This window comes from Mytilus californianus, unplaced genomic scaffold, assembly GCF_021869535.1.
Source record: "Mytilus californianus isolate M0D057914Y unplaced genomic scaffold, xbMytCali1.0.p SCAF_2, whole genome shotgun sequence".
NCBI classification, from domain to species: domain Eukaryota; kingdom Metazoa; phylum Mollusca; class Bivalvia; order Mytilida; family Mytilidae; genus Mytilus; species Mytilus californianus.
This window is the reverse complement of record NW_026262668.1, coordinates 94,733,436-94,802,537: the sequence shown is the minus strand read 5'-3', so window position 1 is coordinate 94,802,537 and position 69,102 is coordinate 94,733,436. Positions and strand designations below refer to the sequence as shown.

General features: G+C 32.9%; 1 protein-coding gene across 2 annotated transcripts; it reads left to right on the top strand.

Annotated features, from left to right (window-relative positions):
• Positions 1-25,558: 25,558 nt before the first annotated feature.
• On the top strand, positions 25,559-60,688 carry LOC127730435 (serine/threonine-protein kinase tousled-like 2). 2 transcript variants are annotated; one of them, XM_052238854.1, is made up of 22 exons: positions 25,559-26,017; positions 27,801-27,889; positions 29,285-29,359; positions 31,088-31,178; positions 34,108-34,163; positions 37,018-37,095; positions 37,881-37,982; positions 39,166-39,258; positions 40,631-40,741; positions 43,005-43,141; positions 43,311-43,442; positions 44,143-44,307; positions 46,791-46,872; positions 47,767-47,858; positions 49,717-49,806; positions 51,263-51,432; positions 52,065-52,200; positions 52,887-52,998; positions 54,661-54,768; positions 57,649-57,752; positions 59,308-59,368; positions 60,195-60,323. In XM_052238854.1, exons 1-21 carry the CDS (start codon positions 25,933-25,935, stop codon positions 59,330-59,332), a joined length of 2,133 nt encoding a protein of 710 aa, XP_052094814.1. In that variant the 5' UTR covers positions 25,559-25,932; the 3' UTR covers positions 59,333-59,368; positions 60,195-60,323. The 2 variants fall into 2 exon arrangements, with proteins under 2 accessions (XP_052094814.1, XP_052094813.1); XM_052238853.1 differs by lacking the exon at positions 59,308-59,368 and having other exon boundaries at positions 60,195-60,688.
• The last annotated feature ends 8,414 nt before the right edge of the window (positions 60,689-69,102 follow it).

Here is a 69,102-nt window from a genome sequence, read left to right as displayed (position 1 = left end):
ATGGTGGCTGATCGACTTTTTATACGACCACAAAAAATTTTGTGGTCGTATATTGGTATCATGTCGTCGTCAGCGTCGTCTGAAGACATTTGGTTTCCGGACAATAACTTTAGTAAATGTAAATAGAAATTTAAACACAAGGTTTATAACCACAACAGGAAGGTTGGGATTGATTTTGGGGGTTATGGTTCTAACAGTTTAGGAATTAGGGGCCAAAAAGGGCCCAAATCAGCATTTTTCTAGTCCAGACAATAACTTGTGGAACGGTGTATGGATCTCTCTGAAATTATACCACAAGTTTCCATACCACAAAGGGATGGTTAGGATTGGCTTTGGGGGGTTATGGCTCAAATCGTTTAGGATTAGAGGCAAAAAATGGTGGAAAAACAAGGGTTTCCTGGTTAATGGACAAGTAAAAAAAAGTACAATGTTATGTTTGGATTACCTCCCTTTCACTGCTTTAAAATTATGTATAAAGAAATGTTGTATTGTCTTGAGGTGATTAGCTGTCAATTTATTTTTAGAAGTTACTATTTAAAAATGCTGATTAAGGAATATTTAATATATTAATTTTAGCCATGATTATGTATGTCATTTTCTATTTTAAGACTTTTATGATGTATTTAAATGGGTAATTATGGTTGCAAAGTCCAATGGAAATTTGAATTGAGATCATGACCATATCTTGAGGGAAAGCATTTTTTTTTTTGGAAAAAGGGAGGGGGGGCAAAAAAAAGAATTTGTGAGAGGGGGGAGGGCAATTTTTTCTAATTTCAAATTTCAGAAATTAAAAAGAAAATTTTTTCAAATATGCAACAGCATAGTGTATTGCAAAAAATCAAAAAATTGAATATAAATTCAAGTCATATAACCAATTCTAAGTTCTTTGACTACAGTTATTCTGTGTCAGAAACCTATTATGTGTCAAATATTTAATTACAATCCAAATTCAGACCTGTATCAAGCGTGAATATTGTGTCCATTTTTGCCCCAACTGTTCAGGGTTGGACCTCTGCAGTCGTATCCAGCTGCGCTCGGCGAAGCAATTTATTTTAAAAGAGTTATGCCCCTTGGAAATATTAAAATTATGGAAAATGGCCTTGTTAGCGCTCTCATGGGTACAATTCTTGCCAGATTTTTATAAAACTTATACTATAGGTTAATATCAGCAATATCTCGGACAAGTTCTATAATGGTGGCCGATCGACTTTTTTAAAAGAATTATGCCCCTTGGAAATGTTAAATTTATGGAAAATGACCTTGTTAGCGCTCTCACGGGTACAATTCTTGCCAGATTTTTATAAAACTTATACTATAGGTTAATATCAGCAATATCTCAGACAAGTTTTATAATGATGGCTGATGGACTTTAGGTTTGCACTCCGTCTGTCTGTCTTTCTGTCTGTCTGTCCATCTGTCAGTCTGGCTAATCAGTCTTCCACACTTTTTTCTTCATGCTTGAAGATATTGATTTGATATTTGGTGTGTTGTTTTATCATGACAAGTTACAGATCAAGTTCGAATTTTGTTCCAGTCTGATGATTTTGTGCAGAGTTATGGTCCTTGGACTTAAAAATGGCCTTGTCAGCGCTACAAAAAAAAAAGTGTTTTATTTAGTTATTGCCCTTGTACCTTGGATAGATAAAATATGTGCAACGCAGGGGACATTGGAAATGTGTTCTTTTATTGATTTTGGGCACAGTATTCAAGTTGGTCCAAATTGGGGTCCAATATTAAACTTTGTTTGATTTTATTGAAAATTGAATTATTTGTGTTCTCTGATATGCCCAATCCAACAGTGTTTTAACCGGATTTTCGAAGGAAATATCGGTTATTAAAATGGTGATGTACGGCGGGCGGCTGGGCGGATCTACGGGCGGCTGCCAAACAGTGTCAGCACAATAACATGAAAACGCTTTAACATTTTGTTTTCAAATTTAAATATGTTGTTTCCTGGGACTTAATGAAGGTCTAGTTCAATTTTCAAGATTTTAGTATATCACCTTTGTGAGTTATTGCCATTTTTAATATCCAAAAGTGGAATTTTTAAATATTTCACTCTTGTTATCTTTTTTATGACTAAGCATAATGTCTTATCTCACAATAAAAATTGGAGTGACAGATTTATTTGAAAATTATCTATTTCCTAAGTGGTAATGATTATAAGCTATATTATTAGACATTTTGAAGTTAATTACATTATTAATTATTAATTAGATCTGGGTTATATCTTAGCATATAATATCATTGGAGTGACAGATTTATTTGAAAATTTTCTGTTTCCTGGTAAAATCTGTAGGACTGTATATATAAAGTTTGAAATTTACTAGAAGGACTGTATAAATGAAATTTGAAATTTACTGTTCATTATTAGACATTTTGTAGATAATTAAGTCTCCCTTAACCATATATATTCATACCCCACCCCCTTCAATTTGAGAATGTGCTTTTATCTTGTAAATGGTTGAGATCTCCACCCCTAAACCATATATTCTTGTATGGGACAAAAAAACAAATCAAATGAAATATTTGGGGAGTCCCCAGGTTCACCCCCACCCCCCTTCTTTTTGAAAACTTGTAAACGGTCAAACCCCACCCCAAAACCATATATCTTCTTGTATGGGACAAAAAAACAAATCAAATGAAATATAAGGTGAGTCCCCTGGGGTCACCCCCACCCCCCTCCTTTTTAAGAACTTGTAAATGGTCAAGATCCCCACCCCTAAACCATATATATTCTTGTATGGGACAATAACACAAATCAAATGAAATATAGGGGAAGTCCATGGGGGTCACCCCCACCCCCCTTCTTTTTGAAAACTTGTAAACGGTCAAGATCCCACCCTGAAACCATATATATTCTTGTATGGGACAACAAAACAAATCATATGAAATAAAAAAAAGAAATCCCTTGGGGTTTCCCCACCCCCTCCTGTTTAAGAACTTGTAAACGGTTGAGATCCCCACCTTTAAACCATATATATTCTTGAATGGGACAATAAAACAAATCAAATGAAATATAGGGGAAGTCCATGGGGGTCACCCCCACCCCCCGTCTTTTTGATAACTTGTAAACAGTTGAGATCCCCACCCCTGAACCATATATATTATTGAATAGGACAATAAAACAAATCAAATGAAATTGAGGGGGAGTCCCCTGGGGTCACCCCAACCCCCCTCTTTTTTGAAAACTTGTAAAAGGTCAAGATCCCCACCCCGAAACCATATATATTCTTGTATGGGACAATAAAACAAATCAAATGAAATATAAGGCGAGTCCCCTGGGGTCACCCCCACCACCTCTTGTTTAAGAACTTGTAAAAGGTCCAGATTGCCACCCCTAAACCATATATATTCTTGTACGGGACAATAACACAAATCAAATGAAATATAGGGGAAGTCCATGGGGGTCACCCCACCCCCCTTTCTTTTTGAAAACTTGTAAACGGTCAAGATCCACACCCTGAAACTATATATATTCTTGTATGGGACAATAAAACAAATCATATGAAATAAAAGGCGAGTCCCCTGGGGTCACCCCCACCCCCTCCTGTTTGAGAACTTGTAAATGGTCGAGATCCCCACCCCTAAACCATATATATTCTTGTATGGGACAATAAAACAAATCAAATGAAATATTGGGGGAGTCCATGGGGGTCACCCCACCCCCCTTCTTTTTGATAACTTGTAAACGGTCTAGATCCCCACCCCTAAACCATATATATTCTTTAATGGGACAATAAAACAAATCGAAAGGAAATTAAGGGGAAATCCCCTGGGGTAAACCCCACCCCCCTTCTTTTTGAAAACTTGTTAAAGGTCAAGATCCCCACGCCAAAACCATATATATTCTTGTATGGGACCATAAAACAAATCAAATGAAATATAAGGCGAGTCCCCTGGGGTCACCCCCACCCCCTCCTGTTTAAGAACTTGTAAACGGTTGCGATACCCACCCCTAAACCATATATATTCTTGTATGGGACAAAAAAAAATCATATGAAATAAAGGGAGAGTCCCCTGGGGATCACACACCCCCCACCCCCCCCCCCCCCCCCCCCCCTTCCTTTTGAGAACTTATAAACGGTCGAGATCTCCACCCCTAAACCATATAAATTCCTGTTCGTAATTTCAAGAAGATTTGAATGACATACAGGGTCAATCCATAGGCGTCACTAATGCATATCATAAACCAATTTGTACTGGACATTGCCCAATGTCAAGCGACAATGGGAATGAGGAATTATTGGAGCTTTGTTTGGGAGACTTCGTAACAGCATTCTGTTACAATTATTTCTTGTTACTGATAAGTTTTATAGATTTTGAAATGACATTGTATTAATGATAAATAAAATTTTGGATTTTTTTCTTCTTTTCTTTGGTAAATTGTTTGTAGAATTTTGTGGCAAGTTTGTTTGTTATTCTGTAAAAACTAATTTTCTGAATGCTATATATTTTTTTTTTTTATTAAGTAAACTCCTTTAAAAACTAAGCTTATATTGTCTATTAATAAACATATATTTAGATTTCTGATTTTGGGCCCAGTTTTCAAGTTGGTCCAAATTGGTGTCCAAAGTAACTGTGTTTGATTTCAACATAAATTGAATATATATAGGGTTCTTTAGAATGCTTAATCTAAACCTGTATTTCTTTTCATTATTAATAAGATACCACCACATTGAGGTCCAAAGGGTCCTAAATTACACTTTTGATTAATTTCATCAAAAATTGAATTCTTTGGTTCTTTGATATGCTGATTCTAACAATGTTTGAGTGTTAAATCATATCTAATTTTAGAGAACTTAGTCATCACTGGTTGTTGTTATTATATTATTTATTATAATTTGAAAAATTGCATCATATCTTATTTTAGAGAACTATTTATCCAGTTTGAGTTATTTCCCTTAGGACAGAAAATATTATGGATAAAATTAACCTGTGTTTCATTTCAACATAAATTAAATATATATAGGGTTCTTTCAAATGCTGAATCTAAACCTGTATTTAAATATTAGATTTTTGGGCCCAGTTTTCAAGTTGGTCCAAATCAGGGTCCAAAATTAAACTTTTGTTTGATTCAACAAAAAAATAATTTACGGGGTTCTTTGAAATGCTGAATCTAACCATGTATTGAGAGATTTTGGATTGTGGGCTTCTTTATCAAATTGGTCCACATTGATGTCCAAAGGGTCTTAAATTAAACTCTGTCTGATTTCATCAAAAATTGAATTCTTGGGGTTCTTTGATATGCTGATTCTAATATGTACTTAGATTTTTGATATTGGACCATAATAGGTATTTAAATGTCCAATTTCAAGTATTTCATTTCTTAAACCACATTCGTTTTGTGTCACAAACCTATGCTGTGTCGAATATTCAATCACAATCCAAATTCAGAGCTGTTTTAAGCTTAAATGTAGTGTCCATACTTGCTCAACTATTCAGGAAAATCTGGTTTGCTGTCACTCTGACAGCCTCTTGTTTATTTTGGGCTTGGTTTTCAAATTGGTCCACATTAAGGTCCACAGTATCCAATTTAAGTTAAACTTAGTTTGATTTTAACAAAAATTGAATTTTTGTTTTTTTTTGATCTGCTGAATCTAAGCATATAAATAGATTTTTGATATCGTGCAGTTTTCAAGTTGGTCCAAATTAGGGTCTAAAATTAAACTTTGCTTTATTTCAACAATAATTGAATGATGGGGTTCTTTGATATGCTGAATCTAACTGTATATTTAGAGTGGATTTTTGGTCCTGTTATCAAATGGGTTCAAATTTAGGTCCAAAGTGTCCAAAATTAAACATTTGTTGGATTTCTTCAAAAAGTGAATTATGTGGGTTCTTTGATATGCTGATTCCAACCATGTATTTAGAATTTTGATATTGGACCATGATTGGTAAATGTCCAATTTTATATTATTTACGTATTTAATCAGAATCCCAATTCAAGCTGTTTTGCAAAATTAATAGAAATTGTAAGTAGAGTCATATTTGAAAATAAATATAGCATAAAACCTAATTTTAGAGAAGAAATTTTATAAAATTTTTGTTTGAAATTAATTGTTCATTATTAAATATTTTGAAAAATAAGTAAGGTAAGTTTTATAGATTAATGAGGAATAATATTTGGAATTGTTTTTTTTTTCATTTTTTTTTTTTTTTTACAATACTTTTCATATACTTTGTATAAATTGCTTATTTCTTGACCGATTTCAATGTGGTTTAATTCAAAGTCTTGAATTCATATGGTTTTTATACACCCGTTTACGGTTATGGTATACTGTTGTCCGTCTGTCCGTCGTCAACATGTCGGACATTAACTCAAAAATGCTTTAACCAATTGCATAAAACTTTGGTGAATTGTTTATATCTATTGACGTGAGCTCCCTTTTGTTTTTTATGAAATTTAGATTTTACGTTTCCGAGTTATGGGGTTTTATTCATTAAAAAAACAAGCATTTTTCTAGTTTCCAGACAATAACTTGTGTGTAAGTGTATGGATCTCTCTGACATTGTACCACAAGGTTCCATATAACAAAGGGAAGGCTGGGATTGAGTTGGGGGTTAATTGCCACAAACATGTAGGAATTAGGGGCCAAAAACAAGCATTTTTCTAGTTTCCAGACAATAACTTGTGTGTAAGTGTATGGATCTCTCTGAAATTGTACTTCAAGGTTCCATACTACAAAGGAAAGGCTGGGATTGAGTTTTGGGGATATTGCTCCAAGGGGGTTTTCAAAAAGTTGGGGGGGGGGGGGGGGATTTTTTTCCCATTTTTTTAAGGGATTCATATTTTTTTTTCAAAATTTTTAAAATTTTGAATTTTTGAAAAGTTTGAAGAAGAAATCTTCAATTGCACAGTATTGCGCAATGGATTTATAAGATCTTTGACCACATTTATTTTGTGTCATAAACCTATATTATGTTAAAAATTTGATTACAATCCAAATTCAGACAGTATCAAGCTTGAATATTGTGTCCAAATTTGCCCCAACTGTTCAGGGTTCGACCTCTGCGGTCGTATAAGGCTGCGCTCAGCGAAGCATTTTATTTATAAAGGAGTAGGTCCGGTAAGGGCCGATTTTGGCCTCAAACTTCAGGTTCATCTGATGAAAGATTTTGGACACTTTTTAAACACTTAAGTGTCTACTTCAGTCGATTCAATTAGTTTATGTGAAAGATTTGAACTGATTTAGTCATTAAAGAGGCTCAAGTTCAAGCTTTAATATGAAAAATCTATCAAATATGCCATAATATGTCACTTTTCAGATGGTTTTTGTCAAAAATGAAAGTGGCCGCATCCGTGTTCATTCTCAACCTTTATATATGTTATGTATTATCATCAAATACAACTTACATTTAAATATTAAGAATTAATACAAATGCCGCCACTTTCATTTCAGACGGAAACCGTCTCAAAATTAACCAAAATGCTAAAATTTTGAAGATTTCAGTAATTAAGCATAACTTAATGATGCTAGTACCCGATACATGTGCATTGTATTGTCAAAAAAAGCCCATATTTACGTAACAGAAGTATTCTACTTTCCAATAAATAGCTATCGTTTACATTTTAACAATTTTGTAAAACTGCTATATTTTGGGGCCAAAAAGTGGTCTTACTGAGCATACTCCTTTAAGATTTTAAGTTTCCGAGTTTTGGTTTTTTTTTCATTAAAAAAGGGTGATTTTCCAGTTTTCGGACAATAACTCAGAAACACTTTCACCAATTTGCAAGAAACTTTGGTGAATTGTTTATATCTATTGCAATGAGCTCCCTTTCGATTTTTATAAATTTTCGATTTTACGTTTCCAAGTTATGGGGTTTTATTCATTAAAAAAAGGGGGGTTTTCCAGTTTTCGTTGACATTGAGAAGTTATTGAACTTTATTCTTTGAAAAAGCGACGGGCGTATCATGCGCTCATGGCGCAGCTGTTTCTTAGATATCCTGAATTTAAGCGTGTAATTTTGATTTTGGGACCAGCTTTCAAATTGGTCCACCTAGTCCAAAATTAAACTTATTTTGATTTAATCAAAAAATGATTTCAAGAGGTTCTTTGATATACTGAATCTAAACATATATGGTACCATAATAGGTAAAGGTCCAATTTCAAAATTTTCAGCTCTTTGACCACATTCATGATTCTTTGTCAGAAACCTATGCTGTGTCAAATATTTAATCACAATCCAAATCCTGAGCTGTATCAAGCTTGAATGAAGTGTCCATACTTTCCCCAACTGTTCATGGTTCGACCTCTGCGGTCGTATCATGCTGCGCCCAGCGGAGCATTTAGAATGAAATAAAATTCTACTGATAATATGATGAAAACTGCCCTGGTGTCTGGACACATAACATTTTGGTTTCTGGATAAAATGTTTTGACCCAGAAGGAATATCTTTTCCAAACTTGGCTTGATGATGCAGGATGCAATTAAGAAACTGCTATTTGATAGACTAAGATTTGGGCAAAATTTTGGTGTCTGGGTTTTTCTTTTGAACCATATGTCTAATTTTCACCCAACTTGGGATGGATAGTTGATTTTGATGTAAAAGGTCAAAGGCAGAGCAGTTTTTGATAGACTGAACTTTTGCTTTGTAGATGTTATATTTTAAACCTTATGTCATACTGTTACTCAACTTTAGTTGATACTGCCCATGAGATTATAAAAATCTATTGTTTTTGAGGCAACTAGGTAAATGGTCAAGGCTACAGCAGCCGTCGATAGACTGAAATAGGGCCAAAATGTATGATCTTCTTTTGAACCATATATAGAAATAAGAAGATGTGGTATGAGTGCCAATGAGACAACTCTCCATCCAAGTCACAATGTGTAAAAAGTAAACAATTATAGGTCAAAATACGGCCTTCAACACGGAGCTTTGGCTCACACCGAACAGCAAGCTATAAAGGGCCCCAAAATGACTAGTGTCAAACAATTCAAATAGGGAAACCAACGGTCTAATGATTCTAATCTATAAAAAAAATCGTAAGGGTTCCGCGGAACCCAGTGTCTCGCCTACTTTTGCTGTTAATCGCAGGCTTAACAAAAATGAGGAAAAAAATCAATAAAAATAATCCTTTAGATACTTATTATCTTTTGGTTGTAAGAAGCTTCTGTCAAAGTTTGGTATAAATCCAGGGTAGTTTATGAATCTAATAAATGTTTAAAAACTTTAACTGCAGACTGTATTTAATGTTAACTGGAAGAAAATCTAAGTCCATTTATTAGTAAAATACGGATAAACAGGTACAAAATTTTAACAAAATTTCCTTCTAGATACTAGCTTTTGATCACAAACAAGCTTCTGTCCAAGTTTGGTACAAATCCAGGATAGTTTAAGAAAGTTTTAAAATTTTAAAAACTTTAACCACAGAGTGAATGGAATGGAATGTTTCCCTGCAGAAAAAATAAGTCCATTTATAAGTAAAATACGGAAAAAATGAATTTTTTTTTTAACAAATTTACTTCTGGATACTATCTTATGATCATAAACAAGCTTCTGTCCAAGTTTGGTACAAATCCATGATAGTTTAAGAAAGTTATTATAATTTTAAAAACTTTAACCACAGAGTGAATGGAATGTTTCCCTGCAGAAAAACTAAGTCCTTATACGAGTAAGATACGGAAAAACAGGAATTTTATTTTTACAAAATTTACTTCTGGATACTATCTTATGATCATAAACAAGCTTCTGTCCAAGTTTGGTAGAAATCCAGGATAGTTTAAGAAAGTTATTAAAATTTCAAAAACTTTAACCACAGAGTGAATATTTGTGGACGACGACGACGACGACGACGACGACGGAATGTAGAATCGCTATGTCTCGCTTTTTCGACTAAAGTCGAAGGCTCGGCAAAAACGAGAAACGAGAAACACTTAAGAACCATATGTCCAAAACTTAGTTGGAATATGCCAATTATTAAGAAAAATTCCCTTTTCTTTTTTTAGTTCACTTGGTCAAAGTTCAACAGTAATTAAAAGACTAAAATTTAAGCATTTTATGAGTTCCCCTACATTTGTCATAATTGTAAGCAGACTTGAAGGTCCCCACTATGGATTGGTTACCTAAACTTCTAAAAAAAAAAGTAAAATATCGCTTCATCTCGGCCTCTAGTAAGTGTTCTACTACTAATGTTTCCGTACTTTTAACGAGTTCCTTAACTATTATCAAAGAACTGATCATTATTTTTTTGTAAATAAAACATATGAAAATAGTGGAATTAACCATTTTTGGAGCGTAAAAAATTCTTTGGATGTTTAAGATAAATTACGTGCTTTTGATGTTCCTTTTGATTCGGTTGTCAGTTTTGACTTTTCCACTCTTTACAATACACTTCCACAAAATCTTATCAAACAAAAGTTTTCCTATTTAATTAAATGGTCGTTCGATAAATCTGATTGCAAATTTATTTGCTGCAACTCATATAAAGCCTTTTTCTTAAACGAGAAAGGTAAATATGCTAGATATACTTACTGGAGGTGTGATGAGATATTTAAAGCACTAAATGTTCTCCTTGACAACATTTATGTACGTTTCGGCAATAAAGTTTATCGACAGATTGTAGGTATTCCTATGGGCACCAATTGTGCCCCTTTAATAGCCGACTTGTTCCTTTACTGTTATGAATCACAGTTTATGGCCAAACGGAGGCTCGAGGGATGATATCTTGAACGAGGGCCGCTAAAGGGTCTGAAATGAAAAATAACATGTAATGATCTTTTTATCATATACTTCAGCAGAAGAAATTTTGTCTTTCTTTGAACTTCTAGATAATAATTTACAGACAACCAAATACACATTTATTAACTTTAATTGTTTTCATTGATATAACAAGCATTTCATTTATCATGTGACATATCACAACAATTATTATGTTCTTAGTTTGAAAAAAATATTGTCACGTCTGCCATGTTTACAAACAAATTTCCGGAAAAGCACGAAGTTGCAGGGAAAATAGTACTATTACATTATCCCAGCATTAGGTTGGCCTTTTGTGTACCCAAGGCAGGTGAAGGAAGTGAACTTAGGAGCGTTGTGATTGGATGTAAGGGTACAATATATTTTTTTTTATTTGTCTATGAATAACTGCAGTGTGTATATTTACAATATAAATTTTTAAACCCTTTGAAATATTTTCTAGAGAATTATTCGAAAAGACTTCCAAAATTTCATAAATTTGGTGTAAAATGACGGTGGGCATGGATAACATAAACAAGCTCCGTTGAAAGTTGGTCATGGCACTATTTGGCTTCAATTTTTAAAACAGAATAATAAAGTACTAACACCACACATAACTGTTTTGTCCAGGTTTTTATTATAAAAAGTGGTAAATTTAGAAAATGTTAGTATTGTCGCCTATGGCAGAATAAATAGTAACTGTTTCCCTGCATGTGATAAACCCCACGAACAAAACGGAAAGGCATGCGATAACATTCCTGAAGCAGTCAATAAAGGTTCGTTTATCAGCCCTCCGAGGAAAGTCTTAGGAATCTGGTTAATAAACATAATAACCCTTTCATAGCCTTTTAATTATTTTTAAATGTTATTGAACTGTAAAATTTAAGTAATATTTTATACAAGTATATGATAAAGCCATATATTTTCTCATTGACAACATTGATGTACGTTTTGTCAATAAAGTTTATCGACAGATTATAGGTATTCCTATGGGCACCAATTGTGCCCCTTTAATAGCAGACTTGTTCCTGTACTGTTATGAATCACAGTTTATGGCCAAAGTCAGAAAAGACCAATCTAATTCCATTCAATTGTTAAATTCAACAACACTTACCGTTATCTTAAGGTATTTTTTCGTTAAATAATCAAGAATTCTCTAAATATAAATGCTAAATATAAATGCCGAAATTTACCCACAGGAACTTACCTTAAATAAATATTAACAGCAGTAAGTGTCCTTTCCTAGATTTAGACATTTCAATTTTATACCAGAAACTCTTCACAAAAATTTACGACAAAAGGGTTGTTTTTTTGTTTCCCTATTGTTAATTTTCCTTTTTTGGACGGTTATGTTCCTCTGGCACCGTCTTACGGTGTTTATAATTATATCCCAACTCGTCCGCTATGCCCGTGTCTGTAGTGACGTTTTGGATTTCAATGAGCGTAATCTATGTATAACTGGTAAATTATTAAGTCAGGGATTTCGTTACCATAAATTACTTTAAACTTTACTAAATTTTTACATATATACAAAGATTTGGTTTGCAAGTTTGGCTGTACCTGTAAAAAACTTATTTCATACGGAATAGCACATCCTAAATTTTACGGTGATGTTGTTTACAATTTATATACGATCCGAGTAAACTTAGCAATCCTTTAAATAAACTTACTCTTAAAGGTTACCAATTCAACATTGTATTTAGATCTTTGAATATTGTTTTTTTTTTTGGTATAGATATTACTTTTGTTATCAGTAAATTAAAAAATACTACTAGTAAATAGTATTGTTTTACAAATATGCACTATAACGGTAGTACAATATGTCGATACCTTTATTTTGGCATTGCACAAGGTCATGTTTTTCTCTTCTTTATCCTAAATTCATTGGAGGTTGGATGTGTACTGATTGATATTCAGAGTCAGTCTTAGACGCATGATTTTTTTTATTAGTTGTTATTGGCTTTGAACTAGCTGTCAGTAACTGCTGCGAGTACTCTCAGATCTGTACTTAGTGTCTTTTTTTGTTGTTGTTAGGGGTGAGGGATGGATAAATACCCTATCACGTCCGGTCTATGTTTTTGTTTGATGTTTTTCTGCGTTGAATCGATCTGATGAATTGAGACTTTTTCAACTGATTTTTGTCGAGCCTGCGACTTTTGTCGCAGAAAGCTCGACATAGGGATAGCGATCCGGCGGCGGCGGCGGCGGCTACGGCGGCGGCGGCGGCGTTAGCTAACTTCTTAAAAGCTTTATATTTTAGAAGGTGGAAGGTCTGGATGCTTCATACTTTGTATATGGATGCCTCATGTTACGAAGTTTCCGTCAGTCACATGTCCAATGTCCTTGACCTCATTTTCATGGTTCAGTGACTACTTGAAAAAAAAGTTCAGATTTTTTGTAATGTTAGATTCTCTCTTATTATAAGTAATAAGATAACTATATTTGGTATGTGCGTACCTTGCAAGGTCCTCATGCCCGTCAGACAGTTTTCACTTGACCTCGACCTCATTTCATGGATCAGTGAACAAGGTTAAGTTTTGGTGGTCAAGTCCATATCTCAGATACTATAAGCAATAGGTCTAGTATATTCGGTGTATGGAAGGACTGTAAGGTGTACATGTCCAACTGGCAGGTGTCATCTGACCTTGACCTCATTTTCATGGTTCAGTGGTTATAGTTAAGTTTTTGTGTTTTGGTCTGTTTTTCTTATACTGTATGCAATAGGTCTACTATATTTGGTGTATGGAGTGATTGTAAGGTGTACATGTCTAGCGGGCAGGTGTCATCTGACCTTGACCTTATTTTCATGGTTCAGTGGTCAAAGTTAAGTTTTTGAGTTTTGGTCTTTTTTTCTAATACTATGTGCAATAGTTCAACTATATTTGGTATGTGCGTACCTTGCAAGGTACTCATGCCCGTCAGACAGTTTTCACTTGACCTCGACCTCATTTCATGGATCAGTGAACAAGGTTAAGTTTTGGTGGTCAAGTCCATATCTCAGATACTATAAGCAATAGGTCTAGTATATTCGGTGTATGGAAGGACTGTAAGGTGTACATGTCCAACTGGCAGGTGTCATCTGACCTTGACCTCATTTTCATGGTTCAGTGGTTATAGTTAAGTTTTTGTGTTTTGGTCTGTTTTTCTTATACTGTATGCCATAGGTCTACTATATTTGGTGTATGGAATGATTGTAAGGTGTACATGTCTAGCGGGCAGGTGTCATCTGACCTTGACCTTATTTTCATGGTTCAGTGGTCAAAGTTAAGTTTTTGAGTTTTGGTCTTTTTTTCTAATACTATGTGCAATAGTTCAACTATATTTGGTATGTGCGTACCTTGCAAGGTCCTCATGCCCGTCAGACAGTTTTCACTTGACCTCGACCTCATTTCATGGATCAATGAACAAGGTTAAGTTTTGGTGGTCAAGTCCATATCTCAGATACTATAAGCAATAGGTCTAGTATATTTGGTGTATGGAAGGACTGTAAAGTGTACATGTCCAACTGGCAGGTGTCATCTGACCTTGACCTCATTTTCATGGTTCAGTGGTTATAGTTAAGTTTTTGTGTTTTCGTCTGTTTTTCTTATACTATATGCAATAGTTCAACTATATTTGGTGTATGGAAATATTTTATGATCTATTTGGCAGTCACGCAGGTTTTATTTGACCTTGACCTCATTTTCAAGGTTCATTGCTCAGTGTTAAGTTTTTGTGTTTTGGTCTGTTTTTCTTAAACTATAAGCAATAGGTCAACTCTGTTTGTTGTATGGAAGAATTGTTAGCTGTACATGCCTGCCTAGCATGGTTCATCTGACCTTGACCTCATTTTCATGGTTCATTGGTCAATGTTTAGTTTACTTGGTTAATGTTAAGTGTATGTGACAGTTGTAATAAAGCTTTATATTTAGGACTATCAACATAATATCAATGATTAGTAAAGAAGGCGAGACATTTCAGCGTGTGCACTCTTGTTATGGTTTGTTCGTATATTGTGATGTTACACCACTGTCCTAGGTTAGGGGAGGGTTGAGCGCTCACAAACATGTTTAACCCCGCCACATTATGAGCATGTCCCATGTACAGGAGCCTGTAGTTCAGTGGTTGTCGTTGGTTCATGTCTGACATACTTGTTTTTCGTAAATTGTTTTGGTATAAATTAGGCCGTTAGTTTTCTCAATTGAATTGTTTCATATTTTTCATGTCGGGGACTTTTATATCCGACTATACAGTATGTGTTTTTCTCATTGTTGAAGGCCGTACGGTTGCCTATAATTACTTACATCAACTTCATTTGAACTTTGTTGGATAGTTGTCTCGTTGGCAATCATACCACACATCCTTGTTTTTATATTGACAGTCTTCTTTGAACTCCCAAAAATCTTTAAAGATCCTCACTCTGCCTATGCACCCAAGGCTTTTTACGTTTTGAAACTAATGAAAAAATCAAATATCCAGAAGTTTACCTTTTGCATATTTCATTCTAAAAGGTAAAAATCCCAAAAGCTAAAAACATATCTGAGATTTTTAAAATTTGCATGAACATTTTCATATTTTTATGAATTTCAGCAATTAAATGTGTTAATTTTGAGCTCAACTGGCCCTCAATGCAATGTGAGCTTTTACCGTCACATTCCATCAGTCTTCTGTCCTCTTTAAACTTTTTACCCGAGTCACCAAAGGCGGAGCAGGCCTAGTCACTGCTCAACTCCGAAAGACCTTGGGTAAGTTTTCTTGGCTTTTATGAAAGGCAATGATTTAATATTTGGTCTGCAGCTTCATAATGTTAAGTTGCATCGAGCATCAACCATCCAGCCACTTTACAAATTGTGAGTTGGATGGAGAGTTGTCTCATTGGCACTCATGCCACATCTTCTTATATCTACTTAGGACATAGACATATATACTCATTGGTATCTGAAGAGACATTAATTGTCGAAATCCGGATATGGTGTACAAATTTTTGCACCTCATGTTTGCGGTATACCATCTTTTCTGCAAGTTTATTGTTTTCTGTTTGGTATTAAATTATTTATTAAGATCCATGTTGTTACATCTGGTGATCCGTTTATTTGGCAATCGCCATGGCAGTCAGCAGGGTTTAAGAACATCCGTTGTTCGACCTGCTAGTCAAATGCGTTTTGTTAAAATATACTTTTTCACTTTTTTGTTCTTTTGGAAAATGTTGTTTGTGCTGTATTTAGACCCCTCTACCAAGAAATTTGTTTTGCATGCACACGTATAAAAATTGCGGTTTTTATCCAACGCAATCATAGGTTTGAACGTTGTTTTCAATTTAGACTTGTTCACATGTGTATATGCTAAGTAGACTTCTTCATATGTAGTAAAAATTTCTAAAGTTTTAAAAGAACCCGTTCTAAAATACAATTATTACCAAAACCCCAAACTTCACAATCGTATAAAAACATTGGTTTTCATATTTATATCATACAAGTTAATCTGCCATTCGATGGACAAACTATGTTGACATTTTTTCAGAAGACTAAACATGGCTTTTATAGTTGCTTTAATATCTCCAAAGGCTTATTGTCGAGCCTGCGACTTTTGTCGCAGAAAGCTCGACATAGGGATAGTGATCCGGCGGCGGCGGCGGCGGCGGCGGCGGCGGCAGCGGCGGCGTTAGCTAACTTCTGAAAAGCTTTATTTTTTAGAAGGTAGAAGATCTGGATGCTTCATACTTTGTATATGGATGCCTCATGTTACGAAGTTTCCGTCAGTCACATGTCCAATGTCCTTGGCCTCATTTTCATGGTTCAGTGACTACTTGAAAAAAAAAGTTAAGATTTTTTGTAATGTTAAATTCTCTCTTATTATAAGTAATAGGATAACTATATTTGGTATGTGCGTACCTTGCAAGGTCCTCATGCCCGTCAGACAGTTTTCACTTGACCTCGACCTCATTTCATGGATCAGTGAACAAGGTTAAGTTTTGGTGGTCAAGTCCATATCTCAGATACTATAAGCAATAGGTCTAGTATATTCGGTGTATGGAAGGACTGTAAGGTGTACATGTCCAACTGGCAGGTGTCATCTGACCTTGACCTCATTTTCATGGTTCAGTGGTTATAGTTAAGTTTTTGTGTTTTGGTCTGTTTTTCTTATACTGTATGCAATAGGTCTACTATATTTGGTGTATGGAATGATTGTGAGGTGTACATGCCCAACTGGCAGGTGTCATCTGACCTTGACCTCATTTTCATGGTTCAGTGGTTATAGTTAAGTTTTTGTGTTTTGGTCTGTTTTTCTTATACTGTATGCAATAGGTCTACTATATTTGGTGTATGGAATGATTGTAAGGTGTACATGTCTAGCTGGCAGATGTCATCTGACCTTGACCTCATTTTCATGGTTCAGTGGTCAAAGTTAAGTTTTTGAGTTTTGGTCTTTTTTTCTAATACTATATATGCAATAGTTCAACTATATTTGGTGTATGGAAATATTTTATGATCTATATGTCAGTCACGCAGGTTTTATTTGGCTTTGACCTCATTTTCAAGGTTCATTGCTCAGTGTTAAGTTTTTGTGTTTTGGTCTGTTTTTCTTAAACTATAAGCAATAGGTCAACTATATTTGTTGTATGGAAGATTTGTTAGCTGTACATGCCTGCCTTGCATGGTTTATCTGACCTTGACCTCATTTTCATGGTTCATTGGTCAATGTTTAGTTTACTTGGTTAATGTTAAGTTTATGTGGCAGTTGTAATAAAGCTTTATATTTAGGACTATCAACATAATATCAATGATTAGTAAAGAAGGCGAGACATTTCAGCGTGTGCACTCTTGTTTTGTACTATTTTCCAGAATTTTTAGGTATTAATGTCCTTTAACTTTGTATTTGATTTGACTTTCCAACTGTGCCACTGATGAGTTTTGTGTAGACGAACCGCGCGTCTGGTGTACCAATTTGTAGGTCTGGTATCTTTGGAGAATTTTTGCTGTCAAAAGGATCCAGGGTTTGAAAACATGAACTCTACATCAGTTATATCATCCATGGTGACGATTTTTTTACTTGAAATATGAGATCCATATCCTGCTGTCCACCTATTCTAAAATATAAATAAATTTTTTTTCGAAACGTTAATTTTAATTTTCAAATATTGCAATCACATTAAATAACAGTTAGATGGTGTCATTAACGCAGTATAGTCCGCATATTTAGTTGCTTTTATATCTCCATGAGTCTTATTTTTTTAAGAAAAGATCCGGGTTTTGAAAACTAGATCCCTGAATAATAGTAAATAAAATATATATCCGGCTGCTTACCTATTTTAAAATTTTAATTTCTACCGATCATAGTATTGGCTGAACAGATCTAATTGACGTTGGTAGATCACCCTTAGACTCTGCCATTAACGCAGTATCATCCACATATCCAGATAACTTTCATAAGGATATGAATGCTAATTCAACGTTGGCGGTGTGAACTATTTGCACAAAGCTATATGATTTAAAAGGTAGAAGACCTAGATACTTCATACAGTGTATATATATGCCTTGTCTCATGAAGTTTTTATCTCACGTATATGCATTGTCCTTGTCATTTATCAAGTTTCGTGGTCAAATCATCTCAGATAATCTAACCAATTTGTCATTCAAATTTGGTGCATGCATGATTGTATGGTCATTGGCAATCATACCCCATCTCCTTATCTTTAAATGTCAATCTGACAGGTTTCACTTGACCTTTCATGGTTCATTGGTCAAAGTTAGTTTGTATGGGTATTATGTTTCTCAGTTCGACTATATATTGCATGTCTGTTTGGTAGGGTTCATCTGACCTTTACCTCATTTCTATGAATCATTGGTCAATGGTTATTGTTCATTATTCAGATATAACAAACAAAATGTAAGGTGTACATGTCTGTCGAGGAGTTATCATCTGACATTGAGGCTCATTTTCATGGTTGATTGGTCAGTGTATGTTGTTAGGTGTGTCTCAGATACTATAAGCAATATGTGAATTTGCTTGGGTGTATGACATTATTGTATGGTGTAAATGTATTTCTGCAAGGTTTCAATTGTCTTAACATTAAGTTTCTGTATTTACGTAGGTCGGTTTCTTATTTACGATTAGCAATTGGTAAACTATGCCTGGGATATGGAATGATTGTAAGGTGTATCTGTCGTCTGGCAAGGTTCATCTAACCTTGACCTCATTTACTTGGATCATTGATAAAGAAGAATTTATGGATACTTGTAGTATAACATTTATCTTAAAGAGTGTCGATCTTCTCTTGTATTTCATAAACTCAAATAGTATGTGTAAATTGTTTTTAAATAATCGAATCCCACCCCTGACACTATATTTATGCCAAATAAACTGAAAAGGTGTGAATCTATTGATTAAAATTTTCAGTTAATACTAGTAAGTGAACAATGACTAAGTTGGCAAATTGTTTACTTTCACATTCATTGCACTGAATAAGTTTTTACCGGGAGTATGTAGGCAGTGGTGTAAGACTATAGACAAGAGATCGGACTTAACGATGACACTCCACTGTCTGGACTCTTTAATATGAGGAAGAGCAAGATGTTTTAGTGCTTTTCCTGATCTAGGTTTCAAATATTCGTACTGCATGCAGATAATGCCCTGTGTGTCCGTTTGTTGTTAAGTTTTACCAGAAATACAACCATCACCATATAACCCAATAATTTGAACACAATCATTTCTAAAAAAAAAAACAGCGAACAGAATGAAAGAAGAATGGCCAATTTTGTAAAATACAACAACATTGACTGTATCTTACAATATTTGAGTCCCCTCTTAGGGTCTCAACAAGCACCAGCGGTCTTAATTTTGTTCCTGGAATGCTTCCGTCTTTAAATATAATGAATGGCTTTTTAAAAGTCATTATCTGGTTGCTTGTATCAGCCTTTTTTCATTGTTGGTCTTTGTTTGTTGGTTTTGTTTGGTTTTTTTTTTTTTTAGGAGGAAGGAGTAAAGTTTGTTTTATTATGTTGACTCGTATTTCAGTGTCGTTTTTGTTGCTGTCACTCTGGTTACAAAACAAGAAGGACAAAATTTAGTATCATCCTGAGATAGCTTTATATCCATCACTTGTTCACCAGTTACAAGAGCTTCGGCAATAACTTTGAAATTATTATTACTGGCAAAATGATGCATGTAACTAGTTGATAAGATTAAATAGCCAAATTTTAATCTTTTGAAGTTCTTTTGTTTGGTGTTGTACAATTAATTGGAACACCGGCCGCATCTTGCAAGGTTACATATCAACATTTTATATAACTAAATGCAAGCTCTTCTTATAGTTATTAACTATCTCAATTTTTCATATTTTTTCTGTTAATTTGCTTAAACGTTAGTCATTAAACAAACATGGCTTTTTTTCATTAAGAGATTTTTGTTTCTTTTTTAAATTCGTATCCTTTTTCTTTGTATGTATTGGTCATTTCTATTGTGAGCTATTTAATTATTAACTGTGGAAAGTATATATCGGCTAAAATAGAGACATGTATAATAATTGTATTATATGACTTTATAAAAATAAGAAGATGTGGTTTGATTGCCAATGAGACAACTCTCTACTAGAGACCAAATGACGTATAAGTAAGCAACTATAGGACAACAAACGGCCTTCAACAATAAGCAAAACCCATACCGCACAGCAAGCTACTGATTGAATTGTATTATACGCCACCTTCAGCAGTATTGACTATTTCGTGGCGATCAGTTTTTATTAGTTGAGAGTGCCTGAAGAGAACAAACGCAACGACCTTCGGTAGGAATACTGACAATCCTTTCAAGTAAGATTGGAGTCGCGCGCACCTGCTACATGCAGGATTCGAAATCACAACCTCCGTGTTTACAGGCTAGTGATACAGTAGTTGAACTACTTAGACCACACGACCACCGAGGCCCCCACAGCAAGCTATGAAAAGCCTAGAAATGACAACCACACAATGACAGGCTCCTGACTTTTGGACAGGCACATATAGAATGTGGAGAGGTTAAACATGTTTGCAAGCGCCCAACTGTCCTCTTAAGGTGTATAGCAATACCATTTAGTTAGGTTTTAATTTATAGATAACAAAATCAATATGTATACCGATAAAAACAATATTCCAAGATCTAATTACAATGTTAAATTTGTAACCTTTTAGAATAACTTTATTTAAATAATCGATAAGTCTGTCTGTCTGTCTGTCTGTCTGTCTGTCTGCCTGTCTGTTTGTCTGTCTGTCTGTCTGTCTGTCTGTCTGTCTGTCTGTCTGTCTGTCTGTCTGTCTGTCCTCTAGTTAACGAGTTTAAGTTTACGGAATAACACACAGCTAATTTTTTTTTGCAAGTTATAGGAAAATCATTATATTTTACAATCATGATTGTCGACGTAAGTTACCTTGGTCACGAATTTTAAATTTCGTGTTTTTACAGGGTACCCCCAGATACCGTATTGTATGGGGAATCTTAACATGAAAAATAAAATTATTGCGCTCTTTGTTGGTGGTTAAAATAGTACTTATAAAATAGTTTATATATCAAATATATATCATATATAAAGCGGAAAGTATTTAAGTGAAATTTTACCCGAAATTTACCATATTTTCATCGAAAGCAAAATTATTACGTGTATCGTCACGATATTTTAAAATCTGATTAAAGCAATAAGACACGGTGCATGTGTATTCCAAATTTCATGTGTGAAATAAAATTCGTTTTGAAGAAATTCTAAATTACAAACGCAAATTAAGTCAACATTTTGGCATTGATTAAACACAGATCTCGTGCCATTAATCATTTAGCTGCTTACACTATTAGGTCATTAACAAGGACAGTGGTCACTCAATACATTTCTCAATCTTGCTTGTTGTGTGGTTGCTTTATTTGTTTTGAATAGCCAGCTAACTTTGTAGATTGTTATTTTCTTCGGAAGAATATGTTTTGTGTCTGTTTTTCAAAACTTTAAACTTTTTATTGAATAGATATTTTTGTTATAATTGTATTATAAGAATCAAATCGGTTGGTTTCGTTTCACATCCGGAATATGGAACATCAAGTCTATATTATGGTCTTGCATGATGTTTTCTACCTAAATCCCCCTCGGTGTGAACGACAACAAAAATCTACCACCGTTCGTGCTATAAAGTATACACCAGCAGACACAACTGCAGTAATTTCAAAGCTGAATTGGCAATAGGTTTGTCCGAGCAAACCCCTGTAGTCAATGACCTATATATATGTGCAAAGCATGCATGTTCAATCTATCTACCATGTTTTAAATTGGAATGTTTGGTTTTTTTTTCTGTGAAAATGATACAATTAAAAACAGGTAGGAAGTTTGTAATAATGAAACAATCCAAACGAAAAAACTAACGGTCTCATTTATGACAACAACAAAAAACAGATAAAACAGAGAGCGACCTACGACAACCACTGAATTGCAGGCTCCTGATTTTGAACAGACACACACAGAATTTCGCGGTGTTAAACATGTTTGTGATCCTTTGACCCTCCCCTTACCTGGACAATGGTATAACAACACAACATAAGAACAATCTGCAAAAAAACAGTTGGAAATGGCTTTAATCATCAAATCGGCATGAAGCACAAAAACAACTAACACGAAGACATGAAGACAAAAGACACTAACAGTATTCGCCGTTAGGGTACGACCCGGCATTTTATATTCGGGGAAAAAGGGGGGGGGGACCTGGCGGCAGGAGAATTTTTTCCGGATTGACCATTTTTTTCATCTGTTGAGCAGGCACTACCCATGCTTATTTTTTCCCGCGGCTTCAGTTTGCTGAACGAAAATTTATTTTCACTTTTGTACACATTTGTATCCTCCACTATCCTGCATTTCATGTTGCAGAGTATTCATTTTCATCCTGTGCAAAGTCATTTAAAATTCAGTTAATACCAGGCCAAGTTATTCATTTTCAAAGTCATCCTCCCCCTTTCGAAATGAAATGGTCGTCCCCTCACTGAAAGCTAATGAAAGGACGTCATCAATAGTCTGAGAAAAATATGATCATAAACATCATTAACGTAAAAACTAGGATTCTAAAGGTAAAGCATGCTTTAATTACTGACTGAATTATGTCGAAAGTCTTAGAGAAAAGGATTATAGGCCTACGTTCTTTATATATATATAGCATATGCCTGTCCCAAGTCAGAATCGAGCCGATATTTGAGTGGTTGACGTTGGTTCATGTCTGTCATGTCCCTGGGGTTCGTTCAGGATCATAGCTGCTACGTAGGGCTACGTAGATTTCGACTACCGAACATATAGCTAGCCTAGCCGCTAAATAGACCTAGATAGCATAAAAAGTTCATGCTATCTAGAGAATCCAAAATGGCGTCCAGGGTTGCGTTCAATATCGTAGCGGCTACATAGGGCTACGTAGATTTATGACTATTGAACGTGTAGCTAGCCTAACTGCTACATAGATATTGATAGCAGCTAGGCTAGCTACTCGTTCAATAGTTATAAATCTACGTAGCACTACGTAGCCGCTACGATATTGAACGCAACCCTGGATAGCAACGTAGCATATCATTCAACACAGATAGATCATCTAAGACATATATTGGCTAAACTAGCTGCTTTTATATTGAACGCAACCCAGTAGACAATGAAACGGATTAACCACTACTGATTAAAATTCTGATCTATATTAACTCGCCTGCTCGTATATATATCGGATATTTACCCAGAAAATCATTACACACTGAAACACCTTCTATGAGGCGCGGCGTAAAGTGGGGGTAACTGCACGGAAGAACGCGAAATAAAATTGTCATTTCACGATGAACGAACAATTAAAAATTTCTTGCACGTTGATCTTTTTACCGATTTCACGAAACACGGTAAATAACGAACCTTTTTCACGGCTGCACGTGAAATAAAAATGGCAAAACACGTTGCACGAAAATAACCCTTTACCACCCTCTTCTATCAAAAGACGCGAAAATAACATTCTGGGAGGGCAACTTATAAATGTTGATATATAACAAAAAACATGTCTAAAAGATCACTTGTATCGAATCTTATGTGAAAAATTTCGAATTTGGAAATTTTAATAGGTCAAGGTCACTGTTATGTAACAGCTGAATGAAAATTGTAAACGTGCACCCTATAAGTACAAATGTCAATCTCGAACCATATTTTTCAACAGAAATATCAAACTAGTCCTAATATAGAAACTATAGTTATAATCCTTTGAAATATTCGAATTTATTTTGCTATTAACGCATATATGTAGGAGCGGCCTACTGTCTAAACGTGACTCTGCGTTTTCTATCTGCAATCAGATTTTTAAAGCACCATTGATAATTAAACAAACAAACTTTTGTTTGATAAGATTGTGTGAAACAGTGTCGAAAATTCATGACAGTCAGTATACATGTTTAAATAAACTTCCATTTTTAATTTTGTTGGAATATAAAATATATTTATAATCTCTAGCTTATAAAAGATAAAGAAAGAAGGAAACGGCTAGCTCTGAGTAATATTTTGCATAATGTTCAGATTAAGTCGGTTATAATCCCATGTTACCAGGATCTCAAATAAAGACAAAATTATAAACCATTGATAAAATCAACGCTGATTGATCTATAAACAACGACACTCGGTAATATTACATAATCGTAAAAAATTATAAAATGAAATGAAATAAGTCGACGAGATGAAAAATAAAAAAAAAACAATTCTAAATTTCAAACTGTCAGCTGACTCGATTAGCCTTTCGTAGCTGGTTTATCCCTATGTAAGTTTATGATTTTTAATAGTTCATCGTGCGATTGGACAACCTTTAGCAACAAGGTATTTTGGTTAAATATTGTAAATAATTCATGGCGTATCCATGAATACAGTAACATTCGGTTTTTCGTTTGGAACTAAAATGAAGAAAAAAAAAAGAGATAGACAAATGACGATGTAATTGAGTAACAGGACTGCTATACTTCAAAAATTAGAAATATAATTAGTAAGTCATAAAAGAACTTTGTTTGTCATCTGGGATACCTATATCAATGAATGCATTTCCTTGGTTGATTTTTAAAATAAATTGTGTATAACATTTTTGTGTATTCTTTCAAGTTATAAGTTGAAGTTGATCGATGGACATCTTATATTCTACTGCTATTGTAATATCGCATGGATAAGAGCTAGAACATATTAAGTAATTTAAAATTGATTAAAATATGTATAAAAGAATATTTACAAAAAAAAATATTATTAAAAAAAACCCAAATATTTAGAAAAAGGGGGGGTCAATTTTCCAAGCGCCTACTGTCTTCCATAAAATGTAACGACCCTCCCCAATCAACACGTCAAATAGATCTATAATTAGCATATTTCTCATTTGTGTACCCGTAAAAGACTTCATAGGGTATGGGAGAAAAGTGCAATCGGAAATGCATATTAATTTATATTTCCGGTTTATAAGTATAACCCGTTTCAAAGTTGTACAGATGTGTCAACAACAATTTACCATCGCTTAAATTTCTAGAATAAAACAAGAAATTTGAAAAAGAGTTGAATAAATTTAAAAAAAATTATGAAAAGGAATGCTTAAGTAAAGTGATTTCTTTTAATAACCAGCGCTAAATATCACCTGTTGCTTTATAATTATACTAAACATGATTTTTTTTCCTATTACAGAGATGGTTCTAAATATTATATGACCAATCACAGTCATCTCAAAAGCAGTCACTATATATACTGTTCCATATCTTCAATCATATTTTAAATATTGCAGAAATACAATGATTTGATGTATCTTTCCGCATTTAAAATAAATTGACAACTTTTTTCTAGACATGCAAACTGCATAACACGTAAACAAACTTTTACGAAACTAACTTTAAGGCGGGAATGATTGGTTTAGGGCACCTACGTCCGATCTGAAACGAACTATACCGAAAATAAGCATGTTTACCTGGGTGACTTGTGTTGACAAATTGGTCTTAAAATTAAAAGTATTCTGTTAGTGACTGATGTACGAAATTAATCAATCAATTAAGCATAAATCTAGATGTAAAATATCAAAATTTAGCGACATTTAGCGGACTAAAATTCAGTGTGACGTCACGAGGGTGATCAACAAAGTTGATTTCTCAGGAGAGCAGCATCTTTCACCGTGGTTTCAGGACCTTTTATCTTTGTCATAAAAAAGTTCATTTTGATTGTGATGAAAGATCGATGATTTAACAGACAAGGAAGCGAGTCAAAAATGGCCAAATCGGCCAATAGCTGATTTTAACTAGAAATGTTCAATAATATCGGCGGGGGACCGCCATCTTGGACATCCAACTCTGCTAGTGGGCCGACATCTCGGTCGAATATGATGGAGGGTATGCATAAAATATTTCTTTGTATTAATTAATTGACACTTTTTTTATCATTCTATCGCACTAAAGCGTCAGATTGATTGCATGACTGTGCGTTTTTCTTCAATTAGTCTTTCAAAATGGAGTCGTGATTTCCCCCCTAAAATGGCCTCCTTCAAAGGGATTACCATATTCTCGGGCATACTGACAATTGCTGCAATGGCAATTAATTTTGTAGATCATACGATACTGATCAACTAATTTCTCCATGGTTTGAAATATGAGAAACCCGCTGTTCTAACGCAGTGTACCTATATAGTGTAGTTTCCCAAGGGTAGATGCAGGGTGATGTGTATTGACCTAATCAACAAATAATAATGAAAAATAAAATTGTCACTTCACAAACGTAACACCACATAATTGTTTGGTTAGGCGTCCATCTTGAACAGGTGCCATATTATTTATAAAATTCTCAATAATAATCATTATATATTTTCTTTTTCATTTCAGTTTTATAAGCAGTTTAATTTAAGGTCTGATGTTCTAGAAATCTATGTGGCCACAGCCATGTTATTTGCTACTTGATTCTTGACATTTTTACCCTATATCATATGAGAAAGTAAAATTGTCAGCCCTAGTATTCAGATTGAGACTAGCATAGCGAGACATAAGCCTGTAAAGTTGTTATATTTTGAAATATCATTTATAGAATATCAGTCATTTGATATATCTGTTAAATATCATTCTCTTATGGTTGTGACCACTTATCTATTTCTTGCATGACAAGATATTTCTTGTTTCACACTGCCCGGATCTTGTCAATCAAATACAGCAATCAAGCATGGATATGGAGCTCATGCCAGTCGTTGAAATTCAGTATGCCCTCTAATTAAAATTTCTTGTTGCCTGTTACCATACCCACCCTCTTATCCACAAAGTTGGCACAACCTTTTGGAAATTTAGCCAGCCTGTAGGTGAAAAGCCTGCACTTTTGGAAGAGTTTGTGTGAAAATTGTAATAAATAGGCAACGATTTCTGAAAAATATAACAAATGATCATAAAATCTGGTTTATTTCTGCCATCCAAAACTGTTATAACTTCCTATTAATTGTGTGAACTTCAGAGATTGACAGATGATATACAGTTTGTATTTTTACATGTACATGTATCTGTGCACATTGTAATTCCATCCATAATGAGTCATAGAAGTTATACTACATACCTACTACCTGAAATTATTCACTGATCAGTAACATGTCCATATATCATGTATATTGAAATATTCCATCAAATATATCTCTAACAGACCACAGTTGTCAATGGCCAAATACACCATTTTTTTTGCAAAGGAATTAAATGTCTATAGAGAGTAGTTTTAAATATTATTGAAAACAAACATGTCAAGGAAGTTTCCGGAATTGTTATATCTAGTTTACATATATGTTGGGCTGTTGCCTGGAGTCTATAAAACTAACCCATTAAGAAATTAAAATATGAAAAGTGAATTAATTTACATTACCACTATCATGACTATATACATAATATTAGGATGAATTGTTCTTATTGTTATTCATAGTAACTAAAAGTATGCAGTCGCCATGTTCAGTTTTAGATTTTACGCATTTACATGTACACAATGAATACATTAAACAAAAAAGTGCATTTATATAACATTAGAGCACACCTAAAAATAATGAGATAAAAATCATAACAAGATACATTTTTGTACAAGTTTTATTCAATATTCAGCCTTTGATGTTTCTTTGAAAAATAATTCATATCCTGCAGTTGATTTTTTATATTTTAGCTGGAAATATTATGGAAAATGTAAACATTCACTCATCATTAGACCCAAGAAAGCAAGAGTTACTGGAGGCACGGTTTTTAGGAGGCAGGGTTTGTAGATTTTTAATAATTTGTCCAACTTTTAAGTCATGTTGACTATTCACTTGATTCAGCTGTATTGACTACATAACTTGAAGAAATGGCTGGAAATATGACATGCATTGCACCATTGACTGATTTTATTGAACTCTGATGGTGCATTGTCTAATTATTAAAAAGATGAGACTAATTTCTTGATTTGCTACTTCCAAGCTAATGATCAATTCTCAAGTCGTGGCATACATATGATATGTACATGAAAAAAAATCAAGAGATACCAGGCTTATAATTTTGTACAATGTATGCCAGACACACATTTTCGTCGACAAAAGACTTGACATGACGCTTGAATCGAAAAAGTTCAGGCAAATTAAAGTAAAATATATAATGAGAGATAATTTTAATCACCAAAAATATTGGAAAGTGTGACAGACCACACCAGACTCCTATGAAAATATAATTTACAAAAAAGACCAACAACAACATACAGCACATGGTCTAGATAGCCTGACTTGTACAGGCTCAAAGTGTATAGTGGTGTATCTTCATGGTCCAGATAGCCTGACTTGTACAGGCTCAAAGTGTATAGTGGTGTATCTTCATGGTCCAGATAGCCTGACTTGTACAGGCTCAAAGTGTAAAGTAGTGTATCTTCATGGTCTAGATAGCCTGACTTGTACAGGCTCAAAGTGTATAGTAGTGTATCTTCATGGTCCAGATAGCCTGACTTGTACAGGCTCAAAGTGTATAGTAGTGTATCTTCATGGTCCAGATAGCCTGACTTGTACAGACTAGAAAGTGTTTATTGGTGTATCTTCATGGTCTAGATAGTCTGACTTGTACAGGCTCAAAGTGTATAGTAGTGTATCTTGATTCAATGGTTAAATATATCCATGATATTAAACTTTTACTATAAAGTTGACCTCGCAAGAAAATTGTTTACATGTTTTAAAGGATATATGCAATTGATAAAAATACAATGGTATTGCATTACTGAATAAAGACCAAAACAAAAGAACATCTATGCCACTAATATTGTGGTAGTTTAGGGGATCATATATTTTGTATGTCATTGTTAATTTGATCAAGTTAATAGAGTCCTGCTGTTCTTGATAAGTAAAAGGTGAGTATATAGTGAATTGGAAATGCAAGACTGACCAAGCATCTCTATTCTTATAACATGTATAAGGACTGACTTAAAATTGATTTTATATTCCAAAACAAACCACGGATGTTCCTTATATATACTGAAGTGAATGATCTAAATATTATTTAATTCTTACAATACCCCTAAATATGTTGGCAGTGTTTTGCCATGAATAAACATGTAACACAGATAGATTCAAAGCAAGAATCTTACTGATTGAGATTGATTCAGTATTAACAAATAAGCTTTTATCATTGCAGTTTCAGCCGTTAAACATTACACAGTCTCAAGACAACAGCAACCACAGTGCAGGATCAGTTGAACAGTTAGATGAGGTGAATAGAACAAAATAAGCCAGATTAAAGTTATATTTATAGAAGTGTATAGTGGAACTAAACTGTTTTCTGACACTGTAAACATCTGCTTGTGTTTAGTGCAAATCAGGATTCATTACAGTATCAAATGACAATCCTAATGCTTTTTATTTAAAAAAGTGTTTTATTTACCATGACTATCATATCTTGAGGAAGTAGTTAATCTGTACTGTGTGAAAATTATAATGGAATACACCCTAATTTCAGTTGAACAACTCTTTGGGCCTTTCTTTTTTTGAGATTTCTTTCACTTGATGTATGACTTAGCTATAGGGACCCAGGGAAGGTATTTTGAAATCTCAACTATGGATGTGCGCCAAGTACAGTGAAAATTTTAATGAAATTCTATTGGTGGTTATCCCATTTTTGAAAGTGACTTCCCTGGGTACCATGTATGTTTAAAAAGAACCGTCCTAACTGGAGCAATTTGTTCAGGGGATGGAATACTGGGAAAGTAATTGAATTAAAAAATTTTTTTGAAAAATTAAGGCCTTGAAAAGTTCTTAAAAATTAAAATTTGCAATAAAAGTCTTGGAAAAGTAAAAGAAAATAAAACTTTGAATGATTGAATAAGGGAAATGGCTTTTCAAGGTATGTTATAAGGGGTATGCTACTGTTTAACTGGGTTGGACAAAGTCCAAAATAAGCTTACAGCATGGTATGGACTGGCAGGCAGGAAAAATTGATACTTTAAATTTAGAAATTATTGCATGCATTTATAATTGGGATTTTGTCATTTTAGACTAAAACGCGATTTTAATTTTTGCAATATTTAGAAAAATCCTGTTTAATTCATATAAAAAATGTTAAAATGCGAGTTTAAATTATTGCGATTATAACCCTGTCGCATTTTTCGCAATAATAAAAACATCGCAATAATTTCTGAATTTACAGTAACCAATTTGTTTAATCAATTTCCTACAGTTTTCAACCCAGATCCTTGAAACTGCACAGAAAGATTGCACACATGTTGAAGTTGTGTTACCTACTATTATGGAATTGTTCTGTGATTTTTTTAATCGTTTTTCTGAACCAGGGAACTTGACTTTTTTTTTAGAAAAAGTTACAAAAGATGATGCTGATATCATGAAATCAAATTCTACTGCAATTTATTTAACCAATCCTTGAAATTTTACGGGGAAAGGTGTATACAGGCTGCTTATCCAAAAGGCTCATTTTGTGAAGAAACTCCTATATTATCTATTGATATTGGATTGTTTGTTGTTGGTTTTCAAAGGGCATATTCATTTTATGCTTGTTGGGGTAAGATAGAGTATTTTTCCCCTCCTGTTTATACTTATTCCTGAAGTAACCCTGAGTGAATGTTTTGTATAAAAAAGAAGTGCAGTGTATATTTCAGATTTTAGCATTATTTAACTGTCCATATTATGCTGTTTGATTGCCACAATAAAAACAATTATAGTATGTTGAATTATTCACACAGACATACTTCATGAATGTACAAATATTTATGAAAAAAGGGAATGTGTGACAGATGCTTGGAAGATACGATTATATTTAAGTAACTGGGAACTGTTGAGGTCTGAAGCTACTTTCCATTGCCTTTCTTTCAAAAAAGATTCCGGACCTTCACTTTTAATGCAAACTTATTAAAAACTGCTGTAACTTAAGTCTTAAAATTACCACATTAACTTTTGCAAAATTAAAACATGTTTTTATTCTTTGTAGGCCTTGAGTGTTAACACCCCAGAAAAGCAACCTCGTACACCAACAGAACGCAAAAGGAAAAGAAAAGCAACAAGTGACGGAAGTGAAAGTAGTATGTATTTCCTACCATTTTGGCTCCTAATAATGAATGACCACAAATCAGATTGACAAACCCTAGTAGAGATTTTCATGTAGTATTCTAAGGAAAAAGAGCACCAAAATTGGACTTGAAATAGAAAAGTGTTCTATTAGCGGCTCCTTTAAAGCTTAGAAATTATAAGAGCATAATGTTGATCAAATGCTAAAATTTCTATTCAAGAGGAAGCTCCTTAAGTTTTGACAATTTTCAGAATAGTCTGCAAATTCTGTATTTTTTTACTTGTTTTCCTTAGAAGGAACATAGATTTTCATTGGCATTGAACAGCTAGCAGAAAGAGCTAATTTTCCTTTGTGTTATTTTATAAGTTAAGCCTAAGCGGTGGTATATTGGTATCACATTGTCGTCCGAAGACAGTTGGTTTCCAGACAATAACTTTAGTATAATTTAATAGAAATCTATGAAATTTAAACAAGGTTTATGACCACAAAAGGAAGGTTGGGATTGATTTTGATTTTTAGGGGCCAAGAAGGGGCCCAAATAAGCATTTTTCTAGTTTTCAAACAATAACTTGTGGAACGGTGTATGGATCTCTCTGAAGTTTTACCAAAAGTTTCCATACCACAAAGGGATGGTTAGGATTGGCTTTGGAGAGTTATGGCTCAAACCGTTTAGGAATTAGGGTAAAAAAAGGGGGAAAACAAGGGTTTCCTGGTTAATGGACAATTACTTAAAAGACAATTTAAAAGCGGTGTAAGGGAGGCAATCCAAACACAAGGTTTTGATTACCTCCCTTACACTGCTTTTAAATTATGTATAAAGAAATGTTGTATTGTCTTGAGATGATTAGCTGTCAATTTATTTTTAGAAGTTACCATTAAGGAATATTAATTTTAGCCATGATTATGTATGTCATTTTCTATTTTAAGACTTTAATGATGTATTTAAATGGGTAATAATGGTTGCAAACTCCATTGGAAATTTGAATTAAGATTATGACCATATCTTGAGGGGGGATGGGGGTCAATATGCAACAGCAAAGTGTATTGCACAAAAGCAAAAAATTGAATATAAATTCAAATCATATAACCAATTCTAAGTTCTTTGACTACAGTTATTCTGTGTCAGAAACCTATTATGTGTCAAATATTTAATTTCAATCCAAATTCAGACCTGTCTCAAGCACGAATATTGTGTCCATTTTTGCCCCAACTGTTCAGGGTTGGACCTCTGCGGTCGTATCCAGCTGTGCTTGGCAAAGCAATTTATTCATTATTAATTTTAAATGCCTACATATCACTGTCAGCTTGTCATGTTTTGCATGGGCAGTAGCGAATTTTGTTCAGTATACAACCAGTCTACAGTTAGCGAAGTGAAACAACCTGTGTTAAAAGTGTGTAGTAACAGAATCATATCGGTAGACTTATAAAAGTTATATGGGACTTGAATTCTGAAAAAATATATTTCTGTTTGAAAGTGTCACAACTATAAATTGAACTTTGTATCATTTTGTAGTGGTGTTCCAATGATGAGAATAAGTTGGAAATCAGATGGTTTGGCTCAGAGATATCAATAATCCAATGTGATTTTGTTACGTCGATGATTATTATCATTTTCGGAATTTTAGCATATCTGCTTCTGGTCTGTTTTTGGTTTGCATTTTACATTCACAGTCATTCAATTGTATCGAAATATCAGAGGATGACAAGAACAATATCGAACATTCAAGAATCACAAGACATAAACAATTTCTTTCTTTAGAAACGTGGTGAAGGCATTGACTTTACAGATTGGTCATATGTTGTACCAAAGGAACAACTTTTTTTCCTGGTGCTTATTACACGATAGCATACATTGACACAGCCAAGTCTAGTCAAAATGGGGATGTTAAATCTGATGCCTTTGTATAGAGAGTGCCATCCTCTTTGCACATTAAGAGCCCTTGCAACAAATCTTTGAGGGGTCTATAGGTGGCCTGTTGCAAGGCAAAAGTTCTGTCCCTTTGAATAATATCCTCATTTTCCAATGGCAACTTGTCCAAATTTCCCCGACCTTCATACCATACAGCCTCTATAACAGGACCAACCTGTTGCATTTTTTATTGTTATTTCTCGTCCAGAACATGCATGCAATACTTAAAACTGGACATTAAGCAACCAACAATCAATTAATCAATTAATTGACTTAAGTTGCTTAAAAGTTAAATTTATAAATCTTTTTAATGAGAAGCATTCAGATTTTTAGGGGTAGGTGGCCAGGTGGTCTAAGTCCAACTACCTATCAATAGCCTGTCAACACTGAGGTTGTGAGTTCCAATCTCGACTCAAATCTTTATTGACTAGAATTGTCAGTTTTCCTATAAACGAAGATCGTGGTTCTCTCTGGGCACTCTGGCTTTCTCCACCAATAAAAACTGACTGCCATGAAATAGCCAAAGTAGCCAATAGCCAAAGTTGCATAAAACACCGATCAATCAATCAATCTAATTTTGATACATCTATGTATTTGAGATTATTATGTGAGTAAAACCATTGAAATTAAGACACTTTAGTTTCATTGTTGTGAATAAATGTTGTAATTATAAGACAAAATATGGTCAAACTGAATCTGCTCTTTAATTGATTCACTGATTCAATTGTTAACTAAAATTTGAAAAGTAAACAAAGGATCAGACTTGAACAAATAATGCAATGGTATGGAATATATACATAAGACATGGAAAGCATAATTTCATATAAAAAGAGCAAGTTATAATAATGCGATTATAACTGATTGTTGGTTGGTTGCTATTAACCAGTAGTAATAGATAATTGGTGGGTAATTTCAACCGATTATCCAACACATCATTTTGTGGATCCCATAAAACAGTAAATTAAGTAAATCAAAGCTAGTGAACACACTATTTTGCATTCCATTTACTTAAATTGATATGATTATTTTATAGATACTCCAAAAACAAGACCAGAAGCAAATGGAAAGAAAATCAATGAATATTTCAAGGTTAGTATGGCAATATGATTATAAACAAAATAATAACTAAGGGAGAAACAATTGAACAAGTTTTTGGGGTTAAGTGATTATTTCCCTTACATCTTATTAAAGATAAATATGTTTACATATATTTACACCTCCTGCTTTGCTAAGCAGGATACATATAGTGATGGGGGAGTTGTCTGACCTTCTTGTCCCACTTTTGTATCAGTAACTGCTCCTAGACCGCTTGACTGAATTTTGTAAAATTAAACTTTCTCAGAATATTACTAACATGATCTATTTTAGCACATTCTATATCCTTTCTTTTTCCCAATGGTTTGTTGGGTTTTCTTAGGTATGGACTTGGTGTCTTTGTCATATCTGTACACTAAAGAACACATTTGTATCTTCCACTCCTTCTAAACCTCTATTATATATCAGAATTCATTGAAATTTTCGCAGAATATCCACCAATAAACACTGTTCTCCTCTTATTTTCATTTTGTTTCAAAACATTTTTTGGGTTTCCCTTGGCAAAGCATGGATTTTGCCATTTCTTTATCGGGGGTACCAATTTTGTATCAAAAACTTCTCCCAAACTTCTTTATTGAATTTATTGAAACTTTTTAGAATTAACACATATAATACTTTTGTGCAACTCCTTTTTTTATTCAAATTATTTTTGTAGTTTCCCTTAGAAAATCATAAGACTTTCCCATTTCTCTAAGTGGGTGCAGAGTATCATTTTGTGTGCTTTGTCTGCTGTACTTCTAGATCAAATTGATTTCAATCCAGGTTTGACAGGAATTTAATGCACTTGCAGTGTGGTAATTTCCACAGGCTGTTTTAGTACTGCATTATTCAACTCTTTCACATTTTATCCCTGTTCTATTAGTCAGACCTCAACATTATCCGATCAGATCATAACATGGCACAATTAATTTTTTCTAAGAAATTCCCAGTGATCACCTTGTCAAGTTGTCTGAGATTATTCATTTTACCTGACGATATCAAAATATTGGAGGGACTGGTTCAATGAATGAAATTACTCTTCTTGACAAGACTTTTTGCTGTTGTCACATTCGTTTGGAGTTTTTTAATTAACATTATAAAAAGATGCAGAAATGTCATGACAGTAGTGAAAGAAATTGGTGAAAATATTGATTAGTAATCATTTCCAAGTTTTTGAACTTAAGACCAAGGGTTTTCTGCACCTCATATGAAATCTGTATGATTATTTTATTATTTGTTAGTTTTTTTCAACCAACACTGTTTAATCTGAATGACTTCAAAGATGCATTTCAGTTGTCCAGGGTGTCATTACAAGATGTTATAAAATAAAAATAAAACCAAAAATGGCTACAATAAATATGCTTATAATGTTTGCTATGGAAACTTCAAACTTGTTAAAGATCATTCTAAGTCAATACTAACAGAGGATTGTTTGGATTTTAAATATCATTTAATGATTCATGGAAGCAGTCATAATGTCATAAAAAATGTTAATAATTTTGGAAAGATTATATATACAGATGATATATTTGATGCGATAATAATTTAAACAATTGATAATCTTGAGAAGAACACTGCTGACTTACCATTTTTTTTTGTCAAATGAGTTCTTCAATGTTGACACTTTGCCAATTTCTATCAATAATAATAGATTTTTAAACATACTATTTAACAAATCAAAATTAACTAGTGCTTGTTAGTGAAGTAGGGTGGACAATTTTGAAGTGTTGGTACCTTATTTGTCCATTGGCAATGTAAGCATTTTTGGTTTTGAGTTTAGGAAATGTGTTGAAGGATAAAAAATTAGATACATTACCTTTTATCAAAAAGGAGTAGGTCCGGTAAGGGCCGATTTTGGCCTCAAACTTCAGGTTCATCTGATGAAAGAATTTGGACACTTTTTAAACACTAAAGTGTCTACTTTAGTCGATTCAATTAGTTAATGTGAAAGATTTGAACTGATTTAGTCATTAAAGACGCCCAAATTCAAGCTTAAATATGAAAAATCTATCAAATATGTCATAATATGTCACTTTTCAGATGGTTTTTGTCAAAAATGAAAGTGGCCGCATCCGTGTTCATTCTCAACCTTTATATATGTTATGTATTATCATCTAATACAACTTACATTTAAATATTAAGAATGAACACAAATGCGGCCACTTCCATTTAAGACGGAAACCGTCTAAAATTTAACTCAAATGCTAAAATTGTGAAGATTTCAGTAATTTAGCATGACTTAATGATGATAGTACCCGATACATGTGCATTGTATTGTCAAAAACAGCCCATATTTATGTAACAGAAGTATTCTGCTTTCCAATAAATAGCTAAAAGTTTAAATTTTAACAATTTTGTAAAACTGCTATATTTTGGGGCCAAAAAGGGGTCTTACTGGGCCTACTCCTTTAACTTATGTAGAAGCATACCATCAAAGTACGAGCTTTTCTTTGTAAGCAAGTGTAATCGCAGATTTAAAAAATGCACAAACATACAAAACCTACAGTAGCTTTCTATACCTCACTTAAGATATAATGATATAAATCAAATTTATATACAGTATTCCCTTGAGCTAAAGATAATAATGTAAGAAGGAACAACACAACTCACAGGTACAATGTTTTTCAGTCTAAATTAAAAAAAAAAAAAATTTCGGTTTCATTAGCTTACTCATAATCTAGTCTATGTCATGAAAATTGTCCAAGTGTAAATTGCACAATTTTATGCAAATATGAGAGAATTCCTAAATATAACCATGGAAGCAGTGAAGAAAATCTTGGAAAAACTCGGAATCTTTTTTAATTGTATTACTTGGATTGTATATTAAAGTCAGCAAATTTTGTAAAATTTTGTCTTTTGTATATTATAGAATCAGTCACCAAACAGAAGTGGATCAATAAATCCAACAACAGGAACGAAATCTCCCTCACCACAGGGTTTGTCCTATGTAAGTATCTTCAGTGTATATCAAATTACAGTGATAGAAGTCTAAAATTTTTTTTTAGCTCGCCTGACCCTATATTACCATTTTGACAAGTTTTTTTAATTTTTGCCTATTATCTCAAAAACAAATAGATAGATAGAAACTGTCAACAGCCAAAATAATCAGCAATACAATAGTTACAAAATGCTTGTATGACCAAACCATAGGATTTACAGGACTAACTGTCCTTAAATGACGATTTCTTATTTATTTTTGAGTTTTTTTTCCTATTATCTCAAAAACTATTATACATGTAGACAGGTAAGAAACAGTAAACAGCAAAAATTATCAGCAATTTAAGATTTTCAAAAATTCCAATATAATTGAGATAACTGGATTAATTCTTACAGGAGTTATTGCCCTTGTAGAATTATTTATGATACACAATCAAATTTCACACCTGTGTACATGCACACAATTGTACTTATGTAAACCACATGTTTTTGTCCATTTTCACACAGTTTTTTACTCCATTACTTTTGTATCCTCCACTATAAAAATTGGCTGTCACGATATATCAAAGGTCACTGAAAGTGTCATTAAACACCAATAAACAGTTAACATCATATTACTAATTGGGTTGGGAATTACATTGTAAATATTAATTGTACATTTCATCTTATAGCTCACATAACTTAAAATACATTATTTTCCCTGAATAAGAAAGTTTCTTTAGAATTTCATGCATGAACCTAGCATAATTGGACATGCTGGAGATCATGATAACCATATATTTCTGTGGTTTTCAGTCATACACAGCACCTTCACCCAGCAGTGTATACAACAGTAATTCAGACAGCTTGCATGGCTTTCCTCCTGTACCATTGTACCAGTGTTCAAAAGGATTACAGGTAAGCTTTATTTAATACTGTAAATCAAGATTTATTTTCACCTATACTTTTTTCTCATTTAGCCTTTTCTGGTCAATTTGGCAACAATTTATTTTCATGATTTTCTTATTTCTTTTATGCTTTGTCAAAGTGAAGATTCTAGTTATACATATTTGCAACGATTAATATTTGAATTATTTTACTACTGTGAAAATAAATAGCTTGTCAGTTAACAGTATTTATTGATTGGTCAACTGTGTTGAGATGTATGTATAATGTTACAGAGAAGTAGTAAAACATGTTTACTCTTTTCACACCAAAGCTTGATTGCATGAAATTGTATTTATATGTTCAATGGCTTTTTGCCTTAGAAGCCAATATTTTCTACTGCATTTTACTTTTTAGCTCACCGGGGCCCAAAGGGCCCCATGTGAGCTTATGCCATCACTTGGCGTCCGTCGTCTGTCGTCGTCGTAAACTATTTCAAAAATCTTCTCCTCTGAAACTACAGGGTCAAATACCTTCAAACTTTAACTAAATGTTCCTTAAGGTATCTAGTTTATAAATTGTATCTGAAGTTTTGATCCATGGACAAACATGGCCGCCATGGCTAAAAATAGAACACAGGGGTCAAATGCAGTTTTTGGCTTATATCTCAAAAACTAAAGCTTTTAGAGCAAATCTGACATTGGGTAAAATTGTTCAATTGGTCAAGATCTATCATCTCTGAAATTTTCAGACGAATCGAACAACCCATTGTTGGGTTGCTGCCACTGAATTGGTAGTTTTTACAAAATTTTGCAGTTTTTTGTTATTATTTTGAATATTATTATAGATATATATAAACTGTAAGCAGCAATAATGTTCAGCAAAGTAAGATCTACAAAAAAGTTAATATGACCATAATTGTCAATTGTCCCCTTAAAAAAAGGAGTTATTGCCCTTTAAAGACAGTTTTACACAATTTGTTCATCAAGTTTGCTAACATTTAAAAATCTTCTCCTCTGAAATACAGGTGAGCGATTCAGGCTCTTGAGAGCCTCTTGTTTCCATTCATGTCTAGTCTGCTTTTTGTGTGTGAAATATTTATATAAATCCATAGTTTTGAATTATCAATGAAGCAGTACTTTGAGGATTTAAATTGATTAGGACATTTTCATTCAGTGCTTAGATAAATAATCAAAGTATTGTTTATACAATTTAGACTGAACTAACATGGCAACAGATACAGATTTGGGAAAGTAAAGCATCTTCAGATATAGAACAGAAAGATACTAGGATAGACGAATTAATTAGGGTAAGTCCTGTGTAATAGGGTATGTCAGAATAATAATAGAATAAGTACTGGTTTTATTTTTAGGAAGGGGTGGAATATCTTTGTATAAAGGTGTTTAGCAAGCATTTATGCTACCATTAATTTACCAGTTGATAGAAACTATTAAGATCTATTTTTGATGATATGAATATTGAAAATTATTAACAAAATTAACAGACTCAGTAGAAACAGAAAGCATCAGAAAAAAAAGCATTGAAATACTATGATCAATAACTATACAAGTTAAATTTGTGGAACAAAGGAAAAAATTCAAATCACAAAAATCCTTCATCGAACATGTTTAAAATAAACCAACAGACAATTGATTCTGCATTTCCTGACTGACACCGAACATTTAACTAAAAATGTTTGTAACGTCATATCACACACCAAATGTGTCCATAGTCTGCATACCAAGAATGGTTTATGGCCTCTGTGCTTTGCAACATTGTTGTTAAAACTTAATATTTAGATTCACATGCAAGCAAATGGTCACTTGATATTACTAAAGATAAAATCAGTAAAATCCCTAACAAAATTGAGTCTATCAAAGGAAATACAGGAATTGAGTGACCAAAATGCTATAAACATTAGTTATTACTACATATACTTAATCAGTTCACAATGAACAATGAAAATAAACATGATAATACCATTCACATGTCTGTGATTTGTTTATGTCTTCTAGTAGTTATTTATAGGTATATTGTCAGGTCAGGTGAACTATATTTTTGATTTTCTTCTTAATAGTTTTCTCTTAATTTGAGTTAGAGTTATTTCCCTTACACCATGTTTTAGAGCAATGTTCTCAAATTCCTTCACCAAGTCAAATTGATATTAACAATAGACTTCAATAAAAGTTGATTCCTGAACAAATTTAATTTGTTTGAGCCTTTTTTTATTTATCTCTCCAGTCTAGTTAGGATCTTTTGTCTGACTAGCTTGTACCAATTACTGCAATTTGGTTAGTCAAATTAGAAACCAACCAGTTTGACATCAAACAAGACACCCAATAGAAATAACTCCAACTCAAATTACATCAATGGAAAACTATCTATTAGTCTGGATTTAAAATAAAAGCAGAAACCAAGACAACATACAAAGTTTAAGTAAAGCTGATAGATTCAAATCTTAAGTTATATTAATATTGTTATAATATTTATTTTCTTGTCAGTCAACTTCTTCGTGCTCTCAAAAATTGTTTTTCTAAGCAGGCTGAATATTAATCACATTTGGCAGATTGTACTTTGATTAATTATCTTATTGTGTAGCTGTACTATATACATTGTATTTTCTTTGGTTCATACATAACTGTTCAGAAGAAATGTTTAATATTTTGCAATTTTGCTTTCAGCAAAATGATGAACAGCGACGGCAAATCACTGCACAACAGAAACTGATAGACAAACACAAAGAAAATCTTCAGAAATGTTTAAATGTAAATAAATCTCTCCTTATTGAAAAGGTAAGTACACGTTGATATATAAATTATCCAACATGAACTCGCTAATCTTAATTACTTTTCTTGGATACTATAAGCAATAGGTCAACTATATTTGGTGTATTGAATTATTGTAAGGTGAACATGTATTTCCAGTTTGGTTTATCTGACCTTGACTTCATTTTCTTGGATCATGTTAAGTTTATGTGATACTTTTAGTAAAGCTTTATATTTAGGACTATCAACTTAAAATCAATGGTCAGTAAAGAAGGCGAGATATTTCAGCGTGTGCACTCTTGTTTTCAGAACAGTTTCATTTTTGGCAAGACTTTTTTTTAACTCTTAGATCAATCACTTGGTCATAGAATTTTACATGAAATATATACAGCTGAGTAGCAAGCTGTATGTAAGGCCCTGCACACTCAGTCTTTGATTAATTGCATTAACAATTTTAAGAAAAATGTGCCAATATCGATACTTTTCTAATACTTTGTAAAAATTGCTTATTTCTTGACCAATTTCAATGGGGTTTGATCTCAAGTTTTGATCTCTTGGGGTTCTTTAATATGCGGAATCTAACTATTTATTAAGATTTTGGATTGTGGACCCAATTTTTAAATTGGTTCACATTGAGGTCCAAAGGGTCCCAAATTAAACTTTGTTTGATTTCATCAAAAATTGAATTAATAGGGTTCTTTGATATGCCAAATCTAACAATGTATTTAGATTTTTTATTTTGGGCCCTTTGTCAAATTGGTCCACATGAAGGTCCAAAGGGTCCAAAAAACTTTGTTTGATTTCAACAATAATTGAATTCTTTGGGTTCCTTGATATGCTGAATCTAACCGTGTATTTAGATTTTTATATGCCCGTTTACGGGACGTATTATGGTATACCTCTGTCCGTCCGTCTTTCTGTCTGTCTGTCCGTCCGTCGTCAACATGTCGGACATTTACTCAAAAATGCTTTAACCAATTTGCATAAAACTTTGATAAATTGTTTATATCTATTGACATGAGCTCCCTTTCGTTTTTTATAAAATTTAGATTTTAGGTTTCCTAGTTATGGGGTTTTATTCATTAAAAAAAGGGGGATTTTCCAGTTTTCGGACAATAAGTCAAGAATGCTTTCACCAACTTGCAAGAAATTATGGTGAATTGTTTATATCTATTGACATGAGCTCCCTTTCGATTTTTATAAATTTTAGATTTTACGTTTCTGAGTTGCAGGGTTTTTTTCATAAGAAAAGGGGGGATTTTCCAGTTTTCGGACAAAAACTTAAAAATGCTTTTAGCAATTCTTATGAAACTTTGGTGAATTGTTTGTATGTATTGATGTAAGCTCCCTTTAGAATTTTATAAATTTTACATTTTACATTTCTGAGTTATGGGGTTTTATTCAATAAAAAAGGGGTGATTTTCCAGTTTTCGGACAATAACTCAAAAATGCTGTCACCAATTCTCATGAAACTTTGGTGAACTGTTTATATCTATTGATGTAAGCTCCCTTTTTATTTTCATAAATTTCTAATATGACATTGAGAATTAATTGAACTTTATTTGTTTATAGTCTGACAACAGATTTACTAAGTATTGCACAACAGCAAGAAATCTTTAATTGAATATAAATTCAATTCATATAACCAATTTCAAGATCTTTGACTACATTTGTTCAGAAACCTATGATATGTCATATATTTAATTACAATCCAAATTCAGACCTGAATCAAGCTTGAATATTGTGTCCATTTTTGTCCCAACTGTTCAGGGTTGGACCTCTGCGGGCGTATCTAGCTGCGTTCAGCGAAGCAGTTTATTGATTTTTGGCCTGGTTATCAAATTAGTCCACATTAAGGTCCAGAAGGTCCAATATAACTTAGTTTGATTTTATTTAAAGGTGGATACTTAGGGTTCTTTAATATGCTGAATCTAAAAATGTATTTAAATTTTTGATTTTGGGCCCAGTTTTTAAGTTGGTCCAAATCGGGGTCCAAAATTAATAATTTTTTTATTTCAGCAAAAATTGAATATACAGGGTTGTTTGATATGCTGAATCTAACTGTGTAATTAGATTTTTGATTTTGGGGCTGGTTTTCAAATAAGGTCAAAAGGGTTCAAAATTAAACTTGATTAAGAATAATCTGCTCTCTTGTTAATAAAAATATATTAAGTTACAATTGTTTTTGCTAACTTTTAAATCATGTTATTAATATGGTATGATTGATAGTTCTTATGCTTTATAGTTTTTAAGTTTTTAGAGGTTCTAAACAATTATTTTATTTCTACAGAGTAAATTAGAAAAGAAGACGACACGACAGAAGAGTATGAGTAACAGATTGCGGCTGGGTCAGTTTGTTACACAGAGACAGGGCGCTACATTTGTAGAGAACTGGAATGATGGATGGGCTTTCACAGATTTGCTTAAGTATGACCATTGATATGAAAGTTTTTAATTAAAGAAATTGTGTAAATTCACCAAATTTTTAACCGGGTTCAGGGTTGTGAATGTGCTACCAAATGTAATATGTGTGAATTTAGGTTTTAGAAATTTTAGAAGTACTAGAGTTTTAATGATACATAATTTAATTTTGTAGGCAGCAAGAAAGAGTTGCCTCAGATCGTGAAGAAATTGAAAGGCAAAGAAAAGTTTTAACAAAACGTAAACCCGGTGGTGCTGGACCAAAAAGTATAAAGCCTGATTTCATAAAACCTGGTCAAGAAAGAAGGTTTGAATTACTCATTAGATTTACAATTTCCATTGTATAGAGAGATTCATTTTTAGCTCACCTGCCCAAAGGGCCAAGTGAGTTTTTCTCGTCACTTGGCGTCCATCGTCCGTAGTCGTCCATTAACGTTTACGAAAATCTCCGCTGAAACTGTTATTAATTTATCAAAACTTGGCCACAATCAACATTGGTGTACCTTGTCAACCAACTTGGCAGACATGGCTTAAAATAAAACATATCTGTAAATTGCAAGTTTTGTTTATTATCTTGAAAATCGCCACACATAGAGATTGCCACAACTGTCTGTCCATGTGCCTTGTAAGCATAACTTCTCCTGAAGGGCTAAAGATTTATTGATGAAAAATTGTCTTGTAGACTGCTGAACCAATTGAATCCTTATTTGGCAGAAATATTCCTTGTAAGATACTGAAAGAGACTTGTTAATAAACCTCATTAAGTTACTGCTAAATATTGTAAAAAGGAAAGTGAATATTTTTTGCAAGTCAAGTGTGGGAGTTATACATTGTAGGAAATAGTTGTAAATGTAAGCAGTTGTCAACCACCTTCCTTAACCTCTCAACCAGCAAGATGTAGACATGCGAACAGACAGTCCACTTGTAAATGTTATATCTCATAAAAAAACTATTTCATGAATGCGTTTTTAGTTTTACTGTATATGTTAATATTAATTTTTTTACAGTTTATCAGTGCCAGAATATTATGAATTGGATGAGATTCTGAAATTACGGCAAGCTTCTCTTAAGAAGGAAGATTCTGATGTTCAGTTAGAACTGGAAAAATTAGAAAGAGAAAGAAATTTACATATAAGAGAATTAAAAAGAATTCATAATGAAGATAGCTCTAGGTAAGGAAGTTTATATATAAAACAAATGAATGATTCGTATATACCTTAAGAATTATTGATTTCCAAGAAAAGCATCTATTTCAGCATAGGCATTAGCTTTAATAAATTAATGGGTTTCTGTGTCAATTAGTATTAAAATAACACATTTTCTTTCTATTATTTTTATCCTCTATAAAGTTGATAAATTTTTTTTAAGCCACTAATTCCTTTGAATCAGTTATAACCTGAACTATCCTCTGAATATTTGTTGTTAGAATTGGGCTGGAATACCTTGTCTGTCTGTTCATCCGTCAGTCCGGCAAATCAGTTTTCCACACTTTTTTATACGCCCGTTTACGGGACGTATTATGGTATACCTCTGTCCGTCTGTCCGTCGACAACATGTCGGACATTAACTCAAAAATGCTTTAACCAATTTGCATAAAACATTGGTGAATTGTTTATATCTATTGACATGAGCTCCCTTTCGTTTTTTATAAAATTTAGATTATACGTTTCCGAGTTATGGGGTTTTATTCATTAAAAAAGGGGGATTTTCCAGTTTTTGGACAATAATTCAAGAATGCTTTCACCAACTTGCAAGAAATTGTGGTGAATTGTTTATATCTATTGACATGAGCTCCCTTTCAATTTTTATAAATTTTAGATTTTACGTTTCCGAGTTGCAGGGTTTTATTCATGAAAAAAGGGGGGATTTTCCAGTTTTCGGACAAAAACTCAAAAATGCTTTCAGCAATTCTTATGAAACTTTTGTGAATTGTTTGTATGTATTGATGTAAGCTCCCTTTAGAATTTTATAAATTTTACATTTTACATTTCTGAGTTATGGGGTTTTATTCATTAAAAAAAGGGGTGATTTTCCAGTTTTCGGACAATAACTCAAAAATGCTGTCACCAATTCTCATGAAACTTTGGTGAATTGTTTATATCTATTGATGTAAGCTCCCTTTTTATTTTCATAAATTTCTAATATGACATTGAGAATTAATTGAACTTTATTTGTTTATAGTCTGACAACAGATTTACTCAGTATTGCACAACAGCAAGAAATCTTTAATTGAATATAAATTCAATTCATATAACCAATTTCAAGATCTTTGACTACATTTATTCAGAAACCTATAATATGTCATATATTTAATTACAATCCAAATTAGGACCTGAATCAAGCTTGAATATTGTGTCCATTTTTGTCCCAACTGTTCAGGGTTGGACCTCTGCGGGCGTATCTAGCTGCGCTCAGCGAAGCAGTTTATTTCTTCATGCTTGAAGATATTGATCTGATATTTGGTGTAATGTTTTAACATGACATGTTACAGATCAAATTCAAATTTTGTTCCCGTCTGATGATTTTGTGCAGAGTTATGGTCCTTGGACTTAGAAAATTCACTAAAATAATCAGTTTTCCGCACTTATTTTGTCATTCTTGAAGACATTGATTTGATAATTGGTATATAGTTTCATCATGACAAGTTAAAGTTCAAGTTTGAATTTTGTTCCAGTCTGATGATTTTGTGCAAAGTTATGGTCCTTGGACTTAGAAAATTCACTGAAATAATCAGTTTTCTGCTCTTTTTTTTCGTCATGCTTGAAGATATTGATTTGAAAATTGGTATATAGTCTTATCATGACAAGTTACAGATCAAGTTTGAATTTTGTTCCGGTCTGATGATTTTGTGCAGAGTTATGGTCCTTGGACTTAGAAAATTAACTAAAATAATCAGTTTTCCGCACTTATTTTGTCATTCTTGAAGATATTGATTTGATAATTGGTATATAGTTTCATCATGACAAGTTGAAGTTCAAGTTTGAATTTTGTTCCCGTCTGATGATTTTGTGCAAAGTTATGGTCCTTGGACTTAGAAAATTCACTCAAATAATCAGTTTTCCGCACTTATTTTGTCATGCTTGAAGATATTGATTTGAAAATTGGTATATAATCTTATCATGACAAGTTACAGATCAAGTTTGAATTTTGTTCCGGTCTGATGATTTTGTGCAGAGTTATGGTCCTTGGACTTAGAAAAAGAAAATTCACTGAAATAATCAGTTTTCAACACTTTATTTCGTCATGCTTGAAGATATTGACTTGATATTTGTTATATAGTTTACACCATGACAAGTTAGGATTTTGTTCCAATACAATGAATTTTTAATTGGTAGGGGACTATGTATTGCCATGCAATTCTCACAGTATGCTTGTTACCTTAAACAAAAACTTGCATGTCTTAAACCTAAACTTGATATAGTGGAACAGACACACTGACTTGAAAACATTATGCCCCTACCATGGTAGGTGGGTATAAAAATCTGAACAATCCTGTAAATTGCCATTTGCTACCAAGTGTGATAGAAATCATTACATATTTTTCTCCTTCAAAAAGATTGGTTGACTGAAAATTTCTAATCCCTTTAAAGCATTGTTGTTATACTATTGTTTAATTAAATTGTCAAACTAATTAATGATAACTATATGCTTACAGATTTAAAGATCATCCGATATTGAATGATCGGTATCTCCTCCTTAACTTATTAGGGAAAGGAGGATTTAGTGAGGTCCACAAAGTAAGTACAGTTAAACTAGATTAAGACTAGAATATCTATAAGCTTCTACATTTCTAATCTCTTCTGGTAACAACTTATCAGTAGTGTATCAGTTAGTATTCTAACTTTGAACCTACTGGATATAGAATTTCATGGTTTAACTCTATTTTTTTGTCAAACACCATTTTAATCAGTATTTATGGCATTGGTTTATTACTGTGATTTTATCAGTGAAATAAAAACCAATAATTTCACTCCTCTGATTTCATACAACAGTTGATGTCAAGACATTTTGGATGACGTTGCATCAAAACAATTGAGAATGCGTAGAAAAAGATATAGTTCCCTAAATTTTTTACTTCATTTTCATTACAAGTCCATGGTCAATGTAATTAAAGAATAAATAATCCCTGAATTCAAATATGGGAAAATATTCAATTTGTGACTGAACAACACTGATTATTAACTTGAGCTCTACAGGCTCTCATGAATTAATGTATTTGTTTGTCTATTTTTCTATATTTGAGTTCTTGGATTAGTTATTCTATAAATATTGTAATGCAGTAAGATCATACAGATGTCAATTTATGAACAAACTTGTTTTGATACTCAACATTTTAGATACTTCTTGCAATGGACATAAGCAATGCTATGCTTCAGATTCACAAAGGAAGAACGTGCTATGGTAAATTCAGTCAGTTTGGATCTAATATATATCCAAATATGTTGACTTCATGGAAAGCAAGCTGTGAGTGCAGTTCATTATATTATAGCAGGATTCATAACAATATTGTTTCTATTAAAATATGCTTGCAGTTTGCAAAATGTTGGAGTATTTCTATCTGAAGAATGATAAATGAGACAAAAGACTACTTAAATTCAGTAATAATAACAAAAATTGTACAAATATTTTAGGGATTTGACTTGAAGGAGCAAAGATATGTTGCCTGTAAAATTCACCAACTCAACAGAGAGTGGAAGGATGACAAAAAGGCTAACTATATCAAGTAGGTCCTAGTATTGATAGATAGACATGGTAATAGCAATACAGAAAATAGTTGTTGAAGTGTTGATTAAACTTGACAATTACAAAATTAAATATTTATTTGTCTTCAAGTATTTAAATCAATTCTATGATTAAACCAAATTTACCACTTTAATACTAGAATTCTTTTGATTGGATAAAACAAAGTCTTCAAAATTGGTATTTACAGATTATTTCAAGGGCTAACAGCATAGATTGGTTAGCATGGAGTAAGAATCAAATAAATAAAATACATAATACAACATAGAAAACTCATACAATTAGATATTTTCATGCATATTCAAGGCCAATTTTTTTTTTATGCCCCCGCCATAGCGGAGGGGGCATTAAGTTTTACCCTTGTCCGTCTGTACGTCCCGAAATTGATTTCCGTTCTCTAACTTGAGTTTGCCTCAACCAAATCTTATGAAACTTATACACAATGCTAATTACCACAAAACACAGATCAAGTTTGAATTTTGGTGGCGTCACTTTAACCAATCTAGAGTTATGCCCCTTTATAAAAGGAAATATTGCAAAATTTTTAGTTTCCGCTCTCTAACTTAAGTTTGCCTCAACCAAATGTTATGAAACTTATACACAATGCTTATTACCACAAAACACAGATCAAGTTTGAATTTTGGTGGTGTCACTTAAACCGATCTAGAGTTACATGCCCCTTTATAAAAGGAAAAATTGCAAAATTTTTATTTTCTTCTAAATATCAAGTTTATATAATATATTTTTAAAATTGGAGTTATCTTCCTTTGACCATGATTATAGTTGAATCAACTACAATCAATGCAATGTTTAATTTTGACTTCCACTGATAAAACACAGATCAAGTTGAATTTGGGTAGTGTCACTTTAACCATTATTGAGTTATGCCCCTTTATAAATAGAAAGATTGCAAAATTTTTTAGTTTCCATTCTGTAACTGAAGTTTTCCCCAGCCAAACATTATGAAACCTATACACAATATTCATTACCACAAAACTCAGTAAGGATCAAGTACATTTATTTTGTTTCAGTTCTCTAACTTGAGTTTGCCTCAACCAAATGTTATGAAACTTATACACAATGCTTATTACTACATAATACAGATTAAGTACAAATTAGGTGGCAACACTTTTACCATTCTAGAGTTATGTCCCTTTATAACCATAAAAATTGCTGAATTTTTTAGTTTGTCTCAACCAAATGTTGTAAAACTTATACACAACCATTCTAGAGTTATGCATGTTTACAAATAGAAAAATTGCTGAATTTTTTGTTTCTGTTCTCTACTTAAGTTAGCCTCAACCAAATGTTATGAGACTTACACACAATGCTTATTACCACAAAACTCAGATCAAGTTCAAATTTGGGTAGCGTCACTTTTACCGTTCTTCAGTTATGTTCCTTTATAACTATATGATATGCAAGCGGGGGCATCATCTGTGTCCACATGTGGACACTATCCACATTTATTATATTTAAGTTTTTGCCAGAGGCATACCTATGACGTGAAAATGAGAACGAAGTTTTGTGGGATTTTCGATTTTTGAAATTTTAACATAAAAATCTTGAATGAAATGCATTATTTTATTTATTTTGCATTATAATGGAGATACCTGTATTGAATTTTAAGCTTGGTCTACATAAAACTGAATGAACTGTCACAAAGAACCATTAACATAGTTCCACTACACATCACAAACCCAATATTTGACAGTAAAACCTAAGTTTTACGTAGGTAGAGCTTAATACAAAACAGTTGTATTTTATTCATGTTTTTTTTGGTTTTAAGGTCCAACTTTACTGAAATAAAAATCAGATGTAACTTTTCAAATTATTTTCAGACATGCCCTTCGAGAGTATAACATACACAAAAGTCTGGATCATCCCAGAATTGTCAAGTTATATGATGTGTTTGAGATTGACAATAATTCGTAAGTATCTAACTTTATGAACAAAGTTAGCAGTTTTTTGCAATTTAAAGTTATTTTATACATTGAGACATCTCTTTAGATGTATAAAAAAAAATAATTTTTACTATGAAATAGCATATTTAGTAAATATTGTTGTTACTGGCACAAAGCTGGAGATCACTGTAAATATTAAATGAATATCTTTATAACCACTTGGCCTATTTTGAAAAGTTTGTCTGGCATACTTTTAGGAGTGTACTGATTGGGCCTGATTACCTTAATCACCAATCTACATATCTGCTATTAAAATACATTACAAATCTTTAATCTTTCAAAAAGTGAAAAAAATTGCTACTAAATAGTGAGGAATTGATATTGTTTTTTGCACCCCTTTGAATTTTGATTGACAGCTTAAACTACTATTAAAAAAAGACAACATTGTTGCAATAAATATAGATGAAAATCAAGTAAAGTATAAATCAGTACCTAACTACAAAAAAGCTATATCTGTTTTGACTCTTTAAATTTTGAAATCTGCCATTAAACATAGCTACCTACTTCACTTTGGTCAGAAACTTTGACAAAAGGAAAACATGTCAATTAGGATGGTTTCATGTCAGGTTAAATATTTCTCACTGATTCATAAAATTTGGAAAATTAGACTTAGAAGCTACATTGTTTTTGCCTCCAAGAAGACTTTGGAGTGCTGCTCCAGCCAAGGCAGCCGCTACAACAATGTATTAAAGTTTACGATTAAATTCATTTTAAGGGAAATCACTTATGGTAAGTCAACCATATTTGGTAATCACTGGCATCTTTACCCTGAAAATCCATCTTTGAGTGGGAATCCCAAAAATATTCATGTCTGAAAACTACATCATCCACCATTTTGATTTTTTATTTTGGCATAAAATAATACCAGATATGGATTTCCCTATATTTTAACCAATCAGATATTTTAATTACTCTGACGTAGCAGGAAATTATTTATAACTCTAGGGAATACAGTTTGTAATCATAGCATGGTTGTTGCAAAAAACGAGAATACTTGTTTCATGTACATCAAGGGTTAAGGAGTTTATAAAGGGCTCATTCCAAATGCAGATGGCTATTTTCAACTTAAGGTGTATATAAAAAGTTTTGCAACTCTTTTCAAAAAAAATCTTAAGAGTGAAAACACTCGTAAGTCATACACCTTTCAGTATAACTTACGATCAATTTTAATCATAAGATTTTTTGTGAAAAGAGTCCCAGGTACCTGTAGTTATACAACAGTCAAAGATGGTGTAGACTTGAAGCATGCAAATGTTATTTGAAATGATAGCCTGAAACCTGGTATTGTTAAAGTATAAATATTACTTGTCTTTCAAGGCAGATCTCAAGATTTGGTTGAAAGAACATGATGAATCATAAAAATAATGAAACAAAAATTGAAAAAGAAATGATTATGTTACTAATTTGGATGGAATGTTTTCAGATTTTGTACAGTACTGGAATATTGTGAAGGGAATGATCTGGACTTTTATCTTAAACAAAATAAATCCATTCCGGAGAAAGAGGCTCGTTCCATTGTCTCCCAAACTGTTAGTGCTCTGAAATATTTAAATGAGATCAAACCACCTGTGATTCATTATGACCTTAAACCAGGTAAGTCCTGCTTTTTGTAAGAAAAGTGTTATTGAAGTTAGTCTTTTATTTGATCTAAATAAGCCAATACACACTGAAGGATAAAAGTCTTTTCTTTGATCTGAATAAGCAAAGACACAATGAAGCTTTTAATCTTTTCTTTGATCAGAATACACAGATGCAAACAGAAGCTTTCTATACACTAATTTCACTAAACGTCTATTCAGAAGAGGCGTTAAATCCAATGCCTTTTGTAAGGAGCAAGCCAAACTCTATTTACTTTACAACTTATCTGATCTGTAGATAGACCCATTTTACAAAACTTACCTACTGTAACATTGTTTTTTTGTTTTTGTATTGAATGTGCCACTGGATATTAAACAAACATCTGTAAATCAAGACAGTCTATTTTTTAATGATCTTTCATGAAAAGAGTGCCAGGGTTTAACAACTGACTGATACTCTTATCATATACTTTACCGCTGGATATCCTTGCCACTATAATCCAATGGTCTGTCACTGAGTTGAATAGTGCACTATGTAGAAGGACTAAAATCTTGTATGTACATCAGACTTTCTTCTGTCAATGTCTTCAACAAGATACTATAATATATACAAAACATTGATGTTTGATGGTAATTTTTTTATTTCAGGAAATATATTACTTGGTAGCGGGTCTGTTAGCGGTGAGATCAAAATCACTGATTTTGGTCTCAGTAAAATTATGGATGATGAGAACATTACCTCCGATGGCATGGATCTCACATCCCAAGGGGCAGGAACATACTGGTAGGTCAAAGTTCAGTCTGGGCAAATGAAATATTTCATAAGAGAATTTGCTGTTATATTTGGATCAGTTACTTGTAGTATTCAAATGATTCTTTTACCAAAATTTTCTCCTTTTTAGCAATAAAAAAATTGGCATGTATTTTAGATAAGCTGGTTTAAGTTGTCAGAAGTTATCAGCTATAACTCAAGTGCCATTTAGAAGCTCAATACTCACCACTTATTTGATTTTTCCTTTCATTTGAAAATCCAAGTCTCTGAAATTTTGTAATTAACCAACCTTCATTTGTACAGTTGTGATGATGTATGGCTATCAATATGCATTGTTCAATTGTTATTGAAAGATGATAAAAGGTGGTGGTTTATTGTTGAGCCTGCAACTTCTGTCGCAGAAAGAGCGGCGGCGTTAACTAACTTCTTAAAAGCTTAATATTTCAGACGGTAGGAGACCTGGATGCTTCATACTTTGTATATAGATGCCTTATGTTTTGAAGTTTCTGTCTAACATATGTCCGTTGTCCTTGACCTCATTTTCATGGTTCAGTGACTACTTGAAAAAAAAGTTAAAATTTGGCCAGGCATATTACGAAATGGGCATCTGGGTCCCATGGACACATTCTTCTTTTATTTTTCAAATCCTTTTATAAAAGAATATTTTTTTCATTAACAAGTGTTTTGATCTGTTGTAGGTACTTGCCACCAGAATGTTTTGTTGTTGGGAAAAATCCACCAAAAATATCTTCCAAGGTGGATGTATGGTCAGTTGGTGTCATATTTTATCAGTGTTTATATGGTAAAAAGGTAAGTTTACTAGACAATAGATGAAAGATCTTTTAAATTTCGGATAGTAAATTGGAGAGCAGAAAAAATCCAATGACAAAGACTACTAACTTCAAATGCTTTGTAAAAGTGTAACTCTTTAACATTTTGTTTCAATAGTTTTAATAAAGAACGTTTGTCACTAAAATTGTGATAGAAAATTATGAATCTTAAAGAAGACATTGAAAGAGAAAATAAATATACATTGAATATATGTACATTGTCAGAAAATATAAGATTTATTTGTACCAGCTTTAGAAACAGGACAGTAGCGAGTACAAATAAATTTTATATTTCTTACAATGTACAAATATTGTTTTTATCCTGCAATTTACACCAGGCACTTGAAGCTTTAGTTGTTTAAATCCAAATAGCTTAAACACGGACCACGAAGAGGACCCAAAAATGAACTTGAAAAAAGAAACATTCATATAAGAGCTTGCACAACATAGAAGCAGGGTAACAGGAGACTTTATTTGTACAAGTACATATAAAGCAAAAATTTATTTGTGTACCTGTTATTTGTATTATAAGATGCTGATTGCAGGATAAAGGAGTATATTCTGTTCGAAGAGAAGTGTCTCATATTGATTTAAGGTGTATGAAAAATATTAGAATATACATTCTAATATAACGTTCTTCTTTTGTTTTGTAAACAATAATTCCAATAGAACATGGGGTGCCTCAATTAAAATTGCAATGCAGTTGTACTTTCAACAAAGCCAGAGATCGAAATGGACATTTGTGTTAGTGTTGCTTGCTAGGAAATTAAATAAAATTATTCTAAAAGTAACGTTACATGTATCTGTTTATTTTTATGCCCCCGCCGCTTCAGAGGGGCATTAAGTGTTACCCTTGTCTGTCTGTATGTCTGTACGTAAGTACATACATCCCAAAATTAAAAAAAGTTTCTGTTCTCTAACTTGAGTTTTCCTCAACCAATTGTTATGAAACTTATACACAATGCTTATAACCACAAATCCAGTTCAAGTTTGGGTGGCGTCACTTTTACCGTTTTAGAGTTATGCCCCTTTATAAATGGAAAAATTGCTGAATTTTCAATTCCGTTCTCTAACTTTAGTTTGCCTCAACCAAATGTTATGAAACGTATACACAATGCTTTTTACTATAACACACAGATTGAGTTCAAATTTGGGTGGCATCACTTTTACAGTTCTCTAGTTAGGTCCCTTTATAACGTTAAATGAAAGCTGGGGCATCATCTGTTTCCCATGGACAGATTCTCCATTTATTTAATCTTGAAACATTTGGTTTTCTATTACATTTTGGCTTCACCACATCAAAATGATTGCCTTCCTAACGTGTCTTATAGGTCTGCTTCGAAATATAAAAGTTATAGATTTTCCTATCAGAATAGAAATAATTTTATCATGCCATGCTCTATGGTTAGGCATATTTGTCAACATTTTACACCTCACTTATGCTCGGTATAATCTGAAATAATACATAAAGATTAAATACTTTTTTTCGAGCTTTATATATGCAGTTGATGATTTTAGATTTTAGGAATGCATGAAGGTTAATATCAAAATAATTAACTGTTAATTATCTATTTTGCTGTGTTGACTTGTTATATTTAAACATAATGTGTTGTTCACACTTCATTTACTGACTTTTTTTCAGCCGTTCGGCCATAATTTATCCCAAGCTGCCATTTTAGAAGAAAATACAATTCTCAAAGCAACAGAGGTGGATTTTCCATCAAAACCTCCAGTCAGTTCTGAGGCAAAGGTAAATTTTAATAAATCTTCCCATTTAGGACAACTTTAAAGCTTAACATAGTGTTTTTGTCGAGCCTGCGACTTTTGTCGCAGACAGCTCGACATAGGGATAGTGATCCGGCGGCTACAGCAGCGGTGGCGGCGTTAGCTAACTTCTTCAAAGCTCTATATTTTAGAAGGTGGAAGATCTGGATGCTTCATACTTTGTATATGGATGCCTCATGTTACAAAGTTTCCGTCAGTCACATGTCCAATGTCCTTGACCTCATTTTCATGGTTCAGTGACTAGTTCAAAAAAAAGTTTAAGATTTTTTGTAATGTTAAATTCTCTCTTATTATAAGTAATAGGATAACTATATTTGGTATGTGCGTACCTTGCAAGGTCCTCATGCCCGTTAGACAGTTTTCACTTGACCTCGACCTCATTTCATGGATCAGTGAACAAGGTTAAGTTTTGTTGGTCAAGTCCATATCTCAGATACTATAAGCAATAGGTCTAGTATACTCGGTGTATGGAAGGACTGTAAGGTGTACATGTCCAACTGGCAGGTGTCATCTGACCTTGACCTCATTTTCATGGTTCAGTGGTTATAGTTAAGTTTTTGTGTTTTGGTCTGTTTTTCTTATACTGTATGCAATAGGTCTACTATATTTGGTGTATGGAATGATTGTAAGGTGTACATGTCTAGCTGGAAGGTGTCATCTGACCTTGACGTCATTTTCATGGTTCAGTGGTCAATGTTAAGTTTTTGAGTTTTGGTCTTTTTTTCTAATACTATATGCAATAGTTCAACTATATTTGGTGTATGGAAATATTTTGTGATCTATACGTCAGTCACGCAGGTTTTATTTGACCTTGACCTCATTTTCAAGGTTCATTGCTCAGTGTTAAGTTTCTGTGTTTTGCTCTGTTTTTCTTAAACTATAAGCAATAGGTCAACTATATTTGTTGTATGGAAGAATTGTTAGCTGTACATGCCTGCCTAGCATGGTTCATCTGACCCTGACCTCATTTTCATGGTTCATTGGCAATCATTGGTCAATGTTTAGTTTACTTGGTTAATGTTAAGTTTATGTGACAGTTGTAATAAAGCTTTATATTTAGGACTATCAACATAATATCAATGATTAGTAAAGAAGGTGAGACATTTCAGCGTGTGCACTCTTGTTAAAAATGGTCCAGTTATATGAACCAGTACCAGTAACCTATCCCAACAGATAAAACCAAAAAAATAAAAAAAATGATTTTACCTATGTCACCAACAGCATAAGCAGGTCTACTTACTGTTCGATATCGACTCCATTCATGAATTTTTGCCATCACTTTGTGTCTGTAGTCCATTGTATTTAAACTTTTCTGTAATAATTTTCTCCTCTGAAACTGCTTAATGGATTAAAACCAAAGTTTGTCTGGTTTATCTATTGGATGTCAACTATGTTATAGTTTATATCAAACCAGAAGCAAGACAGCTTATAGGTATATCAGAAATTTCATCCAGGTTGATCAACCAACATGGCCGCCATCTCTAAAAACAGAACATTGGGGTCAAACTACAGTTTTGGCTAATAACTTTTAAATTATAGCAATTAGAGAAGAACAGACTGGGTAAAAATGGTCTGCACATCTATCTACCCTGAAAATTTGGGAAAAAATCTGCTCACCTGTTATGGAGTTATTGCCCCAAAAATGTTGATTTTTTAACTTTTTGACATTTCCCTGCCATTGTTTCAGAAACTATAGGAGCTAGGTAAAAAGTGCACATAGCAAAACATTTAACTACTTGATTTGGAGTAATTGTCCCTGTAATATCAATTTATTTTTTCCCTCCGATTTTTAGCAGTTGTTGGCTGTTATTATGAAACTTTAGGAGCTAGTTTTAAAGTGTAAATTGCAAAAAATGATCACACAATAAGATCTATATACCCTGAAAATTTCAGAAAAATCTGCCAACCTGTTTTTGAGTTATGGCCCCGAAATTTTTTCCAATTTGTCACATTTTTTTACAGTTTTGGTCTTGTTAAGTTAGTAGCTGCTTGGTGATCAAAAGACTGAATTGATTAAGTCAAAATTTTTTGTAATAGTGTGCGTACTGCAGTGTAAATGAAGCAGTTTTCTAGGGGATGGTGGGACGGGGCAAGCAATTTAAGTTTAACACTTTTGGAAACCACCGGTGAATACAAGAATTTTCTACTTGTTTAACTCTACTAACTTGTGTAATTTCTCTATATATTTTTTATACCCACCTGAAAACAAAGTTTTGGGTATATTGAAATGACACAGTTGATCTGTCTGTCCATGTGTCTTGTCAGCTTAATTCGTAAGTGCCTAGATCAATACCCATTTGTATAACACTACCTGACCATGTGACTATTAAGAAAGTTAATACCAGTCCTACATGATAAAGGGCAGATATTAGTATTTACTTCAATATTGCAATATGTAATAATAGTCTCTTGGCAGTGAGACTCCTCCTAAACCACTAGATTGATATTGATGCTTTTCATAGTTGTAGAACATTACTTGAGGATGCAGATAAAGGAATATAATCCTGGTCCCACATGTAACTTTCTTCAAAAGTGCAATATGTAGTATTGTTCTCTCATAAGGTGGTAGGGTTCCTTTTGTAAGTCTACTCACAGTTCTAGTTAGTTCAAGGGGAATTTTCATGGAATGTTGAATAGTTGCAAATACCTTGGGGGGGGGGGGTAATTTATAGTTTTATGTGACAAATCTGGACTCAGATAATTTTGGTAAGTATTTAATATCTTGGACATTCCATTTGGACTTTTCATCAGACCATGTTAATTGAGTGTCCAGTATGAAAGATATGTTTCCAGGAATATTGAGTTTTGAGAATTTGTATTATATGTAATACTCTTTAAATTTCAGAATTTTATTAGGGCATGTCTCAGGTATAAGAAAGAGGAACGACCAGATGTGTTACAGTTGTCATTACATGACTATCTTAAACCTACGTCTATAAGATCTAAAGGGTAAGTATTGTAAAACTATCCATGACTATTTAAAACCTAGGTCTATCATATCTAAAGAGTAAGTATTGTTTAACTATCCAAGACTATCTTATGCCTAGGTCTATAAGATCTAAAGGGTAAGTATTGTAAAACTATCCATGACTATCTTAAACCGTCTATAAGATCTAAAGGGTAAGTATTGTAAAACTATCCATGACTATCTTAAACCTAGGTCTATCATATCTAAAGAGTAAGTATTGTTAAACTATCCAAGACTATCTTACACCTAGGTCTATAAGATCTAAAGGGTAAGTATTGTAAAATATCCATGTTTATCTTAAACCTAGGTCTATAAGATCTAAAGGGTAAGTATTGTAAAACTATCCATGACTATCTTAAACCTATGTCTATAAGATCTAAAGGGTAAGTATTGTTAAACTATCCATGACTATCTTAAATCTAGGTCTATAAGATCTAAAGGGTAAGTATTGTAAAATATCCATGACTATCTTAAACCTAAGTCTTTAAGATCTAAAGGGTAAGTATTGTAAAACTATCCGCGACTATCTTAAACCTAGGTCCATACGATCTTAAGGGTATGTATTGTAAAACTATTCAAATTTTGTGTTGTCTTTATCAATCATGTGATATTGAAATGAAGATATATATATTATGCCCCTCCGTAGCGGAGGGGGCATTAAGTTTTACCCTTGTCCGTCTATAAGTACGTACATCCCGAAATCGGTTTCCGTTCTCTAACTCAACCAAATGTTATGAAACTTATACACAATGCTTATTACCACATAACCCAGATCAAGTTTGAATTTGGGTGGCGTCACTTTTACCTTTCTAGTTATTTGTGTTTTTAGGCAATTTATTTTGCCCTTATGCTAATCATGACACTGCCATATTTGTGATCTAGATTCATGCCAAACTGGTCAAAGTAAAAATATAGATTCTTCTTCTGCTATGATAAATATCCTATGTTTTTTAGTTGAATGTATTTAGAAACAATTTAGTTAGAGATAAGGGTGGTCGTAACATGAGCTTACATCAAACAATTTGATCTTCTGCAAAATAGTTGTTTTGCTTTAATAAATGTTATTGTAACTACCTTGAGTTAACTTATGATCCATTTATTGCATTAACAGCGTCATGTTCATTTCCAACTCGCTTGTCAAAGATTGTTTACATTTTGTAAATTTTTCTTCGTCTGCCATTGCAAAATTAATACAAACCATAGATCGGAGGCAGACCAACTATGACCGAAATCTGTATTCTCACAATAATAACTATAAACAAATGCATGGTGCAGATGACTGGGAAATAATGATAACGAGTCCAAAAGTGAAAAAGAGGCATTCAGCACCCATTAATATTCTCAAACCCCTTAGTTACAAGTATATGCTTTCATGCAACAACGTTGTTTCAATTTATTGATTTAAGATGCTTACATTTGTTAAATTCATACATTTTGTAATTAAAACAGAATATCATAGGTAGAATAGTTTTCCTTATTTAACTTTAATTGATAGATGATCATTTATTTTCCTTTTTCTCTTTTTTTTTTCTTTAGATATGCAACAGTGCTAGATATTTAGTTGGTAGTTCCTGACAAGTGGAAAAATTTATATTATGTAACTATAAATGACAATTTAGGACACACTCTGAGACAACTGTAATGGTATTCTCAAGCATGAAATAAAATTGGATTTGACTAATATAATAAAGAAATTAATAAATAGGATACAAGTGGCAAAATAAAAACCAGACTTTATAGAGCCAAGAGAAAACTAGCACTTCTCTTTAAAGCATAACCATTTCGCCCTATGATTTTGAAGTAGTGTAAAATCAGTTGTTAACAGTCTTTTTGTGAATTTGTTCGATGAAGTCTCCTGTCAGTTGTAATCCTTTTACATAAGAAAGAAATAGTCACATAAACATTAACTTGGCTGCAATTGCCTTTGCAGTGCTGTTGTGCTTTGATTTGAATCAGCTTATGCATGAAAATGTTAAAAGGTTCTCTGACATGAATTTCTCATTTACTGTGTATTCATTATTATTCGTGGGATACCAATTTTCATGGATACTTGTGAACCATGAATTCAATGTTCAACTAAGTACAATGTTTATATAGACTTGTATGCAGATTTGTGTAAAACCACAAAATCAAATATCCATTTAAATATGATTTTTCCTTAATCCACGTAAATTGGTACTCATGAAAATAAATGGATCCACTGTATGTGAAATTCAAGATATATTATATATTCAGAAAGATCACATGAACTTTGGAATATTGCTTTTATTGGGAACGTGGTTTATAAAACAAATCTTCATGAGAATGTCTTGGTATTATTCATATCAAGTAAATAATATTTAAATAAAAGTTACATTTGCTATGTTTTAAAGACAGATTTTATTGTTGGAAGTATGATAAATAGAAAAATTATTATATTTCAGACATCCTATTGAAGGACCTACTGGTAGTTACAACCACATTGGAATAAACAGTAATTCTAGCATTAATCAGCCTAGTCAACCTTCGTTCACATTTGGGGATAAACTGTGACGGGGGAGAGACACTTGCCAATCTGTGACTCTTTGTTCAGGGAACTTTACCCTGGAGAAAACCAAAAAAGCGTTAATTGTTGTTTTGAATTCATGAAATTGTGAAGTCCAGTAAATTGTTATTTATGGCTGTGTTTATTTTCAGCATATTTGCCTTTATTAATAGTTCACATGTATACATTTACAATATTTTGGGATCATATTTTGGTATTGTGCAGGTGGCAACAGCTCTTGTAAATAATTCACAACAAATTTACGTCATACTGAGTATTATAAAACTTTTAACACAATGCAACTTGACAAAAGAAAATATTTAGAGGTTTTTTCTTACAGAACATACCTCAACATATTTCTGAAAATATGACTAGATGAAACAAAAGATAGTACAATCAGTACAATCAATCTTTATGTAGTGCATTTTCTTTTAACCAGATTTTGATGAATTTTTAGCATTCAATTCCTGCCATACACACTATTTTTAACAGATTTGAAAAAAAAAATTGTGCAATGATATAAGACAAATTAAAAGTGTTATGCTACATTTGCAGGAACATTTTATTCAAATATGGAAACATTGTTAAATTGACATCTAAGTCATCAAGTATATATTCTTATAACTAATTTTTTCAAAGAAATACTTTCTATATCAGACAACATATGTTTAATGTAAAATATTCTGATTTTTTTCCATCTTTAATAAAAAAAAATGTTTTTAAACAGATGGAAGGAAACAGAAACTAGGTAGAATATATCCACATTTTTAGTGTAAAACATAAATGGACCAAAGGTAAATCAATGACTTTTTTTTTTTTTATTAAAGGTAAATTATTGATTGAATATAAATACAGTCATGCAAAATGTGGACATTAATTGTTACATGAAGAAGATGATTGTGTGTAATTAGCTGCTTGTGTAATTGTCTGTTTACATGTTAGTTATGCACAATTTGACTGAGAGGGAAAATGAAGGACATGGGTTAGAATGACAGGTAAAGCAGCATGTGTAATTGGAAAGAGGTATAAAATCAAGTCTTTTTGGGGTTCATTTCTTACAAGGCTTCTTATGGTTTTTACTTTTGACATTGCATTATTCAAGGAAATACTGTGAACAGTCCTAAGTTGCAAACAAATCATGTGTTGTTAGAAAATCTATTTTTGCAGAAGAAATCATGTATTCCAATTTCTGGCAGAAAACATTCCTCACACATAAATATATATATGTTTTCAGATCTTTTGCTTTTTTGACTCTTTTTTTAACAAAAACATGTTTAATCTTTTATACATATAATTTGAATTTAGTGTTTCTGGATATTCGATACTGGATTTCAACTGAGAAAGCTATATGGATTTATCTCTGTTTAATCTACTTCCTGTATGATTAAACATGTATATTTACCGTATGTGTTTCTTCTGTTTCATGCACATGTGCAAGTTGTAAAATTTTGGTTCCATTCAACAGAGGACGTTGGAAGTGAAGAATTAAAAGCAGTAGCTCCTGTTATGTCTTGTTAAATTAAAGGATTAATCCATGAATTATACTTTTAATCAATTAACCATTAGTTTTGTAGTCGAAGGTACTTTTTCCTGAAAAATAGATTTTCTTATACATGTACAACTAAGCTAGCCACTGAAGAAAATTTACACATAAGTTTTTCAGAAAACAAGTAAGTCATTGAGGGATTTATTTTCAAAAATCACAAATTGGATCATTTTTCAAACTCGGTAGATTAACACACTGAATTCCCGTCACTATATTATAAGTCTTTGAAAAGATGTGAATCTAGGCTATATTGCAGCAGCATGACATCAGTTTTATTTGTTGTATTTTTTAAATGACACCAGAAAATAATAGTGGTGATGGAGATTGTTAAATGTCCAATTTTATTGATTTTTTTTATATTTTAGCAATAAAATTTGTTTTTAGTTAATAAGTGCTAGAAAGTGTTGTATAATCAGTGATTTGCACATCCTTTTAACACTACCGACAATGATCTGAAAAAGATTGCTTTTTCAAGATGTGCAAGTTATCTGGTACAACCTAATTTTTTGGTGCCAAGATTGTCCCATTAGATTTTAAGATGTAATAAGGTTGTCTTAAATGAAGATTTTAATTTAATTTTATTTCTTTGCCAAAATGGGGAAGAAAGGCAAATGAGGGGAGAGAACTCTAGATGTCTTTCAAATTACAGTATATTATCTCCCCTATGTTTGATATGTGAGAATTGTTACTGATTTGTATTTTATGAAATGATTGTACAGAAAGTGAAATGTGTCAGTTGTTTGATCTTGTGTACAATGAAGGGTAATGTGTGACTGTGTGATTCACTGTTTATGCAAAAGTGTGAGTTGGTCCGTCTTCTATCTGGTCAATCATGTCCTTTACATTTTAGATAAACTGTTTCTTAATCATGAGATTTTAAATGTTGTATATCTTAGGAAATTTTTTACAGAATTATGCTTGTAATATTAAGTCTTTTATATATTCAGCTGTAAAAGAAGCACATTTTATTTGTGGCAAGTATGCCAAAATATTTTTACTGTCGAAATAACAAGTTTTTCGTTGTCAGCTTTAAACACTTCTGTTGAAAGTAACACCATTTGGAATATAGATTACTGTACTTGTCCCTCTATAAGCCCCAATATCTCCCACCACCATCACTGGGGGACATTTTTTTTTCTGACAGAAAGTGTAAGATTGGTTAATTAGATTTTTTCAAAGTTTATTTCTAATTTTACAATTAGTGATAATTGAGTATATTTCAACCTAAGAATATCATTATTATGCTACAGAAACAGTTTACTTCCATCTTTATGGAACACATTCTGTCAGTTGAACCAAACAAAAAGAAAAATATTATAATTATACTAAAATTGTCAACCACAAACTTAAGACGATACATGTCAACTTCTGATAAGTTATTTGAAATAATAATTAGAATTTTTTATTTTCACTATTAACAAATTGATGAGGTGACAAGAGTTGACTTTTAGATAAGGGGCATATAAATAAGATAAATATAGTACAATAAATCAAAACTTGATCAAATCAGAAAATCTATGCAACTTATATGTGTTGGTCTTTGAATCCATCCATTTGTGATATTAAAGGATCAGGCTGACCAAATTCATTCACCTTGACATTGCTTGGTAACTTGAGTATAGAAGGAAGACACGAACATTTTCATTTAGTGTTATTCCTTTAACTACAGAAATCCACTAACCTTTGAACTTACTTCACTTTTTCTATACATTTTCTTATCTATTCTCTATTTTCTTCCTTTGAATGAAATCATCTTTTCGGAGTATGTAAATTACTTGTATAATATTGTATCATTGTAAAGTAATGTATCAGTTGAATGATACTAAATTCATTGGTAAACAACATTTTTATTGTGTTCATAATACATCATTTAAGTATTCTGAAGATCAAGCGTTGAAAAAAGTATTTAAATTACAATTTTCTATTTAAGGATTTTGTTAGTCTGACAATTAATAGTACTAGCCTTTTTAAATGCTAGTATCAGTGGCAACTTCCCTCTAATGCTCTAAAGAATGAAATGTTCTTCCTAGAAAATAGAAATCGGCATATTAAATTTGGTGTAATGGAACTTTATTAAAAGAATCAACTGTATATGGAATCAAAATATAAGAATATGTATTGACAAGATGTTTATTGTTATGGACACTTGGTATTTTATATAAGTCTTTCATTTTAATGGACCAGACAATGTTTTAAGTGTGAATGTGAGAGAGAGAATGTACAGTTAACCCTTCACACAGTTGTGAAGGATAATAAATTAATATTTTTCATGTGATTCTTTATTTTCTGTTATTGATGAGCCTTTTTAGAGTTTTATATTGGCTACACTTGTATGTTGGTGTCACACTTATGTACATGTTTGGTTTCATCAGTATTTATGGATGAATGCTCCCTGGTCAATTTTTATACGACCGTAACAAAATTGCGTTTGTATATTGCTATCATGTCGTCGTCTGAGGACATTTGGTTTCTGGATAATAACTTTAGTATAAGTAAATGGATCTCTATGAAATTAAATACAAGGTTCAAAAGCACAAAAGGAAGGTTGGGATGGATTTTGGGGGTTATGGTCCCAACTGTTTAGGAATTAGGGGTCAAAAAGGGGCCAAAAAAGGCATTTTTATAGTTTCCGGATATTAACTTGTGTAGTGTATGGATCTCTATGTAATTGTACCACAAGGTTCCATACCACAAAGGGAAGGTTGGGATTGACTTAGGGGGTTATGGCCCAAACCGTTCAGGATTTAGAGGCAAAAAAGGGGGGGGGGAAACAATGTTTTTCTGGTTAATGGACAATTAAGTATTAGTCTATGGATCTCTATGAAGTTGAAACACAAGGTTCCATACCACACACAGAAGGTTAGGGTCGATTGTGTGGGTTGTGGCTTTAATCGTTAAGAAAATAGAGGCCAAAAACAAGACATTCTAATACTGGATAAGCTGGTTCTAACATAAATTATTTCTGATCTATATAAAGAAACAACAAATACTGATATGGTAGGAGATATACACCAAACAGGGTGTGTAAATTATTATATATAGTTTGTAAACAGATTTACTAAGTATTGCACAACAGCAAGAAATCTTCAATTGAAAATAAATACAAATCTTTTAACCAATTTCAATGAGGATTAATTTTAAGTCTTGAATTGTTTGAGGTTTTTACCATGTATTACTATATTGGATATTTGGACATTTTTAAATAGGTCTACATTGAGGACCAAAGGGTCCAAAATTAGACTTTGTTCGATTTCATCAAAAACTGAATTCTGGTGGTTCTATGATATGCTGAATCTAACTGTGCATTCAGATTTTTAATTTTGGGCCCTATTTTCAAATTAGTCCATATTAAGGTCCATAGGGTCCAAAATTAAACTTTGTTTGAATTCATGGGTTTTTATACGACTGCAAAAAATTTTTTGGGATTGTATAATGGTATGGTGTCTGCGTCGTCGTCCGAAGACACATTTGGTTTCCGGACAATAATTTTAGTTTAAATGAATGGATCTCTATGAATTTTTTTAAGAAGGTTCAGTACCATAATAGGGAGGTTGGGATTGATTTTGGGGATGATGGTCCCAACCGTTTAGGAATTAGGGGCCCAAAACAAGCATTTTTCTAGTTTCTGGATAATAACTTGTGTATAAGTATTTTGATTGCTCTGAAATTGTACCACAATGTTTAATACCACAAGTAGAAGGTTGTGATTCATTTTGAGGGTTATGGTGCCAACAGTTTAGGAATTAAGGGCCAAAAAGGGTTAGTTTCAAGACAATAACTTGTGTGTGAGTGTATGGATCTCCCTGACATTGTACTACAAGGTTCCATATCACAGAGGGAAGTCTGGGATTGAGTTTGGGGGTAATTGTCCCATACATGCAGAAATGAGGGGCCAAAAACAAGCATTTTTCTAGTTTCCAGACAATAACTCGTGTTTAAGTGAATGGATCTCTTTGAAATTGTACTACAAGGTTCCATACTACAAAGGAAAGGCTGGGATTGAGTTTGAAGGTAATTGCTCCAAGGAGGGATTCAAAAATGGTTGGGGGGTTCCAATTTTTTTAAGGGCTTCATATTTTGTTTCCAAAATTTTTACAAATTTCAAATTTTTGAAAAGTTTCAAGAAGAAAGAAGAAACTAAATTTCACAGTATTGCGCAATAGATTTGTAAGATCTTTGACCACATTTATTTTGTGTCAGAAACCTATTTAGTATCAAAAATTTGATCACAATCCAAATTCAGACAGTATCAAGCTTGAATATTGTGTCCAAATTTGCCCCAACTGTTCAGGGTTCGATCTCTGCGGTCGTATCAGGCTGCGCTCAGTGAAGCATTTTATTTTTTATATGCTGAATCTAAACATGGAATTAGATTTTGGATATTGGACCCTTAAGTAGATTAAATGTCTTAAAATTTTTAAGTTATCTGACCACATTTATTCTGTGTCAGAAATCTATAATGTGTCAAATATTTAATCACTTTCCAAATTCAGAGCTGTATCAAGCTTGAATATTGTGTCCATACCTGCCCCAACTTTTCAGAGTTCGACCTCTGCTGTCGTATCTAGCTGCTCCAGGCGAACCGCATTTTTATAAAACTTGTACTATAGGTTAATATCAGCAATATCTCGGGCAAGTTCTTTAATGGTGGCTGATCGACTTTATTTGAAAGAGTTATGTCCCTTGGAAATATTAAATTTATGGAAATTGACCTTGTTAGCGCTCTCACGGTACAATTCTTGCCAGATTTTTATAAAACTTATACTATAGGTTAATATCAGCAATATCTTGGGTAAGTTCTATAATGGTGGACGATCGATTTTTAAAAAAAAAGAGTTATGCCCCTTGGAAATATAAAATATGTGCAACGCTGGGGACATTGGACCACTGTTCTTTTATTTTTCATTAGTATTGTTGGATTTTCAGCGTTATATTGTTGGATATATTTTGGGAAAGATTCCAAATATTGTTCCAATTTTTTAGGACACACGGCTTACCAAAAAAGAAAGGTTATCTATTAAATCTATAACATTGTTTGGTATGCAGTTGTCTTAGGATTGGCACATCTCATTTTGAAGGAGATTGTTTGGCCCAGCCTCCTCAGTCATGGTCTACTGACTTTGAAAATTTTGGTTAGTTTACATGTATTTGTTTGTGATTAATTCAGTTTATAGGGAACCACAAGAGGTAGGTCAATGATATTTGGTATGCAGTTGTATAAGCATTGGCACATCTCATTTCGATGGAGATTGTTTGGCCCTATACCTTCAGTCATGGTTCATATTTTGCATGTTCAAGTATTGCTATTTTGATTACAACATTTGCGTTTTACTATCAAAGTAACAAAATAGGCGAGACATACCTCTTTGTTAACAATTTATTGATAAAATAATAAATCTTGTTAGTTAAAACATTATAAAGTAAAGGGCCCAACACCTTTCTGTATATTTGCCAAACTATCAATACCCCCCGGCACTTTTCTCTGAAATTTGTTCCCCTATATACCTTAATATAACATGTATATTAGGGAAAAAATTCAGATAAGTGCCTGTGACAATACCTCCTTTGTTTTCTACTAGACAGATATGCTAATATTAACATAGTAGCATTCTAACATAGGACAGTTTATAAATAAGAATATTATGGGGTAGGTAGTCGAACACTTTGGACAGATCAACCAGAATAGCAGCTAAATATTCATTACCTTCTAAAGCAAGTTTCCAATCATCCTGGAGATTTAGCAGATTTGTTTAACAGCCATGTCCTTTCCTAAATACACAAACATTAACAAAGATGTTTTCTCGGATATTGCTTTTTCAAATAAAACAAAGGGGTTGGGGAGAATGCTAACGGGTCTGAATTTTTCTGAAAAGGATCAATGGCCATCTTCAGTCTATCTTTCGATTTTAATCTGACCTTGAGAGGTGAACATTGACTGAACTGTGTCTCTTTGTCATTCAATTATTACCGTGGAGTGACAGCAACCCAACATACTGCAAAGTAAAGATGACTTGATTGTCTTCTTGAGGAATTATTAATGGCCAGGTCTTCCAAAATGTCCGGTTTTACAGATTTCTGACAAAACAGTGACCTAGTTATTTATCGAGAGTTGTAGTAATAATTAGGATGTCTACTATGTAGTTGGTGATTTTTATCCTGATCTATCAAAGAACATGGCAACTGGGGCTATAAATTGAACATTGGGGCCAAACTGCCCTTTTTTATACGACCGCAAAAAAATTTTGCGGTCGTATATTGGTATGGCGTCGTCGTCGTCCGAAGACACATTGGTTTTCGCACTCTAACTTTAGTTTAATTTAATGGATCTCTATGAAATTTTACCATAAGGTTCAATACCACAAAAGGAAGGCTGGGATTGATTTGGGGGTTATGGTACCAACAGTTAAGGAATTAGGGGCCAAAAATAAGCATTTTTGTAACTTCCAGACATAACTTGTGTGTTAGTGTATGGATCCCTCTGACATTGTACCACAAGGTTCCATATCACAAAGGGAATGCTTGGACTGATTTTGGGGGTAATTGCCTCACAATTTTAGGAATTAGGGGCCAAAAAAGAGGCAAAAAACAAGCATTTTTCTAGTTTCATGACAATAACTTGTGTGTAAGTCTATGGATCTTTCTGAAATTGTACTACAAGGTTCCATATCACAAAGGGAAAGCTGGAATTGAGTTTGGGGGTAATTGCCCAAAACGTTGAGGAAGAAGGGGCCAAAAATAAGCATTTTTCTAGTTTCCAGACATAACTTGTGTTCAAGTGTATGGATCTCTCTGAAATTGTACTGCAAGGTTCCATATCACACAGGGAATGCTTGGATTGAGTTTGGGGGTAATTGCCTCAAAATTTTAGGGATTAGGGGCCAAAAAAAGGACAAAAAAACAAGCATTTTTTTAGATTCATGACAATAACTTGTGTGTAAGTCTATGGATCTTTCTGAAAATGTAATACAAGGTTCCATATCACAAAGGGAAAGCTGGGTTTGAGTTTGGGGGTAATTGCCCAAAATGTTTAGGAAAAAGGGGCAAAAATAAGCATGTTTCTAGTTTCCAGACAATAACTTGTGTTCAAATGTATGGATCTCTCTTAAATTGTACTGCAAGGTTCCATATCACAAAGGGAATGCTTGGATTGATTTCGGTGGTAATTGCCTCAAAATTTTAGGAATTAGGGGCAAAAAACAAGCATTTTTCTTGTTTCATGACAATAACTTGTGTGTAAGTCTATGGATCTTTCTGAAATTGT

Excerpts from the sequence above, each read along its gene's own strand:
- LOC127730435 (XM_052238853.1), top strand. The coding sequence starts at position 25,933 with ATGTTCAATAATATCGGCGGGGGACCGCCATCTTGGACATCCAACTCT. Across the intron at positions 31,179-34,107 it reads AAGTGACGGAAGTGAAAGTA|ATACTCCAAAAACAAGACCA; the intron begins GTATGTATTTCC and ends ATTATTTTATAG. Across the intron at positions 43,443-44,142 it reads AAACCTGGTCAAGAAAGAAG|TTTATCAGTGCCAGAATATT; the intron begins GTTTGAATTACT and ends ATTTTTTTACAG.